Below are 53,978 nucleotides of genomic sequence, written 5' to 3'. Positions count from 1 at the left end.
CGTATGACCTCATTCAAAGTTTACAGATGTTAAACAACAAGTTCAGGAGATAATTAACCTCAAAACAACCAAAATAAAGAGCAAAATCACATCAGATATTTTTTCTGTCTCTCATATCGCCCGAAGCACAGGATGTGTTCTTTAGCGCAATATCTTTAACTTTCTTCATTTTTAATACAGGGCTTAACATACTCAGGAACTGAGATGAGGTGCAACTTCATCAGGAGATCAGAAATCAAAACAAGTACTGAGGCAGTTAGAAAAACGAGTATAAAACTGTATGATATATAAAACATACAGGAGGATAGACTATAATGAGATTGAATATATATACATATATATATATATATATACTGTGTATATATATATATATATATATATATATATATGCTCATTTAACCTAATGGTAATTTCTTAAGGACTATTTACTTTGTTAGATTATTACTTTATTATAACTGTGTAATTATTATTAAGTGAAACAAAACAGTTGCATTATACTGTTAACAGGTTTCACTGTTGTAAAAATATATACACTAAACATCATGAGATAATTCATGAGATAATCAAAACCTAAACTTTTGATATTTTCTGATGAAAAAAATATAAATAAGGAAGGAAAGGAAGGAATATTAATTAATATTAATTATAACACTTAAACAGTTTGATTTCATTATGAGTTGTCACTTCTAATTTACACTTTAATTTCCTCGTTATGAAGACACATTTATTGAAAGTCTGTTGTCCTAACCCTGATCTCTAACCTTTTCTCACCTCCAGGTGTTTATTCTTTATGTTGTTTTTTTTTTCTGGAGCAATAAAACGTAAATAAGAATCATGTATAAAACACAGTAACAGACATACCCTGCAGCAAACCTATGATTTCTCTCAATTAGGAAATAATCTCAATACCACACAATAAAGTCCCTGTGAACAGAAAGCTGGTTGTAAAACCTTGCCTTTTTTCATTTTCGGTTTTATATTTTCCACCCATGACCCTCCAGTTTGTGCACTTAGCATTTGCAGTACACCTTGTGCAACTTGTAGAAACACAGGGAAGTACTTTTAGTTTTGGAGTATTCTGGAGCGAAAATCCCCTCTGGTGAGAAAAAAGCTGACTTTGAACCCGCATTAAACCCTTTGATTAGATTCTGAATGTATTCTTATCATTTAGACTGCCATTTCCTTAAGTAAATTAGGAAAGATATTCACAGATTCACATTTGATGGATGTGACCTTTTTCATATGTTACCTTTTATATCAACCTAACTACCCACCTGGTGCTGAAAGGCCACAGAGAATCTCGTTGTTATGGAAACAAAAGGATGAAAATGTTTGTTTTGTCTGATCTGCTTTATCGCAGAGGAGATTGATGATGACGATTTCCCATTTTTTGAGTTGTTATACATGTGAGCAGGATGGAACACATATTCTTTACACTGTATGTTGAGCCGAGTGCATGCATTTTCATTACTTACCACCAGGGGGCAACAAAAGTGCATGGCTGAGCAGTTTCACAGTCTCTCACTATTGTGTGCTGATAGATCTGAAATAAATTACATTTTAAACCAAAAGTAAATGTTTTTTTCTTCTTTTTAAGGACATCAGAATTAAAAATGTGATATCTAGTTTATCACACAGATACAGAATAATACATACGGATGGGAAATCATTTTCATCAAAACATATATATTTCATATCTGCTTTCAATTTATCATAAATTCTGGGTATTTTATTTGTTTGTGAAATAATGTGTTTGTTTTGTGACCTTTTGATATTTTTAAGGCCTTTAAGCACCCTTAAAGGCGTTATATAAGGTGATGTGTGTGGGTGTTTCCTGTGTTGCAGGTGGTGAGCTATGATTTTGGATTTTACTACATTTGATTGAAAGCACTTATTGTCTAAATGTGGTGCATTTGTGGGGAACCTCACGGCCCCCTCTGGTAGTGGCCCTGGTGCTTGTGCCACTGTTGACTCATTTCAATTACTTAGATAGAAGCTTGCACTTGCATTTACACTTGCTTTACATTTATCTGTCTATGGACCGTATTTTTCTGTGTCTGCTGATGATTTGGGCTGGAGGAACAGTATAGGAGTTTGTGTATTGCTGAAAAAAACTAACAAAACAATTGTCTCATGGATGAGTGGATTTTGATCTGTAGATTACATAAAATATACTACTGTTGTTTACAAAGTTTATGCCTTGAAGAGATAGTTAATAGTTTATGTTTGTGACTGTGCTGTGTGCGCCACCTTCACTTTGAACCAGCATAAGACAGACAAGCAGGGTCTCACTGAAAACATGGCTGCCAGCAGGAACACAAGGAGAAACAGATTTGAAAAAAAACCCTAACAAACGTCTTACCTAATAAAAATCTATCTCTAGAACATGTTTATGTCTTTATCTCACTGTTAGACAGACTTTTACAACAGGAAACTGAAGTTTGTAACCGCTCATTCTCCCACTCCAAAGTGCAAAGTGCATATAGAAAATCAATGATTTTAGCTCATGGGGACACGGGAGCTGCCTCACTCAGTTTCTCAGTTTGTGTCACTGAGGTAAATCTGAATGAAGGATTTCAAAACAATGAAGTCACAAAATAGCACATCTGAATAATGTCAAGTAGGTGTAGATTATATTGTGATTTTCCTCATGTTCCTGCTGGCAGCCATGTTTTCAGTGAGCTGTAAAAAGCAAAAACCTGAACTATCCTTTTAGTTAAACTGAATACAAAAATGAGGCCTCTGAGTTTGAGGTCAGAATGTGTTAGCTTTATGAAGCTAATTTTATTTTCTGAGCTCTGTCCTGTGTTTGAGTTGGTGTCACAGTTTCAAACCGACTGGAGATAGTTATATTGCGTGTGTTTTGTTTGTTTTTTCTTTTGCTTAAGGACTAACCAAAAGACTTCACTCCAAACACCAAAAACAACAAATGTTTTTCCCTCCATTCCACAAAATGTCTTCATGGGAAAGACAGATGTCAGACACACTCCCAGACAGACAGACACACATTCGAATCAATCAATATCCTTGTCATTGAGTAAAGTCTACTTCAAGTTCACACGTTCTCTGAGGCGTCTGCAGCCGGCTGCTCATTTTGTCCAGGGGAACTGCGCTGACCCCTGAGCCACTGCCAGGGATTGTCCTGATGCAAATCAGGAGGGGGAACCAATTCATCGTTGCACAATTCGATTAGACATCTGCATATTGAGCATCTGCACCCCAAGAAAATCTGCCAATACTTTCCCTCCCTCCCCCTGCTGCCCCCACATTCTCTGGCCCCCCACAGGGGTAGCGCCCCACGACCCTGGGGGTGGCCTCTGTCCCTGTTCCTCACCCGTCTCCCCCAACTCTCTCCCTCTCTTGTCCCCTCCTGACCTTGTCAGGCCCAGCGACAATACCTGACCCCGCCCCAAAGACGGAAAGATTGGAGTTCAAGGTAAATGTCCCTTTTCTGTGCGTCCGTCTGCAGGCGGCCCTTCGTGGCCCCTGTCCGGCCCTTGTCCAATAATCACATGCACCCCTCTTTTTAAAAAAAGAAAAAGGAACATTTCCCACACACACTCACAGAGAGAGAAAAAGACATGACTCCACAGCTTTTCCTTTGAGATCATTCCTGACCACAGACTCTCAATTTGCCACTTGCACCATGAGCTAGAGCTGTAACACACGCAATATGAAGCTGAGAGGCAATGAGGACCACATGTCCACTCCATCTAAACCATCACTTCTTGTATACATATGTATATACGTATGTATATACAGTATACATATATATATATATATATATGAAAATACACAAGACTTTAAACCAACATTTAGCCACAACAATTAAGCATTTAAGCAGAACGTTATGTCTCCATGTCCTGTTTATTTTGAACATCTGTTGTGTCCTTTTAAAGGGGACATATTATGCAAAATCAACTTTTTAACCATTTCAATACTTATATTTGGGACTCTGGAGGCCCTACCAGTCGCCAAAGTGTGGAAAAAGAATACTCAGTCATGTTTTCGTGGTCCCCCTTAGCGTAAGTTTAGGCGATAAAACACTCGATGTTGAATTCCCTGCGCTTATGACGGCAGCATGCGCATTTCACCGCGAATGTTACCGCCCCACCAGTAAGTTTACCTCGAGAGCTCCACCTTAGCTCCACCTTGTCCCTGCGAAAGTGCAGGCGAGGGAGGAAGAGCGGTATTATGTCAACGCGGAGGGACAAGTGTGCTGTTGGTGGCTGCACAGTGGAGCACAGTGTTTTACACAAACTTCCAGCCTCAGAGGATTTTATATACGAAGCTAATGTGCCGGATAACGTCAGCAAACGTGTGTTCGTGTGTTCGCACCACTTCGCATCAGACTATTTAATATTTAGTCGGCGAACGTATTTAACCGACGTACAAATCTTTTAAACATTCTTCATGGCCTCATTGCTTTATAAGATCACTGAAACCAGGTGCCTATTCATTATGCTTAATACTGTGGCTGATCAGTGGAAGTGAATTTGAAGTGAATTGATTGGGTGAAAAACATCGCTTCACAGAACGATACCAAAATAAAAAATATACAATTTTATTGATATGAATGTGATGAAATAACAAAAAGGATAAAACAGCAAAAACTTTAAGAGGGTCAATGGAGCCTTAAGTCATGGAGTAATGGAGTAAGGAAAAAACCAAAAAACTTTTCCAGAAAAGTAATGTAATAAACTACAGTTTTTGAACGTTTGGCAGCATCCTGATTATTGAAGTTGTTTACCTGTGGTTTTATACTGTGTTATTTATCTTATTTTATTGCTGTATGTTTTTAGCTTCTGATATTGATGTGGTGCCATTATTTATTATTTATTATTTCTGTATGGTGCACACTGTACTGCACTTTTCATGGTCTCTGTTGCCCTCCTGTTACATCATGTTGTGCATTGTCAAGATGTCAAGATGGTAGCAAGTTAATCCTATCCTTACATTTCTTATCCAAACAAAGTCAAAAGCGGACACTGTACACAGTGGTGTCTTTAGTAAGTCACCTGGCAAGTGTGAAACCTGTCAAGTTAACTGTTTGAGGGATATGCGATTATCAGACAGACATCTCTTGCATTTCTTATTCATACTATAGGTCTTCTTCTGATAATAATAATAATAATTTGCAAGAGGTGCAATGCTGTCCTCATCAGTTCAAAGCCCTTTATCACAATTTATCACAGACAGTTTATCACAGACAGGTTTGTTCTTCAAGTGTGTAGTACCATGGGCGCCGTGACAACCTGCATACCATGTGAGACGTGGTGGAAGCGGCTCGTTTAGCGTTACACAGGTACTATGTCTCACATTTCACATACAAACGCCGCCCAAAGTCAGCACTGCACACTATGGTGCTTTTAGTCCACCAAGTTTGAACCATTGGACAGTTGTGCGATTAAAAAGACAGGCAGACACGTTCACCCCTCGATGCTCTCAGGTGAGTGTCTCGCAGGGTCCGAGAGTTCACAGCAGGTCCGGTCGCTTGAATACCACAGCGAGAAATAGGGCCATGATTGAAAGGGACCACCAGAGGCATTTATATTGAGCTGAAATTCTTGGACCATGCAGGTTTTCTTTAATCAAGAAAGAAAGTGGGAAGTTCAAAGACGATCAGATAGTGTCACAGTTCTGACCATAAATGATGCCAACTACCAATCAGTGTCCAGCAAACAAAGGTCACAAAGCTGAATTGGCAAAAGGGCACCACCAGGAGTGGAGTCTACAACACAACAGACCTCACCTATACAGACTGAAAGCTCTTTCTGCAATTCTGTGTGAAGAAGTTACCACATCCAGATATTATTGTTAAATTAAACTAAAAACATGTTCCCTGTGTTCTGTGTGTTCCATGTGTGCGTGTGACACTGATCACTTTGAACCTTGTTTCTCTGATTTTGGCAGGAAGTGAGCTCTCAGTCATAAAACTGCTTTTGGTCACTTTCCCAGAGTGCACTGGGAGGAGCGGGGAGGACAGAGAATCTCTGTGTCACCTCGCCATGGCACGGGATGTGAGGACATAGCCGGGAATGTCAATAATCGCTGGAACCACCTGAATTCAAGTCGAGACCAATTTAAATGTAAATCACAGCTTTTGGATTTCAAAATAAAGCACTGACACTGACAAAGATAATGCCCCTCTGTATTACTTACATCTTTTATCTAATGTCACCATTATTAAAGTTAACATCATCATTTATAATGTTTGTAACTACCTGTGGTACAGCCTGTAGTTACTGTCGTTAGGAAACTAATACCTGATATTACTTTAGGAAAATACATATTGTATTATTGTGATGTAACCTCCTTAATTCCATACAATTATTATCAAGCTATTGCATGAAAATTAAAGCAGGAATGAGATGGAGTTACCATATTAATACCTTGCTATTATGAAATCATTATCAGACTGTTACCAATCAACCAATACATTGTCCTTGTGTGAATGGGAAGCAGCGTGAGCCAAAATGGTGAAAGTCAAACAAATGCATAAAACTACAGATATACTAACGGGACTTTAATTTCTTCTGAAATTGTATTTAAATGTAATGAGTTGATAGTTAATATAAACTTCTTGGGTAAATTAGAAATAAATAAACAATTTGCACTGGGATGGAGGTTTACAGTTAAATCACACAACAAATCACTGACATTTTTATTGATTTATAAGGAGGAAAGAGCGAGTTGATTTCTTTCTGAGAGAAAACTGATTAAGTTGTCAAAACCGCTGTCTGTCCATTTTATCTGCTGTGGAACTCGAGGCTCAGCGTTCTCCCGGTGAGGTATATTTGTAGCTACAACATAATGTTCAAAGGCCTTTGTCCCTCATCCTATAGCAGTGATCTGTGTCTCGGGGCTCGTGGACAAAAGGTGTCAAAAGGAGCGTTGGACTTGGTCTGCCATGTTCTCCTGAGGCTGCTCCTAATCCTATTACTGCGTCCTGAGGAGGAGCACGAATCCTGCACTGCCTTCATCCCAGCAGCAGCTATTAAAGCCCATGCATGGGGGTCCTGCATGTTTACTCTGTGTGTGTGTGTGTGTGTGTGTAATTGCATTGTCAGCGACTTCTTATCCATGTTGTCATAATGTGTTATCCAGTGATGCGGCTCGTCTTTCTCAGTTTGCTATGGAGCAGGTGGACATTTCAATTTCCCGCTGCTGTGATGCAGCTTCACCCAACACATCTTTAAATGTGGATGATATTTAAAGGTTTAATGGTCCAAAATGATCTTGTGCACAAATGAAACATCTGTTGTATAATTTTGATAACATTTTTGGACATATCTGGGAAGTTCAGGTCATATTGTTTGTATTTTAATCTTTTTTTTTAAATCAGACATGGTTTAAACTAGCCTACATTAAAAATCAGTTGTCGCAATCTGAAGAAGAAGAAGTTAGTGTGTAACTTCTAAATATAAACAAATGTTAAATCTTGTGCAGCTGTTTGCTAAAACATTGATTTAACATATGTTTATATTTAGAATTCTATTGTGTATGTGACACATTTCTACCAATATTTCTTGTATTCCTGTTGTTGTGTTCCATTTACATTGGAACTCGGAAGTTGGGACTGAGCATAAGAGCAGAGTTAAAGAATGTAGCTGACACAATTCAGATTCTTTGTTTAAAAGCTTTTCTCCAACCCAAAACTTAAAACGTAAAAAACATGGGTTTCAAAAAAAAAGCAAAGCTTCAGCAACTTTAACTTGTCAAAAAACAACACAAAAAATGACTTATAGGTTGTTTCAGTCTTTCAGTCTGTCAGACGAAAAAGAAAAAGGAAAATCTGACACCCAAACCAAAAGTCCAAATGGGGAGATCATGTTTGAGGATACATTCTCTTTTCTCTCTTTGCTTCAAGATTCATCTGTTGCACTTGTGTCGTATTTGTTTCACAGTAAATCAGTCGTACACAGTGTTCTGTTTTATTTTTAAACACAGACATGTTGCTACACTGTTCGCAAAATACCACGTTGAGCGTTACCGACTGGTATTGCTAGCAAAGGCGAGCCCGAGATACGTTTACGACTCCTCAACTGGAACGCGGTGAAGTTCTAATGTTAATGGAACAAAGCTTTAATACCACTCCACTCTGACTAACATGTATAATAAAATTCCAGCTTTACTCAGCCTAACACTATATTTATATATTTTTTTCAAATGTCATGTAAACCTCATACTGAGGTCTAACTGCAAACCACTAAAATAAAAGATGACATGTGCACAAACAGCAGAACAGTTTGTTTTAACGATTCATTTATTGATAAATGAAATTGCTTCACTCTGTTTTGTTTTTTGTTTTCAGCTTAAAATGAGCAGAATGAAATGTCATCACACAGCCTCTTTGTTTTCTCAGGGTGCCTCTTATGAGGCTAAAGTGCTGGCTGTGGCCACACAGACAGACTCGCACGTTCACATCCTCTCAATGGTCGCAATTGCGTGTACTTTGACCAAAGTCAATTGCCTGTCAAATGCGATGTGCGATGAGACACCAGTGGGTATCAGGCGTAAAGCTGGGGAGCCTCCCAAAGCCTCACAGCCTCCTCACTCCCCTTCACCCTGGACAAACTCCCCTCAGTTTTTTTTCATCTCAGTTCAATGTTAATGTCCAGTGTCCACTCTGCCGATGTCCCCCTTTCTCCATCTCACCCTCCCGAACGCAAACCCGGAGAAGAAAAGGCAAAAAGGAGAAAGAAAAGCAAACCTTCCCTCCTTCTTTTCTCACCCTGGCCTCCTCTTGTGTGCTGTCCAGCTGGCTGTGACCCTTGACCCCCTGACCCTCACTCCTGACCCCTGGACCCGTTCCCACGCCACGCCTTTTTGTGTCCACCTCACCATGGCAACACCTTGGTGGCTGCTGCTGCCACGGTAACAGATGGACAGGGGCCTGGAAATAACTTCATTCAGCCCCGCCTGCAGGGTTGAGCACCATGGACAATCTGCCCGGCCCCCCCTTCTCCCCCTCACCCTCACCCTTATCCTCCCATCCCCTGTCTCACAGAGAGAGAGAGAGAGAGAGAGAGCATCCCCAAACCTAACTCTGACACCTCTTGTGCCACGTTCTATTACAAAAATCCTCTTGGATTCATTCCCACAGCAGGGGCTTCTGGGTATCAGGGCCTGATAGAGTCATTAACACGCAGATCCCAGATTGGCCCTGGCATTTACATGGTGTATACATGGCAATGAGAAATGAGAATGAGAATTTCTGTTGTAGGCAGAGAAAGAGTGCACAGAGAGACACCCCAAAGTGACCCACGCATCCCATTTCACAGGGTCCATATATTAAAGGCTCAGGGTGTAGGAGCACTAACTTCATCACTGTGCTGTATCTCTCTGTGTCTTTTATTAGCTCTATTGTTTTCTCACATCCTCTGATGAGAAAAGAGTGTATGTGTGTGTGTGTGTGTCGGGGGGGGCTATAAAGACACAGAGCTGAGCAGCAGGGGATCTGTTTGCCAACTCAGAGACAAATGACCAACTGAATAGCGTCACTGACGAGCTCAATAAGGTGCAGCAGGAAAATGAACTGCAACAGTTTTGCTGCTAATCAGTACCTAACCTCTAAACAAGGTTGTGTGTGTTTTGTCCCCCTTCTTTTAGGGGGAGACAGTGAATGGATCACAGAGGGAACAGTGTAATTACTGGTGTTGAATGGGGTCCTCACACCGTGAGTGAAGAGGAAGAGAAGGAGTTTTTACACACAAGGAGCGCTCTGATCCTTGCCTCGTCTCATCGCACACTCCCCGATGAGTGCAAACAAACAAGTAAACAACCAAAATGGCGGCCACCGAGGCAGAGGCCTCACATGGACGCCGGCAAAATAAGTGGAATATAGCTGCATTCACACCCACACACATAAAAAAAAGACGAGTTTTGCACGTAGACATGGATGTCATCTTCTGGTTTGAAAAGTGGACTATAGGAAGTAGGATGGAAGTGGCAGTAAGCAGTAGGAGTAAGCAGTAAGAGCTCTGAATGGAAGTCTATGTGAAAAATAGCTTTCACTTCTCATTTCATTCCTCTTCCAGCTGGACGGAGAGAAAAGCTTCCACAGTCAGAAGTGTCTCAAAGACACAAATGTACCTCGTTCCTCGCACAATCATTGCTATCGGTTTGCACTGTGGACTGTATGCACGGTACCTTCCTGGGTTCCAGTATGTTCTACAGTTACCAAGAGTGTTGTTGAGATGAACTGTAGAATTTAGTGGAGACTGTGCACAACTTGACAACTTTATCATTAGCTGTGTCATTTTGAGATTGTGTTTGATATTTGATTTCAGATTTTATTTGAAATGCCTAAAATGAGAGTGTGTGTAGTTTCAGCTCAGAAGTTAGAAGAAGGTGGAGTCAGAAGACTGACCACTGAGGCCAAGTCTCTCATTCAGTTTTTGAGATTTCGTATCCCCCCCGTCTAAACTTGCATTCATCACAGTCCCACTATCTTCCCCTCTATTTTTCCTCACCCCCTCACTTCTGCCTCCCCTCATGTGTCCAACACGAACCCCCCCCCATCCTATCCTGTCTCCCCTTTACTCTCCCCCCACTCTCTGCCTCTCGCCCAGTTCATTGTACCAAAGGAGATTTTCTCCATTGAGGCCCAGTCTCTTAGGTAACCCCAGCACTGCATGAAATGAGGAGAGGGAGAGAGGGAGAGAGTAAGAGACAAGGAATAGAAAAGAGAGAGAGAGAGAGAGAGAGAGAGAGAGGGCGGGGAAATTGAGATAGAGAGAGACGGGTGAAGGAAATGTAAAGGAGGAGGGAGGGAGGGAGGTCCGGACAGAGAGGGTTGAAGAGGGAGAGGGAGAAGGACGCGGGATCAGAGGAGGCAGAGGCACAGAGAGTGAAAGATGGAGAAGTGGGACAAGTGCGGTCAGACATCAATGGAGCCAGAGCTCGACCCACGGCTGAGGGAGGAAGGACGGGAGGCGAGGACGACTGTGACTGCACATGTGAGGATGAAATTCTCTGTTGCTGACATTAACTTTTATCACAAGCTTCTTCACTAAATCTTGATGCAGGTTTTAGGCCCTGAATGATTCAAATACTGGGACACACTGAGATTTTGTCTTTTTGATGTACTTTTTAAAAACCGGTTTTCTTTCTTTGTTGATGTTCACTGGCGTGTATTTAGTTTTAACACCTTTTTATCACTTTTCAACAGGAAGGGTCTTTTTGAAATGTGTTTCATGAGCCTGTGTGGTTCTTCATGGCAGTTGCAGGCAGATGAGTTTAGGCCTTCAGGTTTCTGTGAGCAAGTATGGACTGTTCATCAGCAACTGTGTTGAGTTTAGTTTAATTAGATGACAAGCGTTTAACATTAATTTGCATTAATTGTATTAATTTAGTGAACTTTATTACAAAAAAGTTGATTAAGTGTTACTAAAACAAAGTTGTTTTATCAGCTTTCATGGCGTTTACTTTCAGGTTTGAAGCTTTTCAGTTCACTGAGTCTCAGGAAATAAACAAGTATTTTTATTTCCATGATCAGAAATCATTTAAAGTGGAACATGTAAGGCCTTTCTCAAGTTCTGGACTTTTGGGAATGGATTTTGTGGCTCTGTGACTTAACTGCAAACTTTGCTCTGAACAGAGACTTTGACTGTAAGGAAGGAACTCTCTCTCTCAAAAAAAAAAAAACCCTGCCATCCTTTGTGGCCATGCTGCTCTGCACCTCAATGGTGGGCACACAGCACATGGGGTTCCCATGAATAGGCCAGGCCTCACCAAAGACCACATCATTTGGATACAGACGGGCTCCCACAGAAAGAGAAAAACGCCTCACGGAGCGAATCAGATAAAGAGAAAATGTTGCGTACGGCAAATCAGATTAGAGCGAGTCACAGCTTTACTTTTTTTTGTTGGGGGGGGGGGCGTTCAAGGTTTTTTTTTTTGCCCCACCTCCTCTTACTCCCTCCTGCCTCCAACTCAGTTAAATTTACTGCCGTTGCTGCTCATGAGTGTGATAATAATGCGCTCTACTGCTGCGCTGAGTTATCATCTCAGGCTTTTGTCTTCTTTGATCCGTGTGACCGTTGGGGGGGACCCACTTCTTCTATTGTAGGGGGTCACATCACTGGCTCCCTTTGGACTGTGCTGCCCCTGGGTGGTGACCCCTTCGTTCATCATGGTGTCACCCACACAGAGGACAGGCATGAGTTAGAGCTTTCTTTCCCTTTCTCCTCTCTTTTCTTATTCTCTCTGCCTTCCCGCTCATTCCTCTCCTCTACTCTGACCACACTTTCCCTCTCATCCGCCCATATGTGCAGACCTGACGAATACGTTGGGGGTCAAACGCCTTCATGACACAGAGATTCAGCAGGTAGAGGCAGTGATTTTTGGATGGAAACTGAGCTTGAGTGTGTGAACGTACCTGTGACAGAAGAGAAGCATGGAGGTGCGGAGCTGATTGTCCAAACGCAATTCTTGTGTGTGCCTTTGTGAAAGCAGGAGTTGTGGATGGACATCACGCCCCTGACCTCTGAAAAGCAGCGAGGGATAGAACTCTGTGGACGAGAGTGAAACTCACTGGCTTTGTGGGTGAATGAGTGAGACACACTGAAAGACAAACAGAGAGGCAGATATTGAAAAGGGGAGAGTGTGTGTTTATGTAAATTTAAAACCCTGCAAGAACCTTTTGACATTTTTGGGACATTCCATTTATTTTTTTAATCCACCAAACAATTCCAGATTCATCTCATCATGTATGGACCTTTGTTCAAAAAACAATTTCAGCTCTTTGGGTCAATTTCGAAATTAATCTTTTCTTTACAGTCCAGTCACAGTTTGGACTCATTCACATGCTGGTGAATAACTAGTATCATCACTGGTTTGAAAAAGAGATGGCAAGTGGACAGCAGCCATTGGGAAGAACGAATAAATAAACATTGTAAACTGGATGAATGTGACAAAATATTCCAAATGCCACTCAATCCATTATTTGTTTTCTTTTTTGCTCAGGTGCACAGCCTATTGCAGGCCGGGCTCTGAAGATCAGGGAGCGTCCCATTTTGGAGAGTGTGCCTGTGGAGCAGAAAAGCCTGAAAAGCTCTCACCATGTTAAGTACAGTTGAATGTGTCCGGTTCACACTTCAGCACTGGTGTCTAAACAGGGCCTTGCTAAATTTGCACTGTGAGAGTGACAGAAAGGGAGAATGAATGAGTGTGTGTGGGTGTGTGTATATATACTTGTGCTCTGCATGTTTGCTCCTGTGAATTTGCCTCTGTGTGTGTTTTCCTGTGATTGACAAAGTTCAAGGGGGCCAGACCTGGAGACAGAAAAGGAAAAATAAGAGAAAGCAGAGAATTTGAATGCAGAGGAGAGAGAGAGAGAGAGAGAGAGAGAGATGGTGAGCTCGATGAAAAAGAAGGCAAAGATCTCACAGAGAGACAGGACGGAGAAGTGGCCTAAATTGGTGAGATTTATAGATCGTAGCTGCAGGAAGCGACAGTGTCTGGGAAATATGTATTGAGAAAGAGAAAGAGCGAGGGAGAGAGAGAGAGAGCTGGAGAGGGCGGGTGGGAGGGAGATCAAGAGCGAGGCTGCATTAATATGCTAATGGCCTGAGTGAATGCACAACAGGCCCACTGACCAGGCTAATCACTGGTGGACACACACACACACACACACTGAGGCTAATCCCTCATGCAGCACTCACACACACCCACACCCACATGCAGGAGCACACACACATGCAGTGCAGGGTAAAAAATATTTGGACAGTAACATAGTTTGAGTTCATTTGATTTCACAAGTGTTAAGGAAGTTTTATGAAAAAGATAACGATCCCAAACATGCAAGTGGCAATACACCAAAAACAGGCAACGCACCATCGAGGAAGCAGGGAAAAATAAGTATATATATGTTGACATCTCTGGGTTGGAAAACGACCTTGTTTTAAATTCATGTAACATTTTTGTGCATTTTCTCTCCTTTAAATTTGAGTGAAAGTTGATGATGGAGCAAAAATTGCAGCTTTTTTATGAATGCAACACATTTAATCTAATACTTTAAATCCATTGTGCGGGAACACACTGAAAACACATGGGATGGGAGGGATAATACATGTTTTCTGTAATATGTGTAACAGTTGATATTTTGGTCCTATTTTGGTTTTGTAGGGAAACAATGGCAGACACTGCCAAATAAAAAAGAAATAAACTTTGACAATCAGTATTGTTGTTTTTTCCTTGAGCTTCTGGTGCATTTGAACTTCAAAAATCAAAAAAAAAAAAAACTTGAACCCTGCTGTATTTTTTATGACCCAGTTGAATCTGCAGGTTCACTTTTGAGATAGTGAAAATATTTCCTTGTGTGTAAATTAATTAAATGTAAAAAGTTTAACACTATTTTTTAAAGATGTCAGTGTCTTTTTTACAAAGCACATTAGTTAAGTTTTAACTGTAAAGTGATAAATTCAACCTGCATCGCTTAAAATGAATCTAATAATTAAACATATAAAACAAAAATTGTATACATGCATCTCACACAAAGATGCAAATATTTAATTTGAAAATTAAATATAGTTGTTTGTTGCAAATAATGGTAATTTTACTAAATTGTGAATTCATCAATGCAAAATATATATAACACAAAACAATTTTAGATTGGGGTCAATTTTGTAATGCCATTTTTGACCACATGAGGGAGACATAGTATCAAATCAAATCATGATAGACACTTCCTTTTGAGAAAAATTAAAGCTGAAAGTAGTTTATTCTAATTAATTATGTAAGTTTGGATTGAATGTTTTATACTACTAATAATAATAACAATAATAACAATAATAGTAATAATAATAATAATAATAATAATACTAAGGGCCTTCACTGGATGATGGCCAACTACTGTGTGATGCCTTTCACTCAGGGAATGAACGTTGAGGAAGATCTAATCTATTGCATGTCTGCATGGCAAAAGACGAGCACTTCATGTGAACACTATGTGGCGCTGCAACTATTAATCAGTATTGACATGTGGGAGTCTCCAGGTCAAACAGAGTCAATTTTGTGGCAGATTGTTCAATTTACTGTATAACCGAGGTATCACGACTTCATGTTCCATGGTGAAATGAAATAACAGTTCATGTTCACTACATAGCATCAGTGTCTGGAGGCCAAAAGACAAAACCAAATTACATTCTCCAAAAAAGTCATAGAAACTTCACCATCGTTAGATGAAGAAACATCAATACCCCTAAAATGAAAGTGGCACACTTTAAAATATTGACTGACATCGACACCTTTAAATATATAAAAGGTGTACACGCACACATATGTATATATATGTATGTGTATGTATATATATATATATATATATATATATATATATATATACGTGTGTGTGTTAAACTGAATGGATAACATTAATTGGCACTTATTGTGTTTTCTTTTGTTTTCTTTTGTCATTGTCCACTATTTTGCTATTTTTGTTTCATACTTTGTAAGTATGGACTTTTGACATTAGATGTGAAATGTCTGAATCTGCTTTTCTTGTAAACTTATATCATTTCTGCCCACATTTTACACTTTAAGGTGACTTTAAGTGGTTTTACTGTGGTCATCTATATAGCATTTAACTGTTAATATGTGTTATTATTAGTAGTAGTGGTAGTAGTGTAGTGTGGCAGTACAGGTACTAAGCTATGAAACAGCTGCTGGAGTCCTGACAGAATATTAAATGTACAACTTGTAGGCTGGAATAAATAAAGTATTTGAATGTATACAAATTACCACAGTAATGTGGCAGCTGATGATACATGTTCAGTGATGCTAAGAATTGCACGTTTTCAATGAAGAAAAAGGCTATTATCATCTCAAGCATGAACAACATGTGAATAACATGTGATTCTGAGGTGAAGGGTGAGTTGATAATATCTGTGCTGAGTGTTTTTCTTCCAGCGCAGCAGGGTCACCGAAGCTCCAGTGTCCGCCAGTAACCTCTGCACACACACACACACACGCACGCGCGCGCGCTGGGCTGAACTGGTCTTGACCTCCTGACCCCCCTCGCACTGGATGTGTCTGTCTTCCTCGATGACATGTTAAGGCACAACATGACCACACACAACCGTCTCCTGCCTCCAGGCCCCGGGCAGCGTCGCTCTGCAGTGACTCGGGGCCAATATTGAAGTGTAAAGAGAGCACTGAGCCAAATCCTCCACCATCATCATGTTTTCATCCTTACAGGGGGAGGGAGGGTTGACTACGAGGCAAAGTGGGGGAGACACACACATACACGGGGCCTAGTCGCCACATCTTTTCATGCGAAGAAGCTGTGCCTTCAAACCGTTAGTATCCTTTATTTATCTGCTCCAGATACGTCGTTAATCATCCAGCCTGTTTATGAACAGGAGCATGAGCCAGAGAGGGTAACCAGGGACAAACTGGTTTACGGTCGGTTGTCTGGTTCTCCTCCGGTGCAGTCGCGCTAACTAGCTTGCTACCCATGCTAGATGTAGCTCTGTTAGCGTAATAATTAGCTGTAGCTAGGTTCACCAGCTTCAACCAGGCGTTGCTTGGTTTTTAGAGGTTGGGGTTGCATAATGTTTTAAACGATCTTTTGAGGTTTATTTAACAGTGTAATTTATATTTGGTGAGTGTTACTTCCACACACCACCAGGCCTCACGGTTGGCACATACGTCTGAAGAGCTAGTTGGTTGCTAACGTTAGTTTGCACTAGCGGTGGTTTATTGCCATATGGCTGGGCTCCATCTACGCTCTGGAACGGGACGTTTTCTTTTACCCAGTTCATCCAGTATATCATAAACAGTGTTTATTATTAACAACATTTTTATGTGTCATTTAGCATGTATTCGGTCTGTGCTGCTTCACACCAAGACACTCCTGGCATTAGCCGGGCAGTTTTGCAGTCTTATTGTAACGTTACATGAAATGCCCAAAACTGCACCAAGTACTTCAATATCACTGTTGACATCGAGACAGACGGATAACGGGCCTTGTTACAGGCTGACGTTTGTTCGCTTTCTTGGGCATTATGTTGTCATAAGTTGCCATGTTTGTAACATACACGTTTTCTCATACTTGTGCTGGAATTTCAGAGCCGTTTTTGGTTTCCCAAAACGACTCCGGCCCGGGCCTCAGTCCGCGGTCTAGAGTTTGAGAGCGGGCTGCTTGAGGCGGAAGCACGTCGGTCTGTAACTACCAGCCGGTCTCTGTGCCCCAGTCACCACCATGGGAGACAGTAGAGGTGAGGAAAATAACTGTCTTTTTATGCTTCAGCTTTGCAACAATTTGGGTGCTTCACATTGGGATTAACGACAACCTCACACTGTTCTTACATGTTTGTTATGATATGTGTTGTGGAATCAGACCTGAAAAGATAATGCATATTACTAAGTAGAGGCCTTGTTCATAACTGCTGGAAAAAAGTCGTATTTTTTGCATTCCCCGATTTATCCAGCTGTAGAAGCATGGCCTGTGAACGAGAAGGAATACAGTTAAGCAATTATTTCCTTAAATTGTGGATTAGTATAGCCTTTTAAAACATCTTGATGGACTGGCTCAATTTGCCCTCCAGTTATAAGTCTACCACCAGTTTCACAAAGGTTAAAAAAATGTTTTAAAGAAAAACCCTGAATCAAGATCACCACCCAAATGTCTTACTTACTGTCTTCTCTAGGCCATAATCTGCATCTGCAGACATGTCATCTAAATCCCTCCTTTCGTTTTTGAGTTATGCTGCCCTCAGACAAACACATCTAAAACAACCTCCTCCATGGTGGAGATAATAATTGAAATCAAGTCCATCAAGTTCCATGTGACTCTGTAAACTGTTCATCTTTTCTGAAATCAACTTAATATCATGATAGCTTATAGCTATCATGATAGATGGTTCATTTATCTTTACATGTACTCATTGTTAATGATATAAACGCATTAACAATGAGTACATGTAAAGATAAATGAACCATCTTGCATAATAAAAAGCAGTGCTAGGATGGTAAAGCATTGATTTAATCACAGCTGTTAGTTCTCCTGCACAGAGGGAGAAATACATTGGCTTTTTCCTGCATTTGTCTTAAATTGTATATTGTTTCAATAATACTGACCCTGGATTCCTGCGTGCGTGCATGCGTGCATGCGTGTGCTCGCTCCAGGTTCACTGGCTTAACATAATAAGGATTTAGTCCTCACTGACGGTGAGTTTTCTTTAATTGATATTGTTTTTTCTGCTCTTTCTGATCAGATTCCCGCAGCCCAGACAGTTCGTCTGTCTCCTCCCCTCCATCAGGCCAACGCTCACCCCCACTGGTCCCCTCAGCTGCAGCTTCCATGACCTCCCTTCCTCCCACCACCACAACCGGCATCAGCAGTCCAATCAGCAACATCGGCTCCCCCTTCTCGGTCATCAGCTCCTCTATGGGCTCACCTTCCCTCCCTGGCACACCCTCGGTGGGGTATGGCCCAATTAGCAGCCCACAGGTTAGAGACATCTTTTGTTAGTCAGGTTTATTTTCTGAACATACTCTTCTTTTTCATTTCAGTTTCATGATCAAAAGACTGTGCAGGTTTTACCATAGGAACAATATCTTACACTGCATTCACTGACTTTTTAGTAAAATTCTAACAAGTAGCAATTATGAAATGTATCCATGCATCTCATTTGTTCTCACAGTGTTCACCATCATTTCTGCTCTTCTTTCAGATCAACTCAACAGTGTCCATGTCGGGGCTCCACGCAGTGAGCAGCTCTGATGATGTAAAACCGCCACTGGGTTTGAAGCAGCTGTCATCCCACAGTCCAGGACCGATGCTCTCGCAGAAACGACTTTGCGCCATCTGCGGAGACAGATCCTCTGGTGAATATAGACCTTTTTGTCTGTGTCTGTCTGTCTTTTAATTTAAATTTCAAGCTCAAGCCACTGAGTTTTGTGTTACACATAGTACAAATACAAAGTTGTTAATAGAATTTTGTCATCAATCTTGTCACCATAATTTGCCTCTTTCCTTCCCCTCCTCATAACTTGCAGGTAAACACTACGGTGTCTACAGCTGTGAGGGCTGCAAAGGCTTCTTCAAACGAACTGTGCGTAAAGATCTGACTTACACATGTCGGGACAATAAAGACTGTATGGTGGATAAGAGACAGAGGAACCGCTGCCAGTACTGTCGCTACCAGAAGTGCCTGGCAATGGGCATGAAGAGAGAAGGTGAGTCATCAGGGAACAGCACACACTATACACCACTTGTTCTATGCTTTCTGCCCATGACCGTTATAAATAAGGCCACTCGTGAGTCATGACACCTTTTTTACATTCTATTTTAAGTTTTAAATACAATTTTGTTTTAGTTTGATAAACTATTTGAGGGTAAGTTTCTAGCTGTCAGACAGCTCTTCCAAAAAAAGATTGCGGTACACTAGCAGAGAAGCTGTGGTTTGTCAGAACTTTGTGAAACACATCAGTGCTGATGATTGATAGGCTTGTATGTGCTTGTCTCCTGCTGAAAAAAAAACTTTTCCTCTGGGTTATTTTTATTAGGGAGTGAAATGATAACACGTCTCTTGGGGCCAATGCTGTTTGATCAGCTTACAAATTTGGAAACAAAATTGCTTCCTGATCCGTTTGAGAAATCTTAAGCACAAAAGCAGAAAACACAACTATATATATTTTTTTTTACTTTTAACAGCCCATAGTATCTTATAATCTATGCTCACTCACTCATGTTGTCATTAAAAAATCTCTTTGCTGTTGTTGTATATCTGAGGTAAATTTGGTTTCAGTGTTGTGAAACAAAAACCATTAAAAAGTACAAGGGATTGAGTTGCTCTATAACACATCCTTTGCAAAAAACAGGTGCTAAAAAGGTGCTAGACTGTCTCCATTCTGTTATTTTTTCGTTTGTTTTGTTTTGTGTTTTTTGGTGATTCATGTTAATTATCACAAGCCAGTTGGAAACGACTAGTGTAGCAGAGGGAAGGTGGAGGTGCAACATTACGGTGTCTTCAGGTGGACAACAGCTGTCAGTCAATATGTCCCATGATTGAGATCAATGGAAAATGAAATCCAACAGTAGAACTGTTGAATTGTTTGAAAATAAACATCCTAACTCCAGGTGATATTTCTATTATTGTCATATAACTGAGATAAAATCTGCAGAATTGGAGGTTACTAACCGTGATCGCATCAATGAACTAATAGGGACTTTGAATACATTGGGAACCTGGAAGATTCTGTATCAGTGCAGCGTAATACTGCAATGATTAATCAATTATTAATTAAGTACTGAATTTATTGTTTGAGGTTTTTCTTTTTATAATTAAAACAAGTTCTCTGATCTTTCAATCACTTAAATGTGAATATTGTCTGGTGTCTTTGCTCCATATATCAAAAAAAAAATTGTAGACAAAGTAAGACAATTGTGAACATCCTCATTTTGAGGTTTGGGAAACAAAAATCAACATTTTCCAACATTTTTGGACCAAACATGTACTCAATTAATCTAGAAAGTGACAGCACATCATTGGTTATAACCATGTTACACTGCTTGTTGATTTTGGTGGCAGAGGGCAGCAATACACCTCTCGGTGTACAGTCTGTCAGAAATTATTAGAAGAAGAAGCCCTCCGATTAACGAAGAATCAAAGATGTAATTCTGCATAGAGTCGTGTTGCTGATGAGATAATTGTAATCCAATCATAAAAGTGAAATGGACAAACCTTAAAGGAGTATACTGTGCAGGATTTCCTGTTTATAAACACATTATTTAAGTTGGCTCAGAGAAGGAGAGCGAGAAGTAAAGGTTGAGCATGATAAAGAGTGAATGAAGGGAGAGGGCGATTGATTTTAGAGAAACGCGTGGATATTTGTGTTTGTTTCACCTTCACACAACCTCGCAATCCTTTCGGGAAGGTGCTGCGCTACTGGATTTTATGCAAAGGCAGCCAAATTGCCTGTGTGTGTACGTGTACCCTGTGTGTGTGCGCATGTGTGAGTACACATGCTGTGTCAGAGCAGAGATAAGAGATGCAGACAGTGATGAAACCCGGCTGCTACATTTTACAGTCCCATGTTCACATCCTAAGCTCTGTCATTGGCTGGGAGTGACAAACCTACTTCCCAAAAGTGGGTTGTGGGAAAGATAAATTCACCACCATACATTTCTTGTCCTGATTTAGTGTGTGTTTCATAATAACTGAACTATGTTCATAAAAATAATCCTGCATAGTATTCCTTTAAGAGCAGTCATGAAAATCACATTATCTAAGCCAGTTGGTTTGGGATTACCTGTTGCTAGATCTCTGAGGGTTTAATGGTGTAGGTGAGAGATAAATATTCTTGGATTAAATTAGGCCTAATTTCTTCAGGATATAAAGACATTGCCTTTATCAATAGCTGCTCATACTCGTTTTCTTCCCGATTACTCATTATGATTACTGTTGTTTTCATAATTTTGTCACTGATTGTTAACTTAATGCAGATGAAACCTCATTCAGGGATATGGGTCAAGTTAACTTCAGGGAATAGGAGGATAGAGGGGGGAGATGGGGGTGGGTATGCCTCATCAACACTAACCCCCTTTCCCCCTCTCTTCCCCTTTTTGTTTCCTCTCGTTCTCTCTCTCCCCCCCTCCCTCCTTCTGTAGTGGCCACGATGAACGACAGATGTAAGGAGAAGAGGGAGGGAGGGGTGTATGTCTGTGTCTGTATGAGTGAGCTAGAAGCAGGGACATATTACATTGAATATCAAGAAGGAGGATCTAGCTAACGTGCTTAGTTTCTCATGTGAATCATTTCCCAATATTTGCTTAATATCTTTGTAGATCCAGGGAAAGTTTGCTGAACACACACACACACACACACCGGTTCTCACATTACTTCACTGTGCCACAGAGATGGTGCTCCTCTTTATTTTCCTTGTTAAAGCCGACTGATGGTTTTACTAGTGAAAGGATGTCCACTCAAGTTTCCACACAGATAATTTTTTAACCCTTTTGTGATGTCCACAGTAGCTTTTCATTATAAGGCCACTTTACGGAATTGTTAGCGTCTATACTAATATGAGTGAGTTTGCGAGAATTTTTTACCAATTAGGCTTTTTATCCACACGGAACTGGTGTTTCCGGAGCCCTGAAACACTATTTTTGGAAATTAGGTCTGGGGGAAGAAATGCCACTTTTGCTGGGAAATCATAGCCCCAATTCTCTTGCTCTTGCATTCGCCATCGGTATCTTCGTCGTCCTCTTATTTTTCTCGTGTTAGAAGTAACTTAATGATAACGTTTTTCTTTCTTCAGTCACCCTGGCTTGGTTTAATTTGGTTCTGTGATTGTATACATTGTCGTGTATACTCGTTCAAATAAAGCTTTATTGAAAAAACATGCATGCTCCACCGCTTCTCCATTACATACAGGTCTGGCATATATACTATGGCGTTAAGAGTAATTTTGAGGGGTTTTGTATGTATAAAGACATTTCTTGATCTCTTTGGTGTGCACAGAAAACTTAAAGAATGAAAAAGAAAATGGTTGTATGGGGAAAGTTCTGTGTGGATAAGACCTTAATCACCGTCAACCCTTTGTTTTCTGCTTAATTAAATACAAGTACAGTGATCAGAGCACATTACTAGTTATATCACATTAATTTAAATCATAGCACTTAAATCATCAAAACTGTGTGGAAAAAAATATTAGTGCTTCTCCTTGATGATCTTCATTGAAGAGTTTTCAATTTTCAGAGTTTCAATCTTAATTTGAATTTATTAAGGACATCACATATGGGACACATACAGACAAAATGTTTATTATGGTTTTAAGAATTCTATTCATATGTGTTTGGACAGAGACATTTTTTGTTGTATGCTGCAGCTGTCGGCTTGTATATTTGGTAAAAAATCCAACCCAAGGGCAAGGATGGAAGGAAGGAAGGAAATCAGTGATGCTAAACATGCAGCCAAAGTTTGTCCCAGCAGTGGGATGTTCTTGATTGACCCAAGCCAGTCATATGACCTCAGTCTACTGTTTTGTGGGTGGAGGACTTGACAAGATCTGTGTCCTCAAACTTAAGAAAATGATAACACAGTTTCCTTAAATTGTGGAATGGATTAAGAGAAATCATAAAAAATGTAATGATGGGGTTTCATGTTGGTGACAAACATATGTGAACCAAATGTCTCTTTTTAGATAAACATTGTCATGTCTCATCTCCTGTGCCTGACAGTTGTATGAAAGACAGTATGAGAGACTTTGAATTTATCATGAATTGTACATATTATTCTCTTTGCTTTCCCCACTGTTTTATACAATAATTTGGGCTTGCTCTTTTCTCTTCATTCTTTCTGCAAATCTCTGCACTGTTTCTTCTTGGTCACCCATTCTCTCCATTCTGTGTTCTTTTGGAACATACTCCCTCCTTTCACTGTCTAATTTGTTCTTCCTGCTATTGCCTTTATTTTTGTTTTCTGTTTTCTACCATGTCCCATCTGACCAAATTGCCTTGCGCCCCTGTCATTGTCCACCCCTTTTCTGTTGCACCTCTCCTTCCCATCCACAATTCCTCCTGTCTGCTCTCTACACTCTACACTCTTTCTCTTCTTTCTTGTCCTTTTATTGTTTTCGTCTGTGTTCCCTCTTCTGCTCCATCCTGCAGCTGTCCAAGAGGAGCGGCAGAGGAACAGGGAGCGAGACGGTGAGGTGGAGTCAACCAGTGCAGTGAACGAGGAGATGCCCGTGGAGAAGATTTTGGAAGCAGAAATGGCTGTAGAGCAGAAGACCGAGCTTCATGCAGATGGGAGTTCAGGTGGCAGCTCTGTGAGTAGTCTGGACGGCGCAAGATACCTGAAAACTCTTTGTTACTGAGATGATAGCCTGCCAGGCCCCTCACTTTTTATTAGGAATTCAATATTATTTGGAACGTGGGACGGTAAAGTTAACCTTCTTGAAATGTAGTGGCTATTTTGGTAGTAACCCTTAGAATCCAGCAGAGGGCGCACACAAGGTTTCCTACCATATCGTACAACAGTGTCATCCACAGCAGCGCCATCATCTTAGATCCTCTCTGCAGATCGCAAGCATGGTGTGCACCGAATACCTGCTAATAATCTAACCTAACACTTTTTTAATCTGGCCTATACACGAGTGCACACTGAGTATACTTATACTGAGTGCTCTATGTTATGAGTACTCTAACTCTAGCAGCACTGTTAATAAAGTAACTATTATTTAAATTATTAATAGAGTTAAGAAAACTGAGTCGTATGTGGCATATGAAGGGTGTTGGAATTTATTCAAAAGAATTAAGGGTCATCATAAATTAATTTGAACTTAATTTTTGTAAAAAAAAAAAGGTTTTATAGCCTATTGGTATCATAAATATGCTTCTGTGACCAGTTATTTGATAACATAATTAATAATAATCTTTACGCAGCCCAACGATCCAGTTACCAACATCTGTCAGGCAGCAGACAAACAGCTCTTCACCCTGGTGGAATGGGCCAAGAGGATTCCTCACTTCTCTGAGCTTCCTCTGGATGATCAGGTCATCTTGTTACGTGCAGGTAAGCTCAGTTCAACTCTGGAAGGTTCAGTGAAGCAGCATTGATTAAACTGAGAGGTTGTGGCTCCTTTGTTGTTTGTGACTAGCGTGAAACCTCTGCCAACACAAGGCTGTGGTTCCATTTCTCATACTTGAGAAAAATGCATTAGCAAAGTTTAATGCAAACTCTAAATATTTATTCAGTTTTTTCATGACACTGCCTTCACAGTTTTAACAGTTCACAATCAGCCTTAAATAGCTCATAATCCTCCAGTGCAGTGTTGAAGGTGCACAACACATTAGCTGCTGTGAGACAAATGCTGTTACTGTAGCACAAACTAGTTTTTAGTTATTCCGTCACTCTGATGTGTCAAATAAAATTAAACATTATTCGTTCACTCATAAACTGGTGAAGTTTCTTCAGCGGTATCTTAGACAGTGTAGTAGTCAGTCATATCTATGTGTTTTGTATAGCAGTTATATATTTGGGTTTACAATCCAAAAAGACCTGTAGGAGTCATGCTCGCAGTACAGTTTTAAAATGTACGTTTCATGTCTGCACTCCACTGCAATGACAGACTTATTATTATATTATTAAGATGAATGTGTAAACTTAATACGGCAGCAAAACACTAAACCCTAAAATCAAAATTATTATATCAGATACCAACTCTACCTCTAGTTTCAGGCTCAGTTGGTACTTATTATTTACATGTGATTCATACACATTGTTATAAAGTAGTTGTCCGTTTGTGGCCTCTCATAAATCTGTCCTGTTGCTGTGTTGTTTTGAGAATGTTATTTACTTTTCTTCAGATGGGACAGTTGTTTCCTGACGTACCCACCACCACTGGATGATTGCTGGTGATTTGTTTCCACATGTCATTCACCTCTTTAGTGCTCTCCCTGTGTTTATTGTTGTGCTGAAATTGATATGGTAGCACTTGGCTATCATTTGCACCATGTCCAGATATTTCCTTTTAGAATAGCTGTTAAATCTGTGAAGCTCGGCACAGGGATACAGGGATAAAATTCCACGTCTCCGTCACAGTGTAAACCAGCCTCAGACCAAACCTTTTAAATCAGTATGTGTAAATGGTACTCAGCTGTTAATAATAACAGAATAATCACAATAGGCCATTAAAAAAGTAAACGCTGCACAGGACATTTTTTCTATTTCATAAATGCTGAGATGTCAACTCTTCAACAGGCTGGAATGAACTCTTGATTGCATCGTTCTCCCATCGCTCCATCTCAGTGAAGGATGGCATTCTCCTGGCCACCGGCCTGCATGTCCACAGGAACAGTGCTCACAGTGCTGGTGTAGGAGCCATCTTTGACAGGTAACATTGCTGATATTCAGGAGTTTGGATGGGGAATCCAGCTGGAAAAGAAAAGAAAAAATCTGTGTTCTGGAGAGTTTAAGTATTATGTGATTTGTATAAGGCTTTTTACTTGACTTTTTATATCCTACCTAAAATCAAAAAGATCCACTTCTGCACAGTGTTAGCTTAAATCATGAAAGGACATGTGAAATCCACAACCTCTTTTTTAAACAACCAGGTACTTCCACATCAATTTTTAAAAGGAGAGGACTAAATAATAAGTGACTGTGGGAAGGATGTAGGGTATTGTGTCTTTATCTTTGGCTGGCTGATGCTGCTGTGCTCTACGTTGGCTGTGATTGGCTGAGAGACTTTTCTGCTTTAGTGCTGCCTCTAGGATGAGGGTGCATGCCAGAGAAGCTGTTTGGCTCATGCTTTACCCATAGACATGCATGTGCACACACTCACTGGCATAGCACCTCCTGCAGCAGTGGATAATGAGATCACGGCTGGCTGATGTATAATACTAACACTATAATATAAAAAAGGAAGGATAAGTATTTATTTCAGTCTTATATTTTCTTAAGCAACTTTTTGTGTTTACATGAAGATACTTGCAGTCTTCACATAAATCACACTGTTTTATCATGATACATTGTTTAGATTTATTTATTTATTCATTGAAACATTAGATTTACTTACTCTGTATGTAAGACCAGAAAATATCTGTAGGTTTACTGTATGAATGTACAGAGTCACATTCCTAAAATATACATTTTAAAAAGAAAACATGAATGAAGTATAAATATCCTACCTTTTGCATCAACCATCTGTTATTTCTTAAAAGTCCAGTTTGTAGGATGTGATACCATCCAGCTATAAAATTTATATCTTGTGTGGGATAGTGTGTGGGAGAAGCTTTCAGGTTAAACAACACACAGTCCTCCCTGAGGCCAGAGTTAACTTTGTCCTCTCTGGGCTACTGTAGGAAAACATTGTGGTTCAATATGGTGGACTTTGTTGAAGAGGATGCCATCCCGATAGATATTAAGCTGCGTTTTTACTGAAGCGGTATGGTGCAGTTTGAAATGGTAAACCCTGATCTGGTTTGCATTCCCACCACTAGGCTTTTAGGCTGGATGGTGATAACTGCGTCAAATATGTGAATAGTGACATACCAGCACTACACACTGTATCCTGCCAATAACAGCCTTGAATCCTCTTTATTTTAATACACAGTATATTTACAAATGGCCTGTCTGCCCGGAAGAAACATTTCTCCGCTATGCTTGGTACCTCAAAGAAGTGGGATGGTACTGATGTTATTTTGGTACCCTACACCTTTTGACAATATAAACAAACAATTGCATAAAAAAAGAACAGGACAGATCAACACATCAATAAAAAAGAAAAACATTGTTATATATGTAATATCTAATTTCTGCCAATAGAGCCACCTAAGTCCTACAGACTGGACCTTTTTAGTACATGTCTTTGACGTATCACAACAAAACAGTAATGATAACACTACATACATTCGTACATACATCATTAATAAATGCTGGTTAATGTCCTAACAGAATGTTATCAGCACATTACTTGCTTTAGAGAGACATTTTTTTCATCATTACCTGCTTTACTCAAACTAAATTACTTCATATTTCAATCACCTTCACAAATGCATCACAACGTGTCAATTCACTGTTAATTACACAGTAGTTACATTGTTATAAAGGGTTCAAAACATGCTAACTGAGCTTGTGGCAAATGGCTCAATGACTTCCCTCTGAGATTTCTTTCTCTCTGTAAGCAGCAGGCTTCTGTCTGAGCTTGGCATCAGCATCTGTTTTGAAGCTCATATCTTGTTAGGGAAGCAGGAAGCAGATGAGGAAATGTCCAAACGGCATCATTTCCTTATAACACTGTAGTTGAATTAGAGAGGGGCAGAAGTGCAAAACAACATAAAGCAGATAACAAGAAAACACAACTTTCCAACAGACATACACAGTATTTTGTGGAAAACACCAATGTTGTACAAACTGGAAAAGGTTGGTTCCCACTATTTTTGTCATTCTAAAGAATGACACTCTGTATTTTCTGGAAGGAGTTGTGGTGTACAGTGTGGTTAACTGTATACACACTACAATTGTAGTTGACACTGGCTTCAGTGTCAAGAATGACAAAAATAATTGGCTCTTCCTTCATCTTTCTGATGTTTTTTGAAATGTTGTGTTTTCTGTTTCCATGTGGTTGGTTACTTCTGTTTTAATGTTGTATTTTGCACTTTGAGAATCTGCTTTTCACACAGTGAGTTTCTTTAGTTGCTTCTCATAATGTTTAGCTATGAGCAGCTGTTAAAAGTTCAGGATGGAAACATTTTCACTTATTACACTTACTAAAGTTTCATGTGTACCAATGGTGTTCTGTTGTTACGCATTTATCATATCCTCCTTTCTGCTCATTTTAGTAAATTTGAATTATAGTGATGCCCTATAAATAAATCAATTGTTTATCAGAGATCCACATTCATCAATGTCAGTGTCTGGTAGCAGGAACAACAATAAGCAGCCGTCATTTACACTAAGAGTTTATCCATATATCTGAACGTAGCACCGCCGATTTCCAGTATGTGAAATCATTTGTAAGCACCGTCTCTCAGGCTTCAGAAATTAAATGCAATAACAATGTAACTGTGTAATGACATTGTAATAACACATTGTGATTGAATACACAGGGCGCACAATGCTGAGGTTGGGGCCATATTTGACAGGTAATTACGCCTCTACACAAACACTTTTCTTAAACCCCTCCTCCTGAGTCAACATTGAAACTGAACCTCGATGCTATTTCCGCAGCTTTGCACAAGCCAGCCATATTTTGCTAAAATACTTTAAAAAAGAATTCTGGACAACACTTGTTTAGAGTTGTTTGAGTGAATCACTCAGTGAAGTGTAGGGGTTAGATGTTGATGTATTGCAGCACCATTCAAAGCCTCTCTCGATCGTCTGCAGGAAACTCTTTATCCCTTCCTCATTAATGATGCCTTCAAACTCAATCTTTTACTTTTTCTTGTTTTTTTTGTTTAGTTTCGCCTGACCATAATGACAAAATCAAAATGTGTGGGCTTGCTCTGTGTAGCCAAGCTAGATTTCCTATTTCATCAATGGTGGGATGCGTTTGTGTTTGACCAGTAAAGTATTACTCCAGTTTTTAGGGTTTATATCATATTATGTTAAGCCTCAATTTTGGCTCTAATGCAGCAGAGAGCCTCTCTCCATCTCTTCAACCACTCCACTAAACGTGAATTAAACTTTTCCTCATTCAGCTGGGTTTGTTTAAAACTTCATTTTGGCAATCCACTATTGAGCAGTGTGATTAAAAATCAGTCCATGTCAATAAAAACACATGTCCATTTTAGGGAATTCTAATGAAAGAGGATGGAAGTGCAAAATATGTGCCCCAAATGGCCATAAAAGTTTTTACCCTCCTTGTCCTCTTCGGCCTTTCACATCATTTTCCAATGATGTTTCTACAGTATAAATGCAGAGTTCAGTATTTTATCAAATATTTTAAATTGTGGTGAATGATTTCAACTCTTAAACTGCAGATTATGTATGGTCAGAGTTAAGATTTGCATCCATGAGTCATGAAGAAGGTTTATCCACTCCTCAATAACTAAAGGTTCACATGTTTCCTGTCTGTCTGTCGTACACATTTTGGGATCCAGAACCTCACACAGGTCCTCATGTCTTCAGTGTCTAACAGGGCGGTACATATCTGTTCTACCCGAGGATGTGCATCGTCATGACAGATTGTCCTTATGTGTTGGCTGTTGTGGATCTACATCTCTCTTTATTGTAGAAATACTGTAAACATACTGTAATGAATTTCATTACAGTAGCAGGTGTAAGTTTAAGGATTTTGACCAAACCCATGGTCCAGTTTGTATGGTTTGCAGTGTTTACTATGCTAAAGAGGAATTATTTGTTACTTGTTTTTACAGTATTTTATGCACATAAAGGCCCTTTTCCACTATGGTCCTGCCTAGCCACGGCACGACACGACACGACATGGTTTAGGTTGCATCTCCACTACAAAAAAAGTACCTACTCAACGTGGGTGGAGTCATCACTGCACAGGCTTTAGTTGTGACTTCACTAGCATCAGTTAATTAAAAATATTTGTTCAGTACTTCTTCCATGATCGGAGCTCAGACTCCGTCTGACATAGTCACTGGTCTGAAATACACCAGACTCCTCTGTTTAATGTTGAGATTTTAGACATTTCCCTGGTAATTGTTGGAGATTATCAACGCTATTAGGATTGTTAAGAAATCTTTTCCTGTGACGGCACTCTGACCTATCAGTGACCGGCAGTCTGGCAATGTCACACAGAACACAAAAAAAAGTACCTGGTATCAGGTACTATGCTAGTGGAAACGCATCTTAACCGTGCCGTGGTGAGGCGAGGTGAGCAGAGCCGGTGGTAACACGCCATATGTCTAATATATGTGCTTGGGACCATTTTTTCTTTTCTTAAAGTGTACAAGTATTTTTGCCATTCTCTAACCTTTCAGCTTTTTCAGCTTTCAGCTTTTTGCATTCCCATGTCTCAACATTTCATATATTTTCAGAGACAGTTTCATTTATATATTTATATATATATATATATATATATATATATATATATATATATATGTATATATAGGACAACCTTTTTATTCTTCCAAACCACCATTTGGTGGCAGCAGTTTGCTGTTTTGTCCCTTTCTAACCAGTGTTGATTTTTTTTAGGGGTAATTTCTCCTGCTGAACCGGAAGGACATAAAGTCATTACTTTGACTAAATAACCACTAAATAACTGTGATTATGGCGCTGCATCCGTCTCTGTTGTTCCTACTCTCTCCTCCCACTTCTCACCACTTTCCTGTCCTCCAACTTGGACTCCTGTCTTTTACACAGGGTTTTGACAGAGCTTGTAAGTAAAATGAGAGACATGCAAATGGACAAGACAGAGCTGGGCTGCCTTCGCGCCATCATCCTTTTCAACCCAGGTACAGAGACAGATGGAACATGGAAAATCATGTTGATATTATGGAAGATGCCATTAAGGACTTCAGATTAAACTTTGACTAATTATTGTAAACATGTGAAATGTAAATATTTCATTTTTTTTTTTTTTTACATCAAGATGCCAAGGGCTTGTCCAACCCCAGTGAGGTGGAGCTCCTGAGGGAGAGGGTGTATGCATCTCTGGAGGCTTACTGCAAGCAGAAATACCCCGATCAGCAGGGCAGGTGAGCTATAAAGCTCTAAATGTAATGACAAAGAGGTGAATGTTTTGTGACAGTTGTTTTTCAATGCTGTTGATTTTAAGAGCTACTGATCTACACATCTGCCTTTAGCACATTACTCAAGTTGTAAAGTCTTTACACTGGCTTCCAGTAAGTTATAGAATATACTAAAAAGTTCTGCTGCTAGTCTACAAATTACTAAATGGTTACAGTCCAGAAAGCATCAATGGCATATTAAAAGAATACACCTCATAAGGCTTCGACATCTGCTGACTCAGGTCAGATAGTCGAGCCCAGAGTTCAAATCAATATTGTGAAGCAGCATGTAGTCGTTATGCTGCACACAAATGGAACTGAAATCAGCACCAAATGTGAATATTTTAAAATCCAGGTTAAAAACACTGCTTTTCTGATATGCTTTTTGATTAAACGTGTTTAAAATTATCAATCTGCACTTAACATTCTTTTAATAATTTTAGACATAAATATTGTTTTATGCTGCACGATCATATTTTATGCACCATTTTATTTTTAACTTTTAGTTGTCTCTCTGTTCTTTTTATTACTCTCATTTTAATGTTTCCAAAATTTCAAATGTAATTTTGTTCTTTATGTAAAGCACACATGAGTTGTGTATGAAATGTGCTATACAAATAAAGCTCCCCTACCTTTTGGAACTAAAATGCTAGACCTTCAACAAACTGAAAGTTCCCTGTTCATGGAAATGACTTTTTGTCACTGCTGTTACATACCTGTAGAATTAAATAATTTATTCTATTTTCTTTCTATAGGAAGTGTATGAAGAAAAGGGCCGTTTACACAGCAAAAACTAAAGAAGCTAAATGGAACTCAGCCATCATTAACTTGATCATTTACACATGTGATTTTCTTCTGTTACCTGTTAAACATTTAAAATTATACATCCCATGTCCTCTCTCTGTTTATAGTAAGGCTAGTAAGATGTGACAGATTATTTGTTGGTACACAGCCCCTGAGCTTTTAAATTTAAATTATGTTTTGCCTCATGCTTGTTCGCAGTATTAGATGCAGGCAACAATGTATTTATATATTTTTGGTTTCTTGCGCCATATCATTAAAACTGAATAATGGTGGTTTGTGGATAAAAAGACATTAGTGAATGTCGTAATCTTGAAGTTTGGGAAACCAGTTCAACTTTTTTCTGGACCAAACAAACTCAATTCCAATTATATTCAGCTATATGAGTTGATAGATCTACAGTCAATTCTCTCCTCTTTCTTTCTATCAGGTTTGCAAAGCTCCTCCTCCGTCTCCCAGCACTGCGCTCCATTGGTCTAAAGTGTCTGGAGCACCTGTTCTTCTTCAAACTGATTGGAGACACACCCATTGACACCTTCCTGATGGAGATGCTGGAGGCTCCTCACCAGCTCACTTAGAGGAGCCAGGTTCATTTCAGTTCAAGATCCAGTTGACACCAGGATTTCCAACACATTGCACCGTGCTAGGTCGTTGGCTCTTCGTCTTGGGCCTCACTTAACTGCAGCACCTGCTGGTTTAAACAACCAGCTGTACGCACACACATTCATCATCACAGGCTAATTCTCTTCACACATGCAGGTATTTACTTGCATGCATGAATAGATTTGCAACATTGCTAAAAGATAGATAAAAAATGAACAATATGCTAAAAGAAACCTCAAAACACACACAGTTTTTTTCACCATCTTTTCCCATATACTGTTTTTAATCACAGGGGTTATGATTCAATGAATATATGCCCTCTTCATTACACACACAGTAAATGTCTTAATTTGAATTTAGTTTTCAGTTTTCACATCCTCCTCTCACAGTGGGTTTTGCTTCTGCATAATTGGTCCTGCGTTCTACATTGCCCGTTTTCAACTGGGTTACTTAGTTACACTGCTATCTTCACCTCTGTATGTTATATAATTTCTAGCCAGCCAGGTTAGTTATTCACGTTTGATTTAAGCTTGAAAATCAGGTGCATAATTTCAATCAACTGTCCGCCATCAAACAGAATCTCTCCTTATTGGTCAGGAGGTGTCCTGTACTGGACAGGCAGACACACCCACTCAGTGACTTCATCCAGTCTCATAAACATTGATATATTTTATGCTTTTTATTGAATTTTCATGCTGAAACTTGTTTGAGTTTCTATTTTGAAGTACTGTACTCATGAAATGAGAGCTTTTTTTCTATGGCATTGAAATCCAGGAAAAGGGGGCGGGAGCACTTAGTTGACAGACTTAGTCCCTCCCACCCTGATGCGCACAGTGGGCTTTGTAAGACAAGAAGAATGACTTGAATTTTTTTTTTCTCTTGATTTTATCCTTTTCTCTACTTCAACAGTTGTTAGGCATTTAAACAGCCTGAGCCTCACAGGAAGTAGAGCTTCATGCAAAACAAAAAAGTATTTTTATTTCTCTCCTTTTATCTTGTTTTATCTCCCGTCCTCCCTTTGCTGATGGTCATTGATGCACTTTTGTGAGTTGTAACTGTGTAAATGTTCCCGTTTCCCCCAAAATGACCATCTTTTCTCAGACGCGTAAGACGACCTTGAAGGTACTATGTGTAGGGTTTTCTTATTTTTGCATCATTTTCAAGTCAGACCTGAAGATTTGTTGTTTGTTTAACTTAATACACAATAGCATAAACAGAAACATCCACTGAAATGGTTGGTATGCTGTTCCCAAAAAACTTTATTGTTGAAAATCTCTTGCTGTATTTATCTGTCAACCATGGTAAGATAGAAATATGATGCAGCAAGTTAAAGTGTCCTTGAACCAGATGTTTGACCTTGTAAATACAGTAAGAAGCTACAGTCTGTCCTCTCTGTAGAAGTTTGTAGAAAAGCTAAATAAACGAAACATTTAACCAGGAGCCTGAAGCAAATTGCAAAGACAGACTGAAACGACCCGATTGTGGCGTTAACATTATTTAATGTCCCCTGGTGACCTGTGTTTCAGTGGGTTTTGCAGGGTCGGATCATTTGCTGTGATTGGTAAACATAGCATCAAAAAATGTTTTATTCCAATAATGAAAGAAATAATGGAAATCCTACACATAGTACCTGCAGCTTTGAAAACTTTACTCAGTGTGTATCAGCTCAGTGCTTGCAACATTTGTACAGTAGATGTAAATAATAAAAAAATTAAAATAACACCACGGGAGTTGTGCAGAAACAAAGACCTGTTCACATTAGTGAAGGGGAAGATTTAAAAGCTCTATTTTCTGCTGTTGAATCCTCCACCATTATTTTGTTATTGAGCCCAGGGCCAAACCACACCTCGCTGCAGTGTTTGGGTGGACTTCTGAAGATGTTTCCCCTCATTCATGTCGCCTGATTGGCTGGATTTCATTGACAATGGCACTTGACATTTACTGTGATTGAAATTTTGTGGGCGCCTGAATCTGAGCGTTGCAGTGAGAAGTGAAAATGCAGCTAGCACATGATCAGGAGACATAAAGCAAACAAAGTAATTATTCCCGATAATAAATATTCTTTATAATGAACAAAACCATCTGCAGATGCTCGACATGGAGCAATACCGGAGTACGCAAAGATTGTTTCACCATTGCAGTTAGACAGGTATTTAAAAGAGTCACCATATTAAATAGAAATTAGAAACGCTGATTTTGCAGTATCATTCTACAGGGAAGAGGCACAGCTGTCCTCGTAACAGGTGCTAAAATAACTAATATGGTCTTTTAGTTTAAGACTTTTACATCAATGCAAACACAGTATGCAAGTACACAGACAAATCAGACAGCCATTGTCCACTCTTGGAACAGGTCTGCCTAAAATGTCGAACTCCCTCTTTGATTTTTTCCCTCTTATTTTTTTGTTCTTTTATGACCCCTTAATTGCAGACTCCCTGCTATGAAACTCGGAACACCAGCTGTGTGCTCGTACAGTCTGGCTGCGGTTGATAGAACTTTGTTCACTACCAGACTCAGCCATGAACCTTTTGTATTTGAGTGGAGACAATGGAAGTAGCTGTTGAAATGTTGGGGTAAAGCAGCTGCTTTGACTAGAATGAGCTTCCTGTCCTGCAGATAGTCCAAATAGTTCTTCTCAGAGAGGATCCTTGGTCTCCCCCATGTAATGTGGATTTGGAGGCTGACCTGTAAAACAGGTTTTTTTTTTTTCTTTAACGTGTCAATGAGTTGGTCTAACCTTTCAGTGGTGGTTCTAGTTTTCTCACTCCACGCAGCCGACTCAGTGTAGTTGTCGCCAGTCTGTTAATTTCCTTCATGCAGAGAACAGTCAGCTTTCCCTGGTACATCATCACTGCCTCAGTTTTCGAGTTTGTCTGCAAAGAAAAGCTTATGATGTGCCAGCTCTCCACTTCTGTATACAATGTAGTGTCAGTGCTTTATTTCTTGCAGTCTGAGGTTTGAGACTTGAGTGAAAAGAATTGCATGGCACTCTTTGTGATCTGGATCAGAGCTCATCTATTGTATGACAGTCGGGTCAGATAATGAGCTGTTTTCCCTGCTTCCATGAGAGTTGATTGACTCAAGATCTTGTGTTTGATTGGCTGACACCTCAACTTTCTCTGCTGGATTTTGTTTTTGGAGTTTCCTCTGTTGAAAGTGTGAGCCTGCTTTGTACCTGAGGGTGATGATGATGATGATGGGTGGATTTCTGGAGCATCCACCTGTGACATAAAAATACACAGCTGACTGAGTTAGTCCGAGTTCATCAAAAAGTTAAAATATGCAACCAGTGTATTTGTCTTGTGGTTGTCATGTAATATGTGCATTGTGTTTCCGGCATTCATATTTTCAGTCGGCAGAAGTTGAAATGAACTAGCAGTGAAATGATTTGTCATCCCTTAATTTAACAACATATTGAAGTTATGCGCTTCCTATATTTCTCTATATTTTGCTCTGAGCTTAGGTCATTTGGAGAAAGAACGTGAAGCTGAACAGCTTCTGTGTGATGATGAGCCACTGTGAGCTTTGATGTGCTTTAGCAAGAGCTGGTGGATGGCATTTTTATTGTTTTGACATTTTGTGTGTGGCCACATGTGTATGGAATTTATCTGTAGCTAAGCCTCAGCTGTGATGTGCTGGTTAAATTGATTAGTTGAGCAACATAATGAAAGGATGCAGAGAAGAGGAGGAGGAGGAGGAGTCTGGCTGGAGAGGTGACAACCATCCAGCCTCCTCTCCTTCGTGTTGCCCACTGCTTTACTTCAGACATAACAAATGCTTCTTCACTCACACATGTGAGATGGAAATGACTGACTTTGTGAAAGAAATTGAATTGTAAAATCAAGCTTTGATTTGACTTTGTTGGACTGTTTGAGAAGGATTTGAAGCTTTAGTGGAATAAGCATTAGAGAGCTGTAAGGAGGGGATCCACTGCAGTGTGTCCCTCCTTGCTTACTTTACTTGACGGCAGAGCAGCGACGATCTGCGGTTGCCGTGGGAGACCGCCAGATTGCACCGCACCGCCCACAAATGTTTGCAACCATGTGCACTCAAGGCAGACGCATGCTGTGACCTTCTGACTGTGTAGCAGTATTGTTGTCGCCATCTTTGTTACATTTTGAAATTACTCACTTTTTTGAAAATAAAGTTGTTGATGCTTTTTTGAGATGGGTTGCAGGCTGTGACTGAAGAACTGATCATCATGTATAGATTAGATATCAGGGTGGCTTTTTTTCTACCTATCGAAACAGGCCCATCCCATCATTGTCAATGAGGCACAGCCTCGAACCCCACCACCTTCACTGGTTTGTTCATCACTGCCAAGCTGTTTGTGGATGTGGCTGTTTTCAGTGTAGGGCCACTCAGTCCCCACTGCTTGTTTGTCATGTATGTTTGTTATTATTGTGCAGCACACTCAACAGTGTGTGCTAACCTTGGCCTGTGTAGTGAATACTAAAGAGGGGCCCTAATAAGAATGGAATGATGGCTTGTGTGGAGAGGCAACGACTGGTCACAGGAGGGAAAAGTGGACCAGTGTGTCCCTCTCTGGGTGCTCAAGCTGTGCATTTGGTGCTTTTATGGGGTCTTAACATCTGCTCTAGTTTTCATGATATGGGGAAATGCAAATAAGGAATGATTTAAGAGGGATTAGTTTAGCATAGTCCCAAACCTGCTCTTCTTCAGTGGGATTTGTGTTTCTGCAACAGACAGGTGTGTGTGGACAGTCGCTGTATACTATCCTCGGTTTTTGGCCGGGGCCACACTGGATGCAAAAACAGAGCTTCTGCATCGCATAATTTCCTCCTTTTCATTTACTGTACACATATTAAGAGACTTAATAAACCAAACCTTCAGATTATGCATGTTGTGATTTGGCACTGTACAAATAAAATTGAAATGAATCGAAAACTACCCAGGTGAGACGAGTCTCACTGTTATGAGAATAGAATTACCTCAAGCATTTCACAGCAGAATAGACCATAATCATGATATTTCATCAGAGTTTTCACTTTTGCAGCTTCATACTGATCTCTGACTGTTCTAGTCAAAACGTTTAGTTTAATACAAAGTCCTTAAATCCTAGTAGACAAGCTCCCTGTGTGAAAACCAAAGCTGTGTGTGCCACAGCAGATCAGTGGCTCTGCACATGCATCCAGTCAATCCCCGGCCTCAGATCCTGAGGTTGAGGCTCTAAATGTAGAGACACAGGTCAAAGGTAAAGAGAGTCCCCACAGGTGTGATTTGCAGTTGACACTTCTGAACAGGCTCTGGTTACACAGGATGAATCAGACTGGAGGGATTTCTGTCCTCATGAGGACGAGGAGGTTGTAGTTGTGGTTTTTAACAGTTGCAGTATTTTGGTAGGTAGGTCACAGAGCGAGAGATGGAGGGAATAAAAGAAGGGCAGGGACTTTAAGAACTCTGATCAGGTGTTCATTCATCGACTGTGATGGAAAACAGAAAAATATTTTCCAGTCGATCTAGAATCTTCCTTAATTGTCGACTCCTTACCTTTAAACTTCACATGGTCCCTCTTCTCCAACTACACTATTTATCTTTTGTTTATTACAAAGTATTAAACAAATACCAGAAATTGTAAAATCAGAATGGAACCTGTCACTCTTATTTTAATTTTTTTTCTCTCTTTCTATTGTATCTGTTCTTTGTATCCCACCTGTTGTGTGCTTTGGGGAATGAAAGAGGAAAAAAAATATGAATAATTTTTTCAGTCATTAATTCTGAATCTTGTTTCTGTTTGTTGTATCATGTCCGAGTAAAGGTTTTAATACATTATGTCAAGTGTGTTTGATTTTATTTAAAAAAAAAAAAAAAGAAAACTTCAATATATGTCATTAAAATTGAATCAAATGTGAATGTAGTTGACACTAACCTACAGTGGCTTTGAACACCAGTGTGCACTACATTTCTTTTTATGCATTGGAATGTTCCAACTGGGCCCCCACTCTGTCCTGGAGAGGTGATGGTACGCTCCTCAGTCCAGCAGGACCTCAGGGCCTCGGGTGACTGCTGGCACCGCACTTCCACCTGTCAACCCACAGAGGGAGCACTGACCTCTTGTCCTCATCCAACTTTCTTCAAACAGCTTCTGCTTCTGCTCCACCCACCCTCTTTTCCTCCTCATCATCCTCTACCTCCCTGCCTTCATCAGGTGATGAGGAAATTGCTCTCTTTCCCTCTCCTGCCCACTTTTTCCACTTTGACCAATTAGGAAGCAGCAGAGCTGGGATCAGAACATTTGTACTGGTAAATTTAACACTGCACCTGGGGTTCTTCACATCACCGCATATTTAGATTTGACAAAAATGGAAATGTGTATTTGCAGCCATCGACTCATTGGCTGTCCTCTTCCATCTCCTCCATTTGTCTCTTTTTCTTTCATTCCTCATTTCATGACTCATCTCACTGCTTGAGACCTGAAACGATGCCCCAAACTTCCCCACAACAAAGTAGCTTCAGTTACTGCTAGTTAAATTATGTTTCAGGCCTCTTAATTTAGGGTATTCAAATTATTTATAGAAAAATTGTGTGGTCTGTAGCTATTTTTGAAGTTACAGTTTCAGGCCATACAACTGATTTATCAGAGTAAGCTGGTGCTAGTAAATGTCTAATAATTATTTTAGTATTAACATGTTAACATTTAGCTATTTGCTGTGCTTTAAACAATTTATATAGTTTTGAGTGGGATATGCATAGATTCATGATGATGTAGCAGCAGTTGGAGTACTAGTGTGTTTTTCCTCTGTGGCTGATGTGTGGTTGCCCTTGTATAAAATCACCCGGAATTGGTCTTTTTATTTTTGTCTTTTATTGGCCTGGTTCATTAAACGGCACAGAGTTTAGGATTGTTCACACACACAAGGGGAGAGTGTTGTGGTGAATGTTCCCCTGGCTCAAATGAGCTTGATGGAGCTCATTTGACAAACTTGATGCAGTCTGTCACTTTCCATGTTGCAGATTTCTCTGAGCCAAGTGTGCCACTGTGGGAGCTGCCACTGTAGTACCGGCAGCAGCCAGCAGAGGGAGCCGACACAAAGAGTTCTCTGTTCAGGACCACAGTACATCTATGTCAGCAGCAGCATCACACTTACAGGAGAAGTAAGTTGTCCGTTTAAAATCAGGAGAATAGGTACTACATTAAAGCAGGACGAGTTTTCCTTCCTCTTGCTTTTGCTGCCTCACTTTTACCTCATAATTTCTTCTCGCCTCCTCGTCCTTGCACTAATGTTCACCTTTGCTGTCAACCTTTCAAATGAATTTTTTTCTCAGTAGCATTTCATTCCTGCCCCCCTCCATCCCCAGTCTCCGTCAGGCCCTCATTTATGTCTTCTCCTTCTCCTCCCTCTCTCGTGTTCCTCACCCATCCAGCACTGCAGAAAGACACCTTTATACCTGAGGTCAAATTCCTTTTAACTTCTGCCTCCAAAAATGTTCATTTTCATCAGGGGAATGTTGTTGCTGTGCACTAAATATGCAAGCCATGTTTGAAGTCACTGGCCAGCAGTGCTTTGGCAGATCTTGAGTGGGAGAAATACCCCACACGTCGCACTCCGACACACACACCTGAGGAGGACAGCGCTTTATTGAATATGAGTGCAAGGCAAGATGTCAGGTGTGTTTGCTACTCACTGTTATTTTCTGTTCTCGCAGACTCATCCACCCACACACTAAAATAAATATTATAATGTCCCTCCGAAATTCAGAGTTGCATAATTTACCTAGATCTTGCACTGAAGAACTTTTATTTCTTGTGACATTTAAAAAAACATGTAATATTTCAGTCTTTCTTTTCTCCCTGCAGACTTTTCCTATCATAAATGGATCCATTGTACCTTTAAATTATATTTGAGTCATGTTACTATGAAATAAAGATGTTATGTCTCTTTATAAACCACTCACTATCCTGCACCAGTACTCATTGACAAAATCAGTGATAAAAAAAAGTCCTTTATTTACCTCAGTGACTCAAACTTACTTGGTTCAGAATCAAACCAACATTTCCTGTGTCCTGTGAGGGAAAATTGCTGTTTTTGTCAATGGACTCTGGTGTGGGGAGTCGGTTGGTTTTAAATTTTAGTTTCTTGTCGGAGAAAGCTGTCAACACAACACGGTAAAGTGAATATATTCATCAGATAGAGTACACTTATGATAATGTAGATTCTAAAAAGTAAATCCTTCTCTCTTGTCATTAGTTGCTGTTATATTTTGCTGAGCTTGCCAATGCTTCTTGGCACGATTATATTCATGTAATATACCAACGAGCATTTCATACAACCACACTTCAAAATCCAGAACTATCCCTTTAACTTGAATGGTTCTTGGTCTATGCAAATGGTAAAATCGGCTAGGATGAATTGTTAATTTTAGCCTAATCTTTCTCAACTTTTTGTTTCATGTCCATATTTTTTTTTTTTTTTTATGGCATAAATAAACAGCAAACTGCCTGCCACATATTTTCCATGTCTGTGAGGCCCAGACGTTTGAGATGGGGGGAAAAAACTGTGTGACAACATTTAGCAATGTTAAATTACTGGTCAGCCACTGTCCCCGTGTTCTCTCAGCTGTAATGATACACTAGGCTCTGGGTATATACAGACCAAATGTGAGCCAGGCTACACTTAGATGACTGAGAGCACCTCCTATGCACAGCTATATCTGGGTGAACTGAGAACGGGTCTCACTGAGTATATAATTCTGCATATGGGGGCGGTTGGTCTTGCTTTCTAATCAAGAGGTATTGTGGGTAGAAAATATGGCTCAGAAAAAATTCCTGACAGAAACGTTTCAGAAAGAAGATCTCATGGTGCCACTGGAAATATTAAGAATTTATCCCAGCATGAAAACACCTAAACTTGAATTTTATGATGGATTTGACATGTTTCAGGTTTTCAAGGAAAACCAGGTTTAAGCCTTTTAACAAAAGGCTTAAACCTGGTAAATTATTTACCAGCTGAAGTCTAGGATGTCTTAAGAATATAGTCAGCGCTTTATCTCACAGCCTTTTGAGACATGGAAATTGAAAAACCATTTTTTTTAAGCTGGTGTAGACACAGGAGATGCTGGTCTACTGATGTCCCGTTTTATGTCACCGAGGTTAATTTGAACAAAGATTTTAAAAACTGAGGTCCCAAAATAACATCTTTGAACTTACTGTTGGAGGCAGCAGTTGATCGACAACTCATCTGTGCCATGATGTAAAATCACTGATTTTCTGTGTGGGCTTTGGTGTGGGAGAGTAAGTGGCTTACAAAGTGAGACAGACTTCAGTTTTCTCTGACAGTGGATAAAGTGGCAAACATAATACTCTTCAGATGGCATACACTACACATGGTGTAGGCTTTATTACAGGAGCCTTTTATTTAATTGCATAAGTCATTTTTTCCTGGTGTCCCCACTCGCAGGAACTGTTTTCACTGAGAGTGTGCCTGTCTGTCTCCTGAGGGTTTAGACACAGCATCATCAGCAAAAAACAAATCTGTCCTTTTTAGTGTAAAGGCCTAAATCCTAAATCTGTTTCCACAAACTCTTGCGGTGCAACACAGGAACTCTCTCTCCTACATCTGGAGCTGACATGTATGTCGTGGTAAGATTACAAAGTGCCACCTCCTTATCCTCCTGTCCTGAGGAGAAAGACTGGGTGTCTCTCCTTCTGTGTGTGGGAGGACTAACAAGTTCTTGTCTCTGTGCCAGAAGAGAACGTGAGAGGCACGAAATGTGTCAGCGACGGGAAACTGGCAGACTGGGAGGAACAAGGGAGAGTAGATGAGAGGACAGAAGAAGGGAAGAGGGAGGGTCGTGTTTTCATTCTGCTGCATCACAATTATTTATCCCACTGCCTTGGAATGCTGCGTGTTTTGTTTGAATGCCACTACAGTTCTTTGATGCGTCCTCAGACTGGAGTGACCCACTGATAATAAACAGCTGTGTTTTTTTTCCTGACCTCATTACATTACATTAGCTGACACTTTCAGCTTCTGTTGTCTGGAAATCAACACTGTTTTTGCTTTTTGATCTTTTGAGCCTTCGTCTGTGGGATGGGTGGTTCACACAGCCACACTGGGTCTTCCCCAACCAGACCCCCTTTGAATCATGATATTTAATTATTTAGTAACTTTCACTTTTTTCTTACACTCGCACGTGTGACACCTGCCGACTGATGCTGGTCATTTGCGCTGATTTTACTCTTTCACTACTCGGGTGTAACCTGGCCCTGCAAGTTCAGAAAACATACATTTTCCACTGCAGACAATTTAGTTCCAACTTGAATCAAATTTGATAATTGGAAATGATAATTGTAGCATGTCCCCCACTGAAATCTGAGGTTTGTCTGTGAGCAACATCACTCACAAATTTAAAAGACAGAGTTAAATTAAATTTTCTGGCCATGCAGGTTTTGGACCAAGGAAGAAATTATTACATTTTTGCAGGGAACCGCATACAGATCACAAATTAACTGTGGAAGACGGGGGTGAATTGATAGGAGAGGAAACTGAGCAGCACTGGTGAAGGTTTGCACTCTCTAGAGTGCTTTCTCTAGTTTTACATAAAGTTTTTGGATAATTTTGAGCTCATCATCCAGGTATGTACCTGCAGTCATGCACTGCATAGTACCTCACTTGTGTTGTGAACAAACATATACACTCAAAATGAACAATACAAGTGTAGAAGTTAAGTTGTCTGTTGACCAGCAATCTTTTTTCCAGCTCTTCTTCTGTGATCCTGAGGTGTTTCCTGGTCAAATGGGATTTGTTTTTCCTCCATCAAGTTCTTGGTCAACCAGATTGTCATCCCAAGAAAACTTCCAGAGGAATTCACACAGAAGTTTTCCTGATAAGATATCTGATCTGGCTCCTTCTGAACTAGAAGAAGCAGCAACAGCTCAGCTCCATCTGGATGTCCAAAGTCCTCACAGAGGAGGACAAGAGGTAAGGAAAGGACAGGATATAAGATGAAAGAAAGAATATAACTAGGTTGCGTAGGGGTTTTCTAACTCCAGAAGATGGCAGTAATACAACATTAAGGATGCTGTCATGTAACACCATAGAAGAAGAAAGTCCTCACCATGTCTGTAAGAATGAGCCCAACCAACCATTAAAGAATATTCATTTATGGCCAGAACTCATAACCATAAGTGACCATAGTTCTTCTGATTGTGACAGAACAACATGTCTTCTGTGAAAAAGACCATACAAGCCCAAAATTAGTTTAATTCAGTGGATCTGCCTAAGTAAGACTTTCTTGTGTTTATGCTACAATTTTTTTTCCTCACCATTTCATAAATGTATGGAAAAATCTATGGAACAAAATGATCACAAGTTAAATTGGTTACAATTGCTGAATTTGTCTGACAGGGCATCATGGTGTTGTCAACTGATTTTCATGTTGAGTGAAGATTTCGGCTGTAAATTTCATTTTCTGGCAGGAAAACCGTCTTCTACGCTGCATGTCTTTTATATCCTTCAACTTGTTTCTTATTCCATCACTCAGCCCAGTTCTCCACCAATTCCCAGGTGTCTCCTTCTCCATCATGTCCTCCATTCACTGAGGTCTCGTTCCTCCTCAGTGCTCTTCATCTTTTCTCATCGCTCCACGTTTCTCTCTGCTCTGCTACTGTACCCAGTGAGAGGGCCATGGTCTCAGCAGCTTCCTGTCTCACAAAAGACCCCTCTGTTTCCCCCCTCTGTGTTTCCTCCACTGCCACCCCACCTCCTTCCTCAACACCCCTGTGGTACATTCCCTCCCTCTCCCCTGGTGCATTCCTCACTGACCTCGGCCAGCTGAGGAGTCCCTCTGTCCACCAGCTCTGTGAGAGTGGAGCCTTCACTGACCTGTGGAAGCAGATGCCTCGTCTGGTTCGTCAGGGACGTACACGTTGAGCTACAGGACACAGAACAACACAGTATACTATGAACAAAACTATTTCTGGTGACATTTGAGCATGGATGTACAGGACACTGGAGAATTGATCTTTAAACATCAGGGCTGAATGTAAAGAATTTGCACGTATATACTGCTGTTTCAGTAAATAAATAAAGTAAGTAAATAAATCAGTGAAATTGTGAGGCGTCAGTTTAACAACACTAACCTCTGACTTCATGATGAGCTCACATTCATAAATAAGTACCAGTTTCTAGTCAGAAACCACCTGTAAATAGATGTTTTTGAAAATAAATGTTCAGTGGATGATGTTGAACAATTCGTTCCGATGCTTCAGAGTGCGTAAAGTGAAGAAATTAGGGTTAATCAGTTTTTTGTCTAGTATTGATCAATCATTCCATAATAACATCTCAGAATAATTTAAACTCAAGTTCACAGAGAGGGAACTAGATGCCGTTTCAATGGCAAACAGGGCAGAGAGAGGAGCGCAGAAACAAAAACTTAAAATGTTGCTTGACTGTACATGTTTTCTCAGCGATGGAGTCAAGTGACAGACTTTAAAAGTCAATTCCTTCACATGTCTGAATTTCTCTGTATTCTTCATATTTAATTCACCCCTGTGTTTATTGCCAATCTCATTCTTCTGTTACCTGTCTATGTGTTGATATTATCTAATTGATTCATGTTGATCAGTAACTGCAACCACAGGCCATCACAGTCTAAAAAAAGCAGTTGAGCGGATGGTGTGAAAACCGTCTCTTCATCCAGTTCCTCCTCACTTCTTTGTACGGGTCAGCCGGTCGAGGTCGAGCAAGGTGTCACTCTTATGGGAAAATGACCCACCTGACCTTCCCCTCGACCTCAAAGCATCCCTCGGACTAGTCTGGGTTACAGTCAGGCTTTGTTTCCCTCCAGCTGAATACTTTTAATGCTTCACATACTTGCTGCTTCTCCTCTTTCTCCTCTTTCATCACACAACACATGCCTCATTTCTCATTCAGAATCATCTTTCTTGAAATGCTCCCTGATCCTCGTAGAGTTGATGAGCTCTTCAGTTGTGTTTCAAAAATACTTGCGTCTCTCTTTTTCTTAAATTAAACAGATTCTGAAAAGGAGGAGAACGAGATTGTTGTCATAACTGCTTGTCAGCCTGACTTAAAGCAACACTATGCAACCTTTGTTTACCTTAAAGTAAAAACTTTTTCATGGGTCACTGACTTGTAACAGGGAGAATGGAGCCTCTTCCATTCCCACTCTGCACCTGCCTTAACCTCTGTCCTTAGAACTAGGAGATGTGAAAAGAAATCTGGATGAAAACTAGCACATAGACACAGATTTTTGCCAACATTTAACCACATGTTCTTGTCTTTATCTCACAGATAAAGGGATTTTCTGACAGGAAAGTGATGACTGTGTGAACCGCTCAGACCAAAGTCCAGAGAGAAAATCAGTGATTTCACATCACAGCACACAGGAGTTGTTGATCCACTGCTGCCTCCTTCAGTAAGTTCAAATGTGTTATTTTGAGACTTTGGTGTGTGAAATCTTTTGTTCAAATGAACCTCAGTGACACAAACTGTCTACACGGGACAGCAGGAGACCAGCAGCTCCTGTGTCCCTGTGAGCTAAAATCACTGCTTTTCTCTATGGATTGTGAAAGAGTGTATATTATAGAATATTTGTTAAAATAGACTACCTGACATTGCACTCATTAGTGTTGTTCCCAGTTTCTGTTTTCTTTTACCAGTGTGTGACTTTACTATACATTTGTGTAATTGTGCGCTCAGCTAATGCTGTGTTACATTCAAATCAGAATTTGGAACTGAGAGATGACATTACCTCCGAGTTGACCGTGTTCCAGTTGAAAAGTAGAAAAACAAACATGGACATAAAAGTATCCTGGGCTAGCCATTGATAGCAATGCTAACAATGCTCTGCAGTGTTTGTACAAGTGTTAGCCATCTTGCAATCCTATTCCAAGTTTTTCATTTTGTTTCCACTTTCCAAGATGGAAATCCGACTTTCAACTACAACTGGATCACACCATGTTGCTTAGAAAAAACTGCAATATCCCTTAAAGCCTCTATGAAGGAGTCAACTGATGCTGACTGTCCACAGATTTCACCTCTGAAAGGAGAAATGAGGGATTAAGAGAGAGGCAGTACAACATGGGATATTTTGCCAAAACATGGTTTCATTCCTGTGACCTTCATTTTCCATTTTTAAACCTTTACACATTTGTTGTTGTAAAGAAAAGTGTGACTGAAGGCTACTGTGCTGCGCTGACAGCTGTTCTGTTGAGGAGACTTCATTTGTGGAAAAAGCTGCAACTCTAAAGACACAAATATGTAAGTCACTCAGGTCCCACCCTGTGTTTTAGTCAGTGGGTCAATTAGACATCCCTCAATCCATCCCTCCATGGATCCATCGTTTCCCTCCCTGCCTGTTTTTTTTTCTCCCTCTGGAATCTCCATGTGTAAATACCTTTTGATCCCTCCTCTCTCCCTCCCTCCTTCCCTCACCTAAGTCCACTCTCCATCTTTATCAATGGCCCTCATTCATTCCTTCTTTGCTTCTGCATGCCTGTGTACCCCCTCTTTCTATTCATTCCTGTGATTTTTTTAGTTTTTGCCTGTACCTTTCCACAGCCCTCCCCTCCCCTCTCCTTCTCTCCTTCTCTCCTTCTCTCCTCTGTCTAGCAGCAGCAACAGCAGTGGTTTCCTCAGACCTCTATGCCTTTTCTATCGCTCTCCTCCATCTTTGACTGTGTTGCATTTAGATGTAGAAGTTAAGATGTGGTTATTTCAGGTTCGGGCAGTATTCAGCAGAACTTATGAGAAAAAAAAAGTATTCCAATTACTCACCAGAACACCACATTAACAGTTGATCATTTTAGTGTGATATCATCAGTTTAATAAATTGACTGGGATCATACTCGGGTGATTACTTACCCCTGTTAAAAAATGAATACTGATCTGTTAAAAACTGGAAGTTGCTAACAGAAGGACAGACTTACAGATAAAGCCATGCTGATGAAAATAGAACCTTCATGATGGAGGTAATAATAATAACAGATTAGGACAGACAGACAGACTGCAGACTATTTTATCAATAAACTGTTTCTAATTCTGAACAACAATATAAAATACATGAAGCAGGAAAACAAGCTAAAGTTTTCAAAGTGCTGAAGAGACTAAAATATAAATGATAATGATGCTGAAGCTTATTTTAGTGCACATAGATTTTCAATTGCACCATTGCCATTTTCTGTAAAGGTTCAGAATTCAGTATTAATATACAAAGACACAACACCGCTGTGGTTATACTGTGAATGGTTGTTGAATGGAGGAATATTGATATTTTCATCTTTTTTCTACTACATTTTTACTGCATGGTTCAGTGTAGCCTTTCTTTTACCCTCTTTCTGGTTCTTGCTATGTCACCAGTCTTTGTAATAGCCTTTTATTATTGCAGCCATTATGTTCCATCTGGGCAAATTACCTTCTAACAGTGAGTAATTGTGCTAAATTGAGCAAATCTTGGAGCTCACCTACAGCCATATTTAACTCAGAGAGGTTAGGAAGCTGCCTCCAAACTCTCAGGAAATAATTGCTAAGCGTTGAAAGCCAGTCGTGAAACATGTGCACACACAAGAAAAGGCTGAGGATGACAGAGAAGAGAACACACACTCTGCATATTCTTTCTTGGTTTAGTTAATCAGATATCAAAAGACAAGTATACGTATGCGTGGCGCGCACGCTCAAACACACACACATGCTGTTATACATCAGTAGGCACACAAACTTGAGAGTTAGTGAACACTCACCCCACACAGAAAAACACACCCACTTCTGTGTACCCTTGCTGTACCTCCACCCTCCCTCACTCTGCCCCTTCGTCACCCCTCCTCCTCCTCCTCCTCTCCTGCCTATTTCGAGATATGTGGTTAACTGGGTGTGTTCGGTGGCTAGATTGAAAATCACACAGCCATTCTCTGTCTGAAGCCCCTGTTGTTTTTTGTACCTGGTTTTGCACACCTCCGGCAGCTCCACTGAGCAGATTCTTCACACATGGATTCACACATTAGCTTTGACCCCATTGTTAGTGCAGAGACAATCAGTCCACTCCCTTTTCCGCTTCCTCCCAGTCCATCCCTCGCTCTGATCTATTTCAGTTGTGTTGTGGCTAGCAGGGTGTATGTGTGTGTGTGCGTTTGCAGCCCAGCCCAGTAAAGTACAGACTTTTCAGGGAAGTCAGCAATATAATATGGCCGCTTTATAGTAATTACAAGGTTCTTCTTTTGGAAATAGCACTCGGAGAGCGCTGCCCGCAGGCAACTAACTGAGTCCGTCTCCAAGAGCTAATGCCATCCCTCCTGCTTCCATTGACCCACATGTTTCCACAGCTGACCACTGTATCAGCTGGATACCAGTCACGCTTTGACATTACACCCAGTTGAGATTCCAGAGCCGTCTGACCGGACTGAGATCCAGCTCCCAGTTTAGTGGGTGGCCATGTCTGATGGAGCTGTCCCACAGGTAAACCTTGTGGTCTCTGGCCTTGTAAAAGCCCTTAAATTATTGCCCACTAAATTGAAATGTTTTAATAATTCAAATATGGCTGGTATTGAAAGTTGATTGTATAATTGGAGGGTTCACATCAACCCGTAACACACATGTGGGCGAATGGAAGCACCTGTCTGCTGTTTCTGTCAGGTTATCTCACCCTGTCACATGGGCCTCGTGCCGCTCGTCTGATTTTGATTGGCAGTCATGTGGGCAGCTCCTGTTTTCTGGAATTTGTGGTACCTCCATAATGTGGATGCTCGACAGATTGAGTAAATTAAACTGTTGCTGTAGCAACTTTGTTTTATGCTGACATGTCAAAACTGGACCAGATGAGATTTTAAAGCCAAAGTCACCACTTAATTACTGCAAATGTTTTTATGTATTTTCTCCAGTTCACTGATTGAATCCACATCCAGTCACATGAGCCCCAGCGATGAGCGTCTCACCAAAGCAAACACAAGCAGCCACAGGTATGTACCTGCTGATGCACCTGCTGTTAACCTGGTTACAGTCACGCACATTTTCATGTGTCATATGTCATATTAACCTTAATTTAACATATTAAAATATCACTAATCAGTAATGAAAATAACCATTAGTTTGCGGTCATTAACAACTGGACACTGAATTCATGGTTTATGTGTGATACAAAGTCATTTACAATAATTATGAGTATGATACTGTCAGAGAAATACACTTTAAATAGGTTCAAATGAATTAAACCCAGGTCAAAAAGATTTTAAGGTGAAAACAACATCTGAATAATATGTGATAAAAGTCTAAAACATCAAGAAAAGCATTCAAATACATGCAGTCCAGATATTATCCAGCTATTCAGTATATACAGTAGAAAACAAAAGCAGTAATTATGAATTCTCTGAAGTCCTGGACAAAACCAATATTGAGCAGTAGCCATCCTAGAATATTAATATTCGTGTTTATTTGAACAAAAATTGACACATGCACACGTACAAACATATATCACTCATTTCTTCTGGGGTGTCTTTTTTTACAGCCTGTGGCATCTACTTTCACAGCACAAGAATGTTAAAACCATGTCGAAAAAAAATAAAACACTTGGTCCACTGTGTCCAGAAAGACAAACATGAGAAGCCAGAGCTGCCTCACTGAGGGAGAATTTCCTGGACGATCTGATTTGGTACAAAGGCCCACGCAGTGAAAATAAAAACTGTGGAGCTACAGTTTGTCCAAATTCTGTTTATTCTCAGTTTTACTAAATAAAAATGCATCAGTATTTGCATTACTACTATTTACCCTCTGATACCCTCTCTTTCTTCCTTCTCTCACAAACACAAAAAATCTATATTTTGCTTTTGGTTTTCATGTAGTAACTATACGTATGATTCCTGATGGATAATTGCTGCTCAGTTGATGGTTTCACCGAATGATCACACAACAGCCGCTCCTTCTCATTCTCCTGACATCAAAGCTCGGCTCTGTAGTTTCTTATGAGAGAGCAGTGCACTGTTCTTCCTCTGGCAGCCTCACATGCAAACTCATACACACCACACACAACCTAAACCATGGCCGTCATAACCGAAGCGTGTCCCTTTATTCTTCGTCTGGGATTTAGCATCTTATAGACCTCCTATCATCTTCTGAGCGCAGAGAAGTAGAAATCTTTGAAAATCAGCCAGGATCAACAGAAAAACGGTTGCTTTTGCCGACACAGAACTGGACATATCCATACAGACTCTAATGTTATATAAAGTTCAATGTACTTTAACTAAAATACAATATTTTATGATTTTATTAAATTTGATGATATTGCATCAAGATTTTTAGTGTGTCAAAATTTCCATTGCAAATAAATCTCTGGATAATGACATTCTTCTACTGTTGGCAACTTTTTATGAATTTCAGCTTGTTAACATTCACTTATTTGTATATATCCTTATGTAAATTCTATATTTTTGTCACGTTTATTTCAAACTACTGCATTGCTGTCCCATTTGCTGCTGTGACACAGCAATTCTTTATTTCTTAATGGTTCAGTGTGTAACATTTAGAGGGGTTTATTGACAGAATTTGAATATGGCCCGTAAAGTGTGTAAGTGTATATTTGCTTCAAGATGAAAATAGTTTTGTTATCTTAGCCTTAGATTTAGCCTTTTATATATACTTTAGGTAAAGGCCTTGCTTTAGAGAGGCCACCATGTTTCTACAGCAGCCTGAATAGACATCAGCTAGAAAGATATTCTTTCTGGTCTTTGAAGGCCACCATAGTCCCTTGACCACTTGTATATTAACTTCAATAACAGTGATGGGCCACAGTGTGGGCCGCAGCCCCCTGGTGAGCTATGAAGGTACTGCATCTGCATGGTTAGTTAAAGTTAAACTTGCTACTTTAAGTGAATAAATCAGAGCTTAACTGTTCAACTGTAGTTGTCCACTTGTTTATAAGAACAAATGATATATAATTTAAGTTAAGGTCGGCTACAGATTTACAGCAATAAAATCGGCTGAGACATGCTGCAAGTTGGCAGGTAATTCTTAAGGAATTTCAGGTCTTCCTGAAATTTGCTGTGGTAACATACACTAGTTTTTACTGTATATTTGCAATTCAACTACAACTCTGTCTAGGTAGGAGCACTGGCCTAAAACTCATATACACTGAGAAAATTTTTTTAATTTTTTTTATTTTTTTTAAGTATAAAGAAATAGTACCTTTATTTCTCCTGGCCACTTATAGTCTGTGAGTCATATCAGTTAAAGCTCCACTGTGTAAGATTTAGGTTGACATTTGGCAAAAATGGACATATAACAATTATTCTTGTGGGGGGTTTGTGTTTTCATTAACGCAGAATGAGCCTTTAGTATTTCCATTTTGTACCACCATGTTTTCAATGGACAAACCAAACTCATTTTCAGTTTTAATAAGTTTGGAGGGAAAGAGATATTCAGCTGCAACATGCAACTTCACCAATAGGGGTCACTAAATCCTTCACTCTTTACCTTTAATACAAATCTTGTTAGAATCACCTGAACTCTGCCGTTTGAATGCTCAGACTTGGATCAAGTATCATCTAAATATGTTACGCCTTACAGTCATTTGTAAGGTGTATTTAAACATCATATCTATGCTTTCAACTTAACATAGTCCCATAAATAATCACCTGGCTGTTGTCAGTGTTTAGAGTTAATATAAGGTAAAGAAAAGTGTTTAATTTGCACTCTTACATTTTCTCTATTGCTGCTCAGCCCTTTGAAAGAGTAATAGTAAGAAGGGTTGTTGTGGAAAGTATGTCAGAATACAAACACGTCCCCCTGATTTTCCCTCAGAGAATGAGGCCTACATGAGGAGGGGGAGTGAGAAAGCGTGAGCAGTATAGAGGGAACATCAACAGGTGATTATGGTTAATTACTGCTTTCTGGATGTGAAGTCTGCATTCAAAGAAAGTGATTAACCATGGTCTCTCTGTGTGTGTGTGTGGAGAGCAGGAACCTTTACGAGCCAGACGTCGGGGCACAGGGGACACGACTGATGCTAATGTTTACGACAGGTGAGGATATGAAAGCAACTTTGAAATCATGAAAGGAATGTGATCTCTATGAAATTACTGCTGCAAATGTTATGTCTCGCTGCTGGTTTGATAACTCCCAAATATGCATAGACAGTGCTTTCAGAACTGAGACTAAACCTCGTACGATGGATATATTTTACATTAAATGATAAAACATCACACACACACTTCACATATACAGTAAAGAGGACAAAATATCAAAAATACTCTTTATAAACCCTTGACCTTTTTACTCTCTTTGCTGCCCTAACACTGCAAATGTCTATTTGACTTTTGTAAACCTCTGGCATAGTTGTAGTTGTTGTTATTCCAGCTGTCATAGACTCAAATATCCTCCTTTTGAGACAGTTGTTAGAGGTCGTCATCTATAATGTCACTGCATTTTACTCACCATTCTTAACCGGGGGCGTCACAGCAGGGTAAGCAAAGTGAGCAATTACCTGGGGCCCTGTAGAGCAGCTGATTACTTAAAACCACAGAAAGTACAATATTGTGAAAACCTGAATGGCGCAAACATTTATAGGTGAAGTTACATGTTGCAGCAGAATATCCCTCACCTCACTCTTCTCTTCCAAGTGTGTAGTAGAACCGATGTAGCCCTCAGTTAGCATCAAAACTCGAAACATGTTTAGTTTGTCCACTTTGGGCATCTGTAAAAACAGGGTCTTTCAAAATGGCCTCCTCTGTAGAGCTGACCTTGATCCTGATATAAACATAAAAGCTCAATCAGGGATAATTAAAAAAAAAGTCAGACAACCTGGAGATAACCTATACCCACGTATGAGGAGAGGAAACGCCCTCGGTCAAACCGGTTCAAACCGATTCTAACCCCCTTTTTATTTTATTTTCTTGTAAGATGCTGCTCCTCCGGACACCCATGTCAGCTGAATCAAAGTCCATCTATGATGCTGAGTCACCGTTCTTGCTCTCTGTCTCCTCATACATTTCATGTTCAAAATTCAACCATTCAGGTGTCAAAATGTTCATCTTCTTTTATAAGTGATAATTCTCCAAAAAAAATATTGAACACTTTAAATGTATGTGATATCATTGTTTTATCCTTTCAGAAAAATGTATTTAATGATCATAACTCAACATTTCAGAAATACTAATCGCTCCCTCCCTCCCCCTCTCTCTCTCCATGTGCACCTGAGCTGATCCTGCAAAACAAGACCACGTGGGACTGACCAATCAGAACCGGAGCTGCGGTCCAAGGTATTTGATGAAAGTGGGTGTGGTGATTGGAGCGGACAGGATCTTGATTGGCTGACTGAACTCTCACTCTGCTGTTGCTGCTGTTGCTGCACTGCTCGGTACCTGAACAATAGTTTTTACTTTGAGCCTTAAATACCGCAGATACCAAGACGAGAGCGTAAGAATAATAGGAAATGCAAAGAGAAATAATCAGAG

The 53,978-nt window shown here is 40.0% G+C and overlaps 1 protein-coding gene and 1 long non-coding RNA gene across 5 annotated transcripts; both read left to right on the top strand.

Annotated features, from left to right (window-relative positions):
• The first annotated feature begins 15,883 nt into the window (after nt 1-15,883).
• rxrba (retinoid x receptor, beta a) lies at nt 15,884-38,353 on the top strand. Of its 4 annotated transcripts, XM_058619831.1 has the most exons (13): nt 15,884-16,298; nt 17,071-17,219; nt 18,219-18,454; nt 18,678-18,831; nt 19,003-19,182; nt 21,617-21,637; nt 23,618-23,778; nt 24,395-24,524; nt 25,713-25,845; nt 28,562-28,597; nt 30,789-30,880; nt 31,018-31,123; nt 32,388-38,353. In XM_058619831.1, exons 2-13 carry the CDS (start codon nt 17,204-17,206, stop codon nt 32,533-32,535), a joined length of 1,413 nt encoding a protein of 470 aa, XP_058475814.1. In that variant the 5' UTR covers nt 15,884-16,298; nt 17,071-17,203; the 3' UTR covers nt 32,536-38,353. The 4 variants fall into 4 exon arrangements, with proteins under 4 accessions (XP_058475814.1, XP_058475816.1, XP_058475815.1 ...); XM_058619833.1 differs by lacking the exon at nt 28,562-28,597 and having other exon boundaries at nt 15,895-16,298; XM_058619832.1 differs by lacking the exon at nt 21,617-21,637 and having other exon boundaries at nt 16,014-16,298.
• Nucleotides 38,354-49,412: 11,059 nt separating this feature from the next.
• On the top strand, nt 49,413-53,541 carry LOC131447969 (uncharacterized). The gene is made up of 4 exons (XR_009234109.1): nt 49,413-49,493; nt 52,327-52,391; nt 52,486-52,547; nt 53,425-53,541. It is a non-coding gene; the product is annotated as an uncharacterized LOC131447969 (long non-coding RNA).
• The last annotated feature ends 437 nt before the right edge of the window (nt 53,542-53,978 follow it).

The sequence above is a fragment of the Solea solea genome, chromosome 20 (assembly GCF_958295425.1).
Source record: "Solea solea chromosome 20, fSolSol10.1, whole genome shotgun sequence".
NCBI lineage: Eukaryota > Metazoa > Chordata > Actinopteri > Pleuronectiformes > Soleidae > Solea > Solea solea.
Note: the sequence above shows the minus strand (reverse complement) of the source record. Positions and strands in the feature narration are given on the sequence as shown.

Excerpts from the sequence above, each read along its gene's own strand:
- rxrba (XM_058619831.1), top strand. Across the intron at positions 24,525-25,712 it reads GGTCATCTTGTTACGTGCAG|GCTGGAATGAACTCTTGATT; the intron begins GTAAGCTCAGTT and ends ACTCTTCAACAG. Across the intron at positions 25,846-28,561 it reads GTAGGAGCCATCTTTGACAG|GGCGCACAATGCTGAGGTTG; the intron begins GTAACATTGCTG and ends TTGAATACACAG.